This window comes from Sphaerodactylus townsendi, linkage group LG02 (assembly GCF_021028975.2).
Source record: "Sphaerodactylus townsendi isolate TG3544 linkage group LG02, MPM_Stown_v2.3, whole genome shotgun sequence".
Classification (NCBI taxonomy): Eukaryota; Metazoa; Chordata; class Lepidosauria; order Squamata; family Sphaerodactylidae; genus Sphaerodactylus; species Sphaerodactylus townsendi.
In genome coordinates this window covers 28,263,990-28,336,078 of record NC_059426.1, presented here as the reverse complement: position 1 = coordinate 28,336,078, position 72,089 = coordinate 28,263,990, and the positions used below count along the sequence as shown (strand labels likewise).

The 72,089-nt window shown below is 43.1% G+C and overlaps 1 protein-coding gene across 2 annotated transcripts; it reads right to left on the bottom strand.

Annotated features, from left to right (window-relative positions):
- Positions 1-30,598: 30,598 nt before the first annotated feature.
- Positions 30,599-57,677, bottom strand: SP3 (Sp3 transcription factor). Of its 2 annotated transcripts, XM_048484261.1 has the most exons (7): positions 57,293-57,677; positions 56,825-56,952; positions 56,511-56,633; positions 44,067-45,417; positions 33,952-34,144; positions 33,044-33,240; positions 30,599-32,302 (listed from the first exon to the last, which is right to left on the bottom strand). In XM_048484261.1, exons 1-7 carry the CDS (start codon positions 57,297-57,299, stop codon positions 31,986-31,988), a joined length of 2,316 nt encoding a protein of 771 aa, XP_048340218.1. In that variant the 5' UTR covers positions 57,300-57,677; the 3' UTR covers positions 30,599-31,985. The 2 variants fall into 2 exon arrangements, with proteins under 2 accessions (XP_048340218.1, XP_048340217.1); XM_048484260.1 differs by lacking the exon at positions 57,293-57,677 and having other exon boundaries at positions 56,825-57,053.
- Between the last annotated feature and the right edge of the window lie 14,412 nt (positions 57,678-72,089).

Here is a 72,089-nt window from a genome sequence, read left to right as displayed (position 1 = left end):
ACTCAGAAGCAAGCTCCATTGCCAGCAACTGAGCTTACTCCCAGGTAAAGGATCACGCTTTAATTCTTCGCATTAAAATCAGTGAGAAAATGAAATTAAATGAAACCTTTAATGGCATATCTATTATCCCATCCATCTGAACATCTTGCCTCACGTCTCCATTCCAGCCAACTATTTACATCTCCTACATGATCCCAACCTGAGACGTGCTGTTACTTTGGCCAGATGCAATGTTCTCCCCTCTATTAGACGATATAATAAAAAAATCAGTGAGATTTAACAGCGCTTTACAGGGTTACCTACACTGCTTCCCCAAAACTAGGTCTTAGGTTTAATGCTAATAATCAAGCCCAGTGGCCCAGGCCAGCCTAGATGGGGGGGGGGGGGCACTCTGTTTGCATGTGCCCACAGAGAGGGCTCTGAGTGCCACCTCTGGCACCCGTGCCATAGGTTCGCCACCGCTGATCTAGCAGATGCTTATTCCTTCAAGAAGCTGGGGGCAGCATACAGCATTGTCCCTTTCCCATTGTATCCTTGTGAGGTATGTTATATTGAGGGGATGTGACTAGCCCATGGCTGAGGAGGAATTTCCCAGATTCTAGTCTGATACTCTTAAACACTATAATATACTAACAACTCTGTAGGAAAGATAACAATATTGTAATTAGGGAATGGATAGCTACACTCTGTTGGAGACATTTTTTTCTTCGCAAATGTAGCTGTGGTCACCTCACCTGTATTTTTCACCAGTTCCTTTGTGTTGTTCCTGGTGGACTCCCACCTTATGTTGTTCATGGTGGACTTCTGTTCCTCAGAGGCAAAATGTTGGGAATATATTTGAACACTTGCAGGAGGAGAAGGCCAAGGAAGTTCCACATCGCTGGAGATTCACCACAGGGCCCAAGAAGAAGAAGTTTGGATTTATATTCCCCCTTTCTCTCCTGTGAGGGGACTCAAAGGGGCTTAAAAACTCATTTCCCTTCCTCTCCCCACAACAGACACTTTGTGAGGCAGGTGAAACTAAGAGAGTTCTGAGAGAACCATGACTAGCCCAAGATCACGCAGCACACTTTAGGTTTGCATGAGTGTGGAACAAATTTGGTTCACCAGATAAAAATCCCCTGCTCATGTGGAGGAGTCAAACCCGGTCCACCTTCTCCTCACCACTACACCACACTGGCTGGTGTAATTATGCCAACAGAAGAAAAGATGGATCTGGCTGGGAAGCAAGTTTACTACATGATACTTCAAATGGTGCTTTATTTATTTACGTATTAAAACATTCATATACCACATTTTCTTTTGGTTCAAAGCGGTTTACAATAATAGTTAAATATTCCCAGCTAGAATCAAAGATAAATTGAACAGTTTGGTGAATATTGAGTCAGGAAATCAAATTTTAAGGGCCCTCAAATTTTCCTCCATTGTTTCCTATGGAGGATAGATGAGAGCATCCTCTGACCCAATTTTCACCAAACTTAGGAGTTCTTGTAAGGCGAGTTGCCTGCAGCTATGCTGCAAATTTGGTGGCTCTATCTGAAAAAAAAAAGAAACACTAGAACCCTACAAAAATAATAAACATGAAAATGCCAAAAATAAAAATCTTTTAAAATGACTTTTTTTTACTTTGCTTTTTTGGCTCCATTAAAATGGTGCCTTTTTTTGGCAAAAAAAAAAAAAATCCGGAAAAAAATCCAAGGTAGCCTTTTCTGGCTTTTCCCCAGTTTAGCATGTTTGAATGCCCACCTCCATGCCACAATGAAAGTTTGAGATCCAGATGAAAAATAAACATTCTTGGATAATCTTTGTAGTTACTGTCAAAAGCTTCATAGTAGTTACTGTCAAAAGCTTCATTCCTGTCTTCATAGACAGGAATGCATGAGACATTGTAAAGTAGACCAAGCCACAACTTTTGGGGAGATCATGGAAAACAGCCATTAGAAGGAAAAATGCAGATGCCATGTAGACAAACTCAGTAAAAGGAACCCAAAAAAGTTACAGAAGCTATTTTATATCATTTTCCTCAATAGCATGGTTGCTTTATTTGAATATGAACAGCAGTGGCTCCTGTTGGAGCTATGGTTAACTATCCCATAAAAGCTAACTGACTCCCTACTATTGTGAACTCTCTACTCTCTCATGCTGACAGCCCAAATTACAGCATTTTATTATATTGCATCTTTGCTGTGTGTTTTATTTATCTCTGTTGCGCTTTCCCATTTTTGGCATCAATTCAAGCCCTTTACCTGTATACCCCCGCTGTTTGTCCTTCTGGCAAACTGTTGTGTGCCTTTTACAGTTTGTTTTGCTAGCGGTTTTTTATCAGTAATTCTTGTTTTCCATTTGCTACAAAATTTATCAATCTGGTTTCTTAGCAAATTATGTTATACAACATGCCTATTATGTGAATATCCCCACTTACCAAAAGCATAATGTATGTCTCCCATGTAGCCCTGCAAAAATAGTATTTTATTTATCTGAATGCCTGTCTGCTCCAAACCTTTTAGAATCCATCAAGCAGGTCAGGTAGACAAATACTTCTCTATTTTTACAGTTTTTTAAAAAACAAAGTAGTAAACTTAAATTAAGAGGTCTTGATTAAAATCCCTAGCATCTGTAGACTGTTGGCTAATTTTTTATTTATTTATTATTAGATTTTTATACCGCCCTCCCCAGAGGGCTAATGAAAAAAGCCATACAGTGGATCTGAATGTAAATCAATTCCTGTATATTTTTCATGAATGGTTTGTTGCAGTGGGCCCATGGCTGAAAGGGACAGCATCTGCTAGGCATGCAAATGGACCCTCCCCAGCATCTCTAGGATCAGGTAAAGAGCGATGTAGAAGACCCCACCTGAGGCCCTGAAGAGCTGCTGGCTGTCAGAGTATTAGATACTAGCAGGGCACCTGTGCTTCGCTACGCATACTTCATTACAGGCTCTCTATGAATTTCAGGGTTACATTCAACATACTTCTTTACAGCCTGTTTGTGAACTTTGGGGTGACATGCAGCATATGTCCTCACAGCCTGTCTGTGGGCTGATGGATTTGTTTTCACATATTTTGCAGCAGCTTCCTGTAGTTGTCTCTTTCTAATGCAACGTGTAATTGCTCTCTTTCACCTGGTGGGCTCCAAAAGACGTCATTTGGAACTAGCCATTGTATTTTTGGGATGCAGAAAGGAAGTGTTCTGCCACTGGATGCTGATGAGTGAGCAGGCTGTGAAGAGGTGCAGGGTAGGGTTGAAGGGCAGGGAGCTGGACTGTACCGCCACTGCAGCACATTCCTGGGGACTCATCCTGCCACTTCAGAGCACGACACCAAGAACAGGGTGGTCGGAGGCCGAGAGCAGTAAACTTGTCTCCACAGTAATCAATCTGATATCCATATGCAAAGCCTGACAAATGTTTAGTAGTCCAAGGTGATAGTGTGGTTTGTAATCTGTTTTGATTGTATTTGGCTGTAGCGGTGTTGTTAACGTGAAGGTGGGTGGAGGAGTACTTTTTCACAACCGGTCTGTTAACGGTGGGGTGACATTGAGCATACTTCTTTGCAGCCTGTTTGTGAACTTTGGGGTGACATGCAGCATATTTCCTCACAGCCTGTCTGTGGACTGATGGGTTTGTTTTCACATATTTTGCAGCAGCTTCCTGTAGTTGTCTTTTTATAATGCAGTGTGTAAAGCGCTTTCTGTGTTTAATTCCTCTTCTCCCTGTAGCGGTTTCAGAAGAAGGGATAGGTTTGCATGCGTTGTGGAGGGCAGTGTTAGAGTGCATTTGGTGCACCTTGGTGAAGGACATGAAGCTGGTGGTGTTGAACTGTCACCCTTAGAATGTTCGTGCAGCATGTCTGTGGACTGAGCGGTTGGTTTGCCCTTACAATGTTTGTGCAGATGGCCAGAGGTGAGCAGTGAAAACAGTAAATAGGTAATAAATCGAGTGGAAGTGAATATTTTGGGAAATCCTTTCTTAGTGAGCACCTGGAGTATGTAAGAAACAAGTGTGCCAAATTTCATGTGTGTGGCTTCGGTGGTTTTTGAGTTCTGTTGATGAGTCAGTGAGTCAGTCAATGAGTGGTATTTTGCGTTTTATATATATAGATTGTGGATCTTGATAGGTCAGTAGTTTGACTCAGGATAAGGCAGCTTCATGTATTCAGAAGAGTTTAGGAACTAAGGATTTAGTGATCCTCACACATACTGTGTATAATTTTTGGATCCAATATCACACACCCTGCCTTTTCTACTATGAAATGACCTCATAATAGAATCTGTCCATCTGTATAAACAACTGGTTTTTGTAAAATTGTTTTCCAATGAATGATTTGTGGTGAACAAATGTCACATTGGGGTGATATAATCCATCATTTGCCATCTCTTCAGCTGTTGCTGAGTGCCAATTCTGTAAACTTTGTATCAGAATATATCAGAATCATTCTCATGGCTTAAAAAAAGTGGAGTGGTGTATGTGATCTGTTGTCCTTGTGAAAAGTATTATGTAGGTAGCATTACTCAGAATGTAAAGACATGTGTATTGGAACATGTATGTAGAATCAGATGTGGAAATGTGAAGCACCTCTGGTAAACTATTAATCTCCGAACAACATCCGCCTGACTCACTGCAATTCTTTGTTCTGGCTTTAGTGGAAACTTGAACGAATCAATGTGTGAACACCCAGAGAGACTACTACAGTTGGAATCTTATTACATCCACAGACTCAAAACTGTTAAACCCCTTGGACTCAATCTAAATTTGGACTTATCCCCGTTACTTTAAATTGCTGTAAGTCTTGACAGGATTAGTGACTACAGCATCAATTTTATCATAGTAATTGTACAGCATGATAGGGTCAAGGGGTATCCAAAGACGTAAACGGGCAAATACTGTTGATTTGCAAAACAACACTGTCCCAGAATGGTAATTAGAATTATTATGTTTTCTAGATAAGAGCAGGTGGATTCTAATCTCCTCCACCTGAGCGGCAGAGGCTTATCTGGTGAACCAGATGTGTTTCCGCACTTCTACTTTTCTTTAGCACAATCAGCACCAGGCTGCATTTTGGGGGGACTGTTTGATTTGTTAAGCTTGTTAAGTGCTATTAGCACTAGGTAACACTTCCATTGGGGTGGCTTTATTTAAGCAGTTTTATTTAAGTAGACACCACACTTAGAGATGCTTTACACAGTCCTTTATTTTGGCAAGCTTTTTTTAGTTCATTGATGTTAGTCTTTGAGTATTCGGCTTCTTTATTTTTCAGTCTTTTGACTGTGAAGCCAAGGTACAGTTTGTATTTATGAATACTATCTACAGGGAAAGGAATATCAAACACTACAAAGACACGGGCCATTTATGCATGCAGTGCTTACCTTATGGCTGTGTGCTTTGCAGTGGTTTTTTTTCCCACAGTTCTGTTTCAACAGGGTTTCTCCCTCTGAGAAGTGAACACAGCTCATCCAATCTGCCTTTTTATCTGCTCTCTACTTTCTTGTTATATCTGCAAAGGGAGGAACCACTGGGAGGAAAAATCTAGGAGGAGAGAGGAAACCCAAAAGAAGCAATACACATGCTAATTCCCTTCACTTTCCCTGAGAAGGGGGGCGGGATTTGCATTTTGCCTGGTTTCAAAAACTGTGGGCCTTCTCTGGTCTGCGGTGCGGCGAGTTTGGGAGGCAGGAAAATGTGCATGCAACCAGGAATCTGAACCAAAGGGAATGTATGCTCACTGCGGGGCAGAGCACAAGTGCATAAATGGCCACAATTGCTTATGCTCAAGTCCCATTCAGATCAACGCTTATTTGAACACTGTCCACTGTTTGTGATTACACAGAAGTGTGGCTTGAGGAAAGACTACTGAAATCCAAAACTGCAAAACAGACTCTGAATTAAATGAAGTTCTTACTGAGGCTCACAGATTCACACAGTTGCCTAAAACTTTCCCCTGTGTAGATACAGCTATACAGCATCTGACACAGGATAAATGTTCAAGAATATCTGGAGCCCATGCTGTCCTCTTTAGCTGTCCTCTTTAGCTGCTGCTGAGTCCATGCAGGAGATTTGGAAGAAACTTAACCTGGTACCAAAAAATAAATTGTCTAAAAAGACCTTCGTATTGCTCTTGTCAACCAGAGCAAGGGTCAACAAAAGTCCCAAAGGGATCAGTGAAAAACAAGATGCTGGTTAAGTAGACCATACAGGTAGAAGGCAGTAAGCAATCAGAAACTCCAAGTCAATAGAATTCTCCAGCACCTCAACAGAGTCCTTATACCTGGATCCGGGACCAGAGGAGTGCATGAGTCTTCTTCTTTGAAGCTGAAATTCATCTGTATTGTCGAAGGCTTTCACGGCCGGAATCACTAGGGTGCTGTGTGGTTTCCGGGCTGTATGGCCGTGTTCTATTAGCATTCTCTCCTGACGTTTCGCCTGCATCTGTGGCTGGCATCTTCAGAGGATCTGAAGATGGATCCTCTGAAGATGCCAGCCACAGATGCAGGTGAAACGTCAGGAGAGAATGCTGCTAGAACACGGCCATACAGCCCGGAAACCACAAAGCACCCTTGAAATTCATCTGTTTTCATGGAATCAATATGCACTTCTTCCAAAATTTTCATTTTCATAAAAGAATTTGAGGCTGCACTCCTGGTCAGCTCTCAAGTCCAGAACCTAGACATTAGTTATTACTAGAACAATCCATGTAGTTAGGACGACAGCACTGTTCGCCACTCAGATAGTGGGGCTGCAGCTGTCAAACTTCAGTTTTGTAGATTTCAGCTGCAGCAGAAATGGTGAGCTCAATAACACTTCGTTTTTCAGTCCTCTGCCATTATATTTCTCATGCAGAAATGCCGCTTTATGCTGTTTCCTGTGGTCTTCCCTTGACATTCTAAGTATCCTTATCCTTCTGTTTGTCCTCTTCCCCTGTTCCTGTAGGGTGCCATGGAGATGTAATTTTCTCACTTCTCTTTTCCTACTGTCATCCTATTCACCCTTTGCTCTGCCTCTTCTCCAGTGCATGTGTCAAGTCTTTTTGTCCTACCTTCTTGATTTCATGATACATTTATTTCTATGTTTATTGTATTTGCTTGGATGTTTTCTTACAGAGCTGATGGTAAAACTCTCCTGTCTCAGCAGGAAACTGTTCCTCACAGCAATTACACCTGCTGTCTTCCTTTTCATTTTCCTTCAGCTTTTGATGAAATTGTATTTTCTGAAACCCTATGAATTCTCACTTAGATTCTTACCTAACTCAGCAATTCAAACGTCGCCTTTTTCCCCCTCTCTCTTTTCCATCAGCTTTCCCATTTTGTAAGATATTTTCCTAATTTTCTCATGTAATGCTTTCTTGGCTGCTTTATATTTGGTTTCCTCCAGTATACAGCTTGTCATTTTCCTTTAGGTTTTCAAAGGTTTTGTGGAAGGTCTAGGTGTACAATTCCAACTGACTTAAATATCTCCCATTGACTATAATGGGATTTGTGTTGTTAAATCCCATACAGCTCTTGAAAACTACAGGGCCCCAGGCCACAATTTCATCCCCATCTTCTTTGTAAGGTCCTTAAATCTCTACTTTCTAATTTAAAAAAGGTAAAATGGATCTTTGAAAAAAAAAGACAAAGCCTAATGGACAGAACGCTTAATTTTAATATAGAAAATTGTAAATCCAGGACAGCCATAAACCTACTGGCTGGAGACTTGAGAGTATTAACCTATTTCAGCCCCAGTTTCCAACTGATAAAATGGGGGGGAAAATGCAGATTTATTATAGCATTCCAGACACACAGTATAAATAGTTACTTATAGGTGCACAAGCTTCTGTAGCTATATTTGAATTGTTGAAGAACAATTAAAATTACATTTCAAATATAACTGTCACCTTTGAAGACGTTTTGTAGTAGCAGAGAACAAGAAGAATAGGGTGAAACAACTAACTTTGTGAGGGGTGAAAATGAGGATGATAAAGAGGAAAAAAATGAAATTTCCTTAGTATAATCTTAGGTCCATTATGCATGGAATGTTTACCTTGGGACTCTTCTGCATGCTGTGGGCTTGCAGTGGGCTCCCCTTGTGTTTCTCTGGGTGTACAGTTTTTCTGCAGAGAATTCTATGAACTTGATTATCTTAACTCCGCCCACCAACTTATTCTTAAAGGGACAGATCTTGAAAACACTTATTCTTAAAGGGACAGATCTCATTACACTCAGTAGTCAAGATTTAATCTGCACTTTTAATATTACTGTTTCAAAAATAATCTCCCACCCCAAAATGAAAGAGCAAAGCAATTCCCTGGACAACACACTGCTAAAAAAGTGCTATAGATGATATTCTCTTTCCACTCCCGCTGCCTCATTCCCTGAGGCTATTGCGAGAGTACAGAGAGGCTTGTTATTTCATTATCTTGATATATCAACAGAATGCAGAGGTTGGTATGTTTTGGCTAAGCCAGGGGTAGGGAACCTGCGGCTCTCCAGATGTTCAGGAACTACAATTCCCATCAGCTTCTGTCAGCATGGCCAATTGGCCATGCTGGTAGGGGCTGATGGGAATTGTAGTTCCTGAACATCTGGAGAGCTGCAGGTTCCCTACCCCTGGGCTAAGCCCATGTGAGTGAGCTTCTTTTCTTTCACTTGAAGGAATCGGTAATATGGAAGGGGGGGTGAGGGGGAAGGTGTGGATGGCAGTGGGAAGGAGTGGGAAGGCTGGCTGTGGGAAGAGGGAAGATGTCTGGGGCAAAGCTGTGCTCACTGGCTAATCTGCCCACCCTGGCAGTGAAGCAAAATTACAATCATGCTAGAAGTGGTCTCGCTTTCTGCGGAGAGGATGAAAAGTTAAAGAAGGGCTTGAAGAAAACACATCTGTACAAGAAATCCACCAAGCAGCAAACACATGCATAATCAGCCTTTTAAAAAGTTACAGAAAACAATTGTTTGCAAGGATATACCTCTCATTGGGATTCCACTGTAAATCCTCTTCAGAACATGGAATGTAAGGCTAGCAGTATTCTTTGTTTTGGGGGGCTTGGAGGCATAATTTAAGGTGTCCACAGTAGGAAAAAGTTTGAAACAAACCATACATTCCAGAAATTTAAAAGTAATAATTTAATAGGTTTACTTTAGAAGCAAGTCCATGTCTTTTTGGCTCCCGAGAAGCTCATTAATATCGCTGCTAAACATAAAAGAGAGTCATTGTGGTGCTGTGGTTAAAGTATTGGACTAGGACAGTGATGGCGAACCTTTTTGAGACCGAGTGCCCAAATTGCAACCCAAAACCCACTTATTTATCGCAAAGTGCCAACACGGCAATTTAACCTGAATACTGAGGCTTTAGTTTAGAAAAAACGGTTGGCTCCGAGGTGCACGTTACTCAGGAGTAAACTTGGTGAAGCAACCATGCAACACTTCGAATGGGTGAATCATGACCCTAGGAGGGCTTACTCAAAAACAAGCCCCATTGCCAGCAACCGAGCTTGCTCCCAGGTAAAGGATTGTGCCCTGGCCAGCCTAGATGTGTGTGTGTGGGGGTGATTTTCTGCCCCACCCACATGATGAACTCTGGGCGCGCGTGCCCACAGAGAGGGCTCTGAGTGCCACCTCTGGCACCCGTGCCATAGGTTCGCCACCACTGGACTAGGATCTCAGAAACCCAAGTTCAAATCCCCACTCTGCCATGGAAACTTGCTGGGTGACCTTGGGCCAGTCACATGCTCTCAGCCTCGATCCTGGCATGTCGTTGGATGAGCAACCTCCAAGGCAGGGGTCTGCAACCTGCGGCTCTCCAGATATTCATGGACTACAATTCCCACCAGCCCCTGCCAGCATGGCCGATGGGATTTGTAGTCCATGAACATCTGGAGAGCCGCAGGTTGCAGACCCCTGCTCCAAGGAATACCAGAGGCATGACACAGAGGCAGACAATGACAAGCCACCTCTGAATGACCCTTGCCTTGAAAAGCCTATGAGGTCACCATAAGTCAGATGTGACATGGGGAAAAACAGCATTCCGTCAGCGTTCTTAAATCGCTGAATGTGGTATACTAATAAACTTAGGAAATCCCCAACTCCAACAAGCTCTGAACTGCATGTATCTATCAGCAAGTTAGATCTAATTCATAATCCTTGTTTATTACTGAACTACTCTCTGGAAAATAGGTGAATTATATCCATCAACATTAGGTGATTCATAGATGCAAGTCATCGCTTGCTAACTATGCTGATGAATGAATGTGTGTGTTAGAGAGAAGGAGAGAGAGAGGTTTTCCTCAGACTTTTATGCTATCAGTTTGAAAAAAGATCTATTAAAAAAAGATATGTACCAGTAATGCAGGCACAGAAATTACTCCCACGGCAGCCAAAATATAATATCTGAATACATCTTATTAGCATTGTTGGTCATATGATACCATGGTAGCTTGGTTTTGTGAAGGGGTTAGGGCATAGGTGTCAAACTCGTGGCCCCCCAGATGTTATGGACTACAGTTCCCATCATCCCCTGCAACCATCATGCTGGCAGGGGATGATGGGAACTGTAGTCCATAACATATGGAGGGCCGCGAGCTTGACACCTGTAGGTTAGGGACATATGATAATGTTTGACATGTTTGTGAATGCAGGCAATGTTAATGTGTATCATGTTATAAGCATGTGTTATAATCATGACTAAAAGTATCACATAAAGTAGGATAAACTGCACACAGAAATAGGCCAAAAATATTAATTAATTTCAACCTCGGAGGTATCTGCTGTGAAGAGAGAAAAGGAAGGAGTTTGCAAGCCGCTTTGAGATTCATTATTGTTGAAAAAAGCAGGGTACAAATCCAAACTCTTCTCCTTAAAGATGCTTGTTCTGTGTCCCTTGATGATCAGGGGCCACTTTAATAAGCTTCCCAGTAGGTGCTTACTCAGCATTTTTAAACATGCAACGAAGAAGAGAAAGGGAGATAGATACAACTTTTGCAAGCAACACAGAGCCTGCAAAGCTTGCTTTTGTGTTTCAAAGACTTCTATTGATTTCAAGACTCATGTATTTTTAAAGTTAAGTGCATGTCTTTCCAACCACACAACCTGGGGTCTACAGATTCAAACCTAGCAATGACTGAGCTTTCCTGCAATGTTAGAATGGGCCCGCTGATTTCATTTGGAGCCTTTTTGGCACACACAAAGCTGTCTAAGTGCTTGGCAGGGTCAAGGCCAAGATGCTTATTATTGGGCACAATTTAGAGGCTTAAGTGCTGGCGGATGTCAACATAGGGGGAATGTACCATCAGGCTCTGATGGGAAGGGCACTATGACGCTGGTGGCTGATTTTTGTTGCAAATTTTCATCAAGCCCGTGGTAGACACTGGAACTCTAGTGAACTGCAGTTTGTTTCACCTTTAATTTATTGAGCCACAAATCGGTTTTGGAAATACCGATGGGAGTTCAGGTCTGATTCCATGCCAAAGCAAGCCAACTTCACGCATGCCAAAATCCCTCATAGCCTGGGCTGATTACTGTGCATGAACCACAACCTGACCAGCTATTCATGACCTATGGGGAAAGCAAAACATAGGAGTATGTCAGGCAGCGGTGTAGCAGGGCAAAATGGTGCTGGGGCAAAATGGTGCCCCCCGCACCCCATTTACCTGAGCCAATGGTGGTCCCGGTCAGCCTGGCAGGGCCTGGCGAGGCCGAGGGGTGCCCAGCTGCAACCTCCACCGGGCTGAGGGGTGCTCAGCTGTGGCCTCCGCTGGGCCTGGCAGGGCGGGGCTGGGCTGAGGGGTGCCCTGCGGTGGCCCCACTAGGCTGCTGCTTTAGCCGGCGGATCCTCCACCAGCTGAAGAAGCAGCTTGGCGGGGCCAGGGTCGGCCAAGCAGGGGAGGGGTGTGGTGGAGTGATTTTCCACTCCCCATGTGACTGAACAGGGGCCCGCCTGGGGCATTTGTCCCCACCTTGTCCTGTGGAAACTACGCCACTGATGTCAGGGCACAGGAGAACAAGCTAGAATTAAGCTAGCAATGCACCAGATTTCACATTTAATGTATTTGACAGTCAAACGTACTGTGCACTACTAGGAAAATCAGACTAGCGCCAATCACTAAGGCCCTGAACAACGAAAATGTCTGTGTCTCCCCTCCCCACCAAAAAAACCTACACATGCATAAAAGCAATGCCTATCCAAGTAGACCAAGTAGTCGTGCAAATATGTTAGCACACAGCTGACTGTTCTACTTCCTCCTGCCCATTTCTTGATGTGCTGCAATTCCACTGAGCAGACAAAACCTATTGGTGAGTGGTTGTCTAAGCAATGTTAATTAATGTTTGATCCACTTGGATTTTCAGGTGGGCACTGCAGTGTTAGGAAAAAACAGCAGGGTGAAGCAATTTGCCAAACAGCCATGAATGGGGCAGCATACAGATAAACTGGGGTGCCGTGTGGTTTCCGGGCTGTATGGCCATGTTCTAGCAGCATTCTCTCCTGACGTTTTGCCTGCATCTGTGGCTGGCATCTTCAGAGGATCCACAGATTGTCCCCTCCCCTTTGCTGCTAGCCCCAGATGTCCCCCCCCTTTGCTGCCAGCCACAGATGCAGGCGAAACGTCAGGAGAGAATGCTGCTAGAACACGGCCATACAGCCCGGAAACCACACAGCACCCCAGTGATTCCGGCCGTGAAAGCCTTCGACAATACAGATAAACTCATTGAAAACTCAGTTCCCTTTCACAACTGCCAAAGAGAACGTACACCAAATGAAAAGCATCCCTGTAGTAAGGAACGATGTCTATATTTATACATGACCCAAAATCACGATTAACCATGGATTTGGATCCTGGTTTGACTTATCCTAACCACAACTAGCCACATGGCTCATGTATTAAACCTGCATTAAGTGTGAACTGTGCCAGAGTCTTAGGTCACTTCCTAATTCTGGCACATTTGTTCTTCATGATTGTTGGAATTGTTGGAAGCTACCCTTAGAATGCATATGAAAAATGGCTATCTCATAGGCCGGTGGTAAAAAAATTGTGCAGTATTTTTATTTGTTTGTTTCTTTAAAAAGCTTGATTCAACCTGGTCTGGTATGTTTATTTTTGTATATGGGAAGTACGTTTGGGTGTTACATGATATATGAAAAGCTGCATATGCTGGAAGATTGTGATTGTGATCCTTCCATAGACTGTAGTTCATGTCCCCCACTCCACTAAACTCACTATGGTGCTTTCTGGTGCAACGGGCTTCTCTGTTAGTAGGATGCACCTTTGATCACCAGGAAATACCTTGCACCAGCAAAATATGTTGTTCAAAGTAAAGCTACAACCCAACTGAATCCAATTGCAGTATTTCATGAATAATAATAGTAGGGAAGACAATCAATACTCCCCTTCTCATTAAAAAACACACACACAAATTCACATACACACAGCATACCAGTGGAATCTGGGTATCTCTCTAGAAATGCATCTAAAATGGCTGCACACGTTGATGCACGACTGTATACCCAAACTCTCCTGTTACTGCTATAATTGGTACTGCAGCTTACATTTAAAGTCCTTCATTACGTGGGGGAAACATAGGGCGTTTCCCCACTTACCTTTGCTGCCCTTTGCTGCGTGCTACTCTCAGCGTGCGGCATCTCTGGCGCGTGCCCGGGCATCCCCACAACCTCTCTGCGCGGGGTCATCAAAAGGCGCTGTTTTGAGGAGCGCCAGGGATGCCGCACGCTGAAGGGGCGCGGGAGCAGCAGCGTCAGGGCGGCTGCGTTGTCGCCGCCCCTGTAGTGGGGAGTGCCAGGGGACCCCGCGCTACTTGAGGAGAGTAGCGTGGGGCTTAAGGTAAGTGGGGAAAGGGCCATAATTAAAGGACAGCCTCTTCCTGCACATTTCTGTGCAGTAGCTTCTTTCTTCCCAGCATGACCTACTGTTGGGACCTCCAATGTCATGTTTACCAACAGTCTGGGCCTGAGCAATTTTAGAGGCTGCCCCATACCTCTGGGTAGCCTCCTGGGAGATGTCAAGGGGGGGCGGGTTGGGATCTTACCCTCCTGGCTTTCTGGCAGGACAAAAAACAAAGCTAACTATTTGGGACAGCCTGGGCAAAGCGGGAATACAGTACTGGTGGGAGAATTCAGACTGGTGTCTGCGGAAGTTGAGGTGAGGCAACTGCTAGAGGCCAGGACTTTTGGTGGGGCACATTGCCACTGACTCTCCACCCACATACCTCCTCTGCCACCTGTGTGTACCCATGCTCCCATCTGCCCATTGAGGAGGGGCACGTGGGTGGTGGCTATGACAGCAGAACTCCTAGCTGCATACCGTGGCCAGTGGCGTTGAGGTAAAAAAGGTGGTTCAAGCAACTGAGCATGGATGGTGGCAAAGCTTGAAAGCAGAAGATGGACAAGCGGACAGATGGGGGGCCCTACAGATGTGGGGGTAGAAAGGAGGGTGTGAGGGGTTCCTTCCTGGGCAAATGGGGACCCCCAAATGTGGAACCAGCCCATGGTGCATAAGAAGAAGAGGTTTGGAAGAGTTTGGATTTATATCCCCCCTTTCTCTCCTGTAGGAGACTCAAAGGGGCTTACAGTCTCCTTGCCCTTCCCCCCTCACAACAAACACCCTGTGAGGTGGGTGGGGCTGAGAGAGCTCCGAGAAGCTGTGACTAGCCCAAGGTCACCCAGCTGGCGTGTGTGGGAGTGTACAGGCTAATCTGAATTCCCCAGATAAGCCTCCACAGCTCAGGCGGCAGAGCTGGGAATCAAACCTGGTTCCTCCAGATTAGATACATGAGCTCTTAACCTCCTACGCCACTTCTGCTTTCATACTAATTTTAATGTTTTTATATTTGTTGCCTTAATGTTAGTTTTAGCCAATTATTTTTAATACGTTGTTACCACCTTCAGGAAAAAAGCAAGAATATAAATATTTTAAATAAAAGAAATTAATACTATGCAGCAGTGTAGTTTTTCCATATACAGTTTTTCTAAAAAACCAAGGGCATTAAAGGCAGTATTTAGCTTTCTGATCCCATATTAAAATGTTAAAGACTAAGCAGTTACTTGTATTAACAACAGGAAACTGACTAGATGGTCTCTGGAGTTTTTCCCAGATCCGCTATGTTAATAATCAGAGTGCTCAAAACCATTAGTCACACTTGAAAATCTGAATCATAAATCTTTATCTAGTTAACAGTTTTAGACCATTGCAATTACTTTTATGATCTGGAACTTTCATTTTTTGAAATTTTTCAATCAACAGAATTTTCAACCTTAAGAATAAACAATACTGCAATTAAAATGCTGAGAGCGATAAATACGCTAAGTAATAGACAATCTACTGGCAGATGACACAAACATTTGCTTCACAATGAGCGCTGGCTTTTCAGCAAGGCAAAGCACAACTCAGAACCAGCAAGGAGAATGTAATTAAATAGTCGGTGCACAGTAGCTGGGATCTGTAAACTGCAACTTAATATGGCAGATGCTGGCATTTAAATCCTTTATCAAAGAAACATATAACTTGCTGACTGAAACGCGTAAAGTACATTTTCCTTACCCTGTCAATTAGAAGATTGCAAAAAACTCCTGTAGCAGGACAACAAGTCTGTTGGGAAAGCGGTAGCACTTGGAACAGGTCCAGATCAGACAGATGGTAAGGGAAAAGAGAGCAATGAGACGTTCAGTATCGAAGGAGCTGGATTTTTCCAAGTAGGCTGTGTAGCATTTGAGGGGCTGAGATACAGCTAAATACCTTGAGATTCAGAAACAGCTTAAAGTAGACAAGAAAATAATTAATAAGGGGAACTTTATAAACAGTTGATTCAGACACTCTAATGCAGAACAGTTCAACTACGGTTCCAGCTTACCTAGTTCTGGTGCAGGACCAGTGGCGGAGTGGCAAGGGGGAGGGGGGTGCATTGTGCACCGGGCACACGCCCCCGGGTCCTCCCCTTTCCTTGCACCCCCCGCACCGCACACAGCTCCCCTGCAATGCCCCCCCCCATCCCCTTCCCACATTTACCTTAGTTCCTTTTCTTTTTCTAGTACTTTTTCAGGCTGAAAAAAGCGGCCTATTTACAGTTCAGGTTAAAACCTGCCTGGGGAACTACAGTTCCCAGGAGACCTTGGGGCTCACAAGGTATCCTGGGAAGTATAGTTCCTCAGGCAGTTTTTAGCCTGAACTGTGAAGAGGCCGCTTATTTTCAGCTGAAAAAGTGCTAGAAAAAGAAAAGGAACTAACGTAAGTGTGGGAAGGGGGGCAAGGGGGTGCCACAGGAGGGCTATGGAGGGGCGGAAAAAACACACTGCGCACCAGGCCCAACTACGCCTCTGGATGCTCCCCATCACCCACCCTAACTCAATGGAGCAACAGGAGGGGGAAACAATGTTGATGACCTCTGAGATGACTATAACAGGAAGTGATGTCATGACACTCTAGGAATTTCCAAATCTCTCTGGTTGACAACCCTAACTCCAACCTGTGGATAGGGGACTGCAGCAGGAATGCTTTCCATTAACAGAGATTTATCATGGAATCTACATTGTAAGGTCCCAAGACTTCAGGTTTCAGAGACAGGAAATAGCACTACTGGAAATCTGCTGGCATTCAAGATAAAAAAGGGACAGATGAATCACGGGTTTCACTCTGAACAAGTAAGACAAAGTTGAGGCAGATGGCTCCATGGATGGTTGTTACTGGCAATAGCTAAAATAGACTTTTGCTGCTCCAGTTACAAGATGCTGGAAACAAATAGCATGGGCCTCCATCACATACTGCTTGTGATTGCTTGTGATGTTTCAAGGAGAAGATATTGGATCACTGTTTCAGTGCAATGGCAAACTATTTATTTGTCTTTCGCCGTGAAAAACCCTATGGGGTTGCCATAAGTTGGCTGTGACTTGATGGCACTTTTCGCCAGCTTAGAATTCCAGAACCTCACTACTTTCTGATCTCACCTTAAGCTTCTTGTTCTACCATTTTGTTCTGCCCCTTTCAGCACATGGTATTGGCTGAAGCAATAGCTGACCTGTTTGACAACATTCTGTTACCAATGAAGGAATTATGGGAATCTGCTGCCAAATTAGATGGGCTCAAATTGTTTTCTTTCTTCTTTCTTATTGGCGGTGGGCGGGTGGGGGGAATAAGAGAACATCAGATACTAATTTGCAATCTCACCTGCTTGGTTATTTCACCTGATTAGCAACATCAATAGTCAGTTACATTATATCTTTGGGCCTACTTTTCATTAGCTAGCCTGAATCATACTAGGGAATAAAGTAAGATCCATCATTCTGTTTTAGTGCACTAATCCATAACTTGGAGATCTTGCCATAGATGGAGAGCTTGGTTTGACTCGGCTCTTGCTCCTTGGCCTCACCCGTTGCTTGTCAATAGTTTGGCATGGGCTAAGACAGTCAAGTACATGTCGATTTTGGACTAAGGGACTATCCTGGACTCTGCCTTGTTAAGTACCCTGTGGATTTAGAGAACCATTGTTCGTCAGTATCTGGGACTAGATATTTAGCTGCTGTTATTTCATTTTCACTGTTCTTTGCTCTTGGTTGTATTTCCTGGACATTCTTTTTTTAATAAAGTATGTTAATTATATTGAAGTGAATTTTTGCATTCAGGCAATCTGAATCTAGTACCTTGGCCAGGCCATCTACAGGTACCAAAGTAACTTGGGTTTTAAGCCTGACCCTGAGGGTGGTCAACCTTACAAAGTGGGTTGGTTTTGTTGTTGCTCCAGGGTCGATTCCCCACTTGCGGAAACGACCTAGGTTCACTCTAGGTTAGACCTAGGAACTCCCCACATCCGCTGAGTTCAACCCAGGTCCATTCCAGCTCTGCCCCTTCTTTTTGTTAAATTTCTGATCCCACCAGGGAGGTACAGTTTTTTCTGCCAACCTAGGTTGAACTCAGATCGAAGCTGGTAAAGGGGAGAATCTTCCTCACCGTGACTCTCCCATTCAGCCAATCAAAGATAAGTGTTTTGGGCATGTGCAGAACGGGAGACTCATGGCGGGGAAAAGCGCACCTTTTTTATTTTTCCTTCTTGTATACAAAGCATCGGCCATACATATAAACGGCACATGTTTACATGCTGATAATACCAACAAAGTTGCAACATTTTCCCCACATAGAGACGTAATGGCCAATCAATTACACTCCCTCCTTCCCTCCTTTCTGGTGGCATGTTAAGAACATTTGTCATTCTTGAGGGATAGATGCCATTTTGATCTGATAGCTGAGTACAGAAGACATCATGGCTAATTCTGACACTGCTGCCTCTTCTGAGAAGAGGCACCGAGGTGATCCCGCCCTCTGAGCACGGCTCCAACATGACAACCTCGGCTGCTGTGGGGAGTGACTGTGGAATCAACCTAGGTCAGTACTTTCAAGGACCCAGGTCGAACCTAGGTCGAGTCTGACACTTGGTATGCAACTTCAATTTGTACAGTAAACTGAATCAACCTTCCTTACCTCATATGCATTTTCCAGGAACAATCCGGAAGCAACATCTGTCCATATCAAGCACATTCCTAAAATTGCTGAAAATCTTCTTTCTCCTAATAGTACCTTTTTCGATGTAAGCTTGGACAGTATTTCCAGCTTAGCTTCTCCCCCATCAGGAGAACTTTCCTATGATTCAGAATCCACATTTACAAAGCAGGAATAATAATTCTTGCTTTCTTCACAACGATTTTCTTAGCTTCAGCTTTAAGCAGATGGAGTCCGCCTGCTGCTGACTTTGTTACTGCCAAGTCTTTTATTGTGGCCAGTTCACTTCTCGGTTGGGGGAAAGGTGGCTGGAATGTTTTTCTCTTCTGTTCGGATTGTGCACCTTGTTTGCCAAGAGCAGAAGCTGCCAATTCCACCTGCCATCACAAAAGAAAACAGAAAAGGTACTACTACTATGCACGGCATCATGTCAGCCAAATCCAGTGAATATTTTAATAAGTGCAATACATGCCAAAAAGGGAAAGGTGCTCAACATATAAATCTCGTAAGATATATTTAAGCAACTAACAAGACATAAGCAGAGAACTTATAAAACATAGAAAACAATTGCTGAATAAACTGTACTTAATTGACTGGACCTCCCAAAGCTGATGGGGATTCGAGATAAGACGCCCGTTTCGCAGTGCAAAATCGCTTCTTCAGCAGAAAAGTCCAATATCTTATGAAAGAACAAGCTTGCCAGATTCAAAAGGAGTTGCTTTCATGTCCTTAATAATAAACAATAAAATACCATTCAATAGATTATAGCATATTAATCAGTAAGATACATTAATTACATTGATAACATAGTATTAATAAATAGAAGAGAACATAGATTTACATGGATATAAAAGAATAAATATCAAGGCTGAAAAGCAGTATGAATTACATATTAGATAATATCATAGAAAAATACATTTAGCAGACAATTACTTACAATATATTAGAAACTGATCAATTCCATCAACAGTTTTGCTGGCTAAGCTTGTATCTTGACCATCTTATAGGTGGATTAGAATGTATGCCGTTAGGCAGTTGGCCTAGTGGCAGAATGTATGCCGCTAGGCAAATCTATCAATCAGATAGATTTGCCAACTTCCAGATGGAGCCTGGAGATCTCCTGAAATGACATGCCCTACATAGGTGTCAAACTTGCGGCCCTCCAGATGTTATGGACTACAGTTTCCATCATGCTGGCAGGGGATGATGGGAACTGTAGTCCATAACATCTGGAGGGCTGTGAGTTTGACACCTGTGCCCTATGAGGAGAGACTTAGGGAGCTGGGTATGTTTAGTTTGGTGAAGAGGTTAAAAGGTGACATGATAGCCATGTTTAGATATTTGAAGGGATGTCATGTTGGTGAGGGAGCAAGCTTGTTTTCTGCAGCTCCAGAGACTAGGACCAGGAGTAACGGGTTCAAGGTGAAGGAAAAGAGATTCCACCTCAAGATCAGTAAAAACTGCCTGACAGTAAGGGCTGTTTGACAGTGGAATGCACTACCTCGGACTGTGGTGGAGTCTCCTTCTTTGGAGGTTTTTTAAAGAGAGGCTGGATGGCCATCTGTCAGGAGTGCTTTGATTGTGTGTTCCTGCATTTAAGGGAGTTGGACTTGATGGCCCTTGGGGTCTCTTCCAACTCTATGATTCTGTGATTCTACAACTGATCTCCAGGCTACAGAGATTGGTTCTCCTGGAGAAAATGGATGCTTTGGAGAATGAACTTTATGGCATAATGCCCCACTGAGGTCCTCCCCCAAACCCCACTCTTCCTAGGCTCCACCCACTAGTCTCCAGGAATTTCTCAGTCTGGAGCTGGTTGGCTGAAATGAGACATTGATGGAAACAGCTCTCCAGCAGACAGGGAAGAGCCCAAGATGCAGGATGACAAGAAAGGCAGTATTAGGATTGCTAACACAGCCTCAGCAAACGCTGGGAGATTTAGGGATTGGTGTCTGGGTACTGTGTAATTTAGGGAGGATGTGATTCACCTCCAGATGATGCAGATGAAGACAAGAGACGCAGAGAAATTCCTCCTGATCATCTACTCTCTTTATACAACTGTAAATAAAACTCTAGTAACATCATGGGTAACATAGTCTCAAATAGTGCTACAGGTAGTATTACAAACCACCAAATGGGGCCTGAAGTTCTCTCCAGACTACAGTAATGAGACTCCAGAGTGCAAAACATTTTCCCATGTCTCTACATTTTTTTTCTGCAAGCACTACATTTGCTGAACCACTTAATCAAATCTTATTTTATTGGTTCAGCAAAAATATTTGCTGACTGATATTTGCACATATAGCTAATTTTGGTGAGGGTGCTGGAAAGATGAGATGGCCCCTTCAGCACTCTTTTTAATGAGCACAGTTGCCATCTTTCCCTATATAAAACAAACAACATGCATGTATATATATAACATGGAAAAAGAGAAATAACGGAGCACATGGAATTTTTTTGTATTAAATCAGTAACTTGAATGCAAATATTTGACTCTACCTGGCTGGTGAGAATAGGAACTAGCTGGTGTGGAATTTATCCCAATTCCATCTTCTATTCGTAACTCCAGGATGGACACCAGAGATTTTTTTCAATCTCGCCAAATTCCCCTCCTTATTTGCTCAAACTCTCCAAATTCCTCCTCCACAAGCATCAAATCATCCATAGCTTTCAGGCTGTGTGGCCGTGGTCTGGTGGATTTTGTTCCTAACGTTTCGCCTGCATCTGTGGCTGGCATCTTCAGAGGTGTATCACAGAGAAAAGTCTGTTTCTTGCTGTGTCTGAGAAGGGAAAGTTTAGTGTGGTATATTGTCCATGTCCCAGGGTGGGGAACCAATCATTAACTGTTTGGGTGGGACTTGCTATGCAAAGGTGTGGTTGAGTGCATTGTATTGCGGGTGTGGTTATCAGTGCATTTTTTAAGTACTGGGAGCCAGGCCCTGCTAATCTTCAAAGTCTCTTCTTTCTTATTGAAGTTGTCCTGGTGTTTGTGAATTTCAATGGCCTCCCTGTGCAGTCTGACATAGTAGGCTTCTGAATTATTCAAAATTTCAGCGTTCTCAAATAAAATGTTATGTCCAGTTTTGTTTAACAATGTTCTGCGACTGCAGATTTTTCAGGATGGTTAAGCCGACGGTGTCTTTCGTGTTCCTTAATACGGGTCTGAATGCTGCATTTTGTGGTTCCTATGTAGACCTTTCCACAGCTAGCCTTTTTGGTGATCCCTTTCTCCTCCTTCATCTAAAGAAAAGCTAGTTGGATCCAACCCTCCATTTTCTGTGAGACTTACACCCCCCCCCCCCGTGGAATGAGTAATATCATTACCTCCAGATGCTATGCAAGAGCTCTTTTTTGAACAAACAATAAGTTATGCTACACTGACCTTGTGAGACTACAGATGACCACTAGTGAGATCTAAGAATTGGGTTAGAACTGGAGAATCCTGGGGTCAAATCTATGAAGCTCAGTGGGTGATCTTGGGCAACTCATTGGGTTGGATCCAAGTGGAAGGGATTTCCGTCAACACTCAGCAGAAAGGGATTTGTTCACCTTCCCCATCCCGTCTGCAGCCCAAGGCATTCTTCAAAACGCTGCTCCAATGGAGATGAATCTGCAGTAGGAGGGATTCAGCAACATCCTCCACTTCTATTAGTGGAAATTTACCACTTGATCCACCTCTCTGCCTAGCCCAGGGGTCTGCAACCTGCAGCTCTCCAAATGTTCATGGACTACAATCCCCATCAGCCAATTGCCCATGCTGGCAGGGACTGATGGGATTTGTAGTCCATGAACATCTGGAGAGCCGCAGGTTGCAGACTCCTGCTAGCCAGCTTCCCAGGATCATTTGTTAAAATAAAATAGGGAGAGAGAACAACATATTGTGTCCTGAACTCTTTAATAAAAATGGGTGTAAGATACGTTAAGAGTTCTGATTAGGAGTTTTTCTTGATTATTTACGAATTCTAGACTAGTACACAAAACAATGTAGATAATAACATTCTGACTCAAAACCCATCATCTTGTATGATGTACACCCACTTTAACAGGAACCACTAGATTTTGATTAAAAATCCCTTTAATCTATGCCAGAAGTAACGAAAACATTTGCTTTCTGTGTAGAGATGTCATCAGCTTTTGTGACCTACTCTGCTTGCCAGCTTCCACACACACGCAGAATTGTTCAAATAAATCCAACAGGTGCCTATATTATGTTTACTAATTCACACACACATCACCTTTTAACAGTCAAGGAAATACTTTCCCCTGTGAGTATATCAGATAGTTATGAGAGCTTCAAAAATTCTACTAAAGCAGAAACATCCTTTGGTCATCAAAAAACATGCCACTCATCTCCTAAACCCATGTATTATAATAAGACCACCAGAAACGAAAAAGGAAGCTTTTGAAATGAAGCTTTGTGAAGAGTCAATGGAGAGAAATTTCCTTCAAGGACCACTGCACATTTAGAAATTCTGGGCTGCAAAAATGCCCCCCCCCCCCCATCTCATAGCCACAAACAACAGAACTCACCTTTAATGAAAGACCAAGTGTGCTGAATATCCATGTAGCGATTCACAACACATTCTTAAGGATAGTGACACCCTGCTAAGTCCACCGAAATCAACGGTATTGGAAGGATCTCCCTCACTGCTTAGGTCAGCCTCCAGACTTAAATAGCAGAAGTGCTTACCTTCCTGAACATGCATTTATGCATTCCACTCCTACTTGCTCATTAGCTTTGTACGAGTTTCCCCCAGGCCAGTATCAAGGACATCGACCATTACCTGGCAATCCAGTAAAAAACCTTCAGTCCTCCTCGGCAAAGACAAAGCAATCCTGTTTCTCCTGGAGTGTGCTCATCTTTTACACAGCTAAAATTTGTGGTGGTAGGAGCTGCTGTGGATGCATTCAGGAGAACTGTCGGGAGGAAAACTGAGCAGCTATGCCCAGCTGATGCCTATGGCTAAGGAGATCGGGAATCATTTGTTCAATGGAAGTGCACTAAGAAATCAATCCCTCTCTGCCCAGCCAAGTTTTATATCAGTGTGCTGCTCTGAAAGGCTGTCAGACAGGAAAGCGGTCTAACAGGAGGCACAGCTTTCAAACCATTCCCTTGTGGCCCCTTAAAATGGGAGAATCCTTTTCCCTTGTTCATTTATTCAATATTCCCCACAACACAGAGAAATAAGTCAAACTTCCTTATGACTGTGACAGTCAGCATCTGACTTCTCAGTAACTGCAACCTGAGAACAGCTGCCTAGAATTGTACCATCTCTTGTCGTTTTTATGATGAACACGTCCTGACCCACAAGCCCTATTCCACAGTGCCCACCAAAGGTGTTCCCAGCAGCTGGAGGGGCTTTTCTCTGTCTCTATTCAACTGCCGCCGCCACCTGGCCTTTGCAAGAATTACCCACTGGGAGGGCCAGGATTCCCAGCTTCTCTTCCCAGTTCCGAAGGCCTGGACTCTGTGGCCCACTATGCATGAAATGCTTACCTCGGGGCTCTTTGCTGTGCAGTAGGATTGTAGAGGGGTCTCCTCACATTTTTCTGTTTACATACAAGGAGACACTCCACTTCTCCTGCACAACTTGCTTGTTGAAGTCTTCTGGGCCTCTGCAGCTTTTCCTGGTTCTCTTAACTCTGCCCATCAACTCACTCTTAAAAACACACAGTTGAAAGATTGCTGGCTTTATTAAAGACTTTTAAATTGCTGTGATATCGAAATTGCTCTTATTGCAGTTATATTGATATTGCAGCCCTTTTCTAAAAAATACCCCCCCCCACCTCCGATGAAAGAGGCAAAGCCATTCCCTGGACTACACTCTACTGAAGAAGGCCATGTTCTGGAACTGATATTCTCTCCCTTTCCTCCTCTTCCACACACATATACTTCCTGCTGCTGCTGCTGCCACAGAGGAGAGAGAGGCTTGTTATTTCAATATTCCTAGCTATTGTGATATTCCTGCATTAGATCTATCCCTACATCCACTCCCTCACACCCCTGTAGTGCACGGGGGGTGGAGGGGATTCACACCATCCCTGCAAAAGGGGAAGCAAAGTGCATGAGAACATTGAGTGCATGATGGGACCAAGCACTCTGTTAATATTATATCAAGATATTGGTAAATTGTTATGAAAATTTGTGGTTGATGTGTTTTTGCTAAACCTGTGTTCTTGAGCTTATTAACTTTGACTTCCACTTGCTGGCTACCCATATTTGCCAGCAGGGCCAGTAGAAAGCAGGAAGGAGCCAGCAACGTGGAAGGGGGAGGTGTGGGGGTGGGGGGGCAATGCGAGGAAGTGGGAAGCATGTGTCTCTCAATTTTCCTCAAAATTTCACTTGGAACGGAAAAATTGTGGGCACCAGGAAAATTCTGGTGGGCACCATGCCTGCAATCATTAAGGAAAAGGTCATGACATATCCAAACTCTCATTATTCTGTAGGAACAAGTGACTAAAAGATACTGCCTAATGTGGAGTCAGAACAGTGATCCATATGTAGTGAAGGAGAAGGAGAAGGAGAAGGAGAAGGAGAAGAAGAAGAAGAAGAAGAAGAAGAAGAAGAAGAAGAAGAAGAAGAAGAAGAAGAAGAAGAAGAAGAAGAAGAAGAAGATGAGGAGGGGGAGGGGGAGGAGGAGGAGTTTGGATTTATACCCCCACCTTTCTCTCCTGTAAGGAGACTCAAGGCAGCTTACAAGCTCCTTTCCCTTCTTCTCCCCACAAGGGACACCTTGTGAGGTAGGTGGGGCTGAGAGAGTTCCAAAGAACTGTGACTAGCCCAAGGTCACCCAGCAGGAATGAAGGAGTATGGAAACAAATCTGGTTCACCAGATAAGTCTCTGTCACTCAGGTGGAGGAGTGGGGAATCAAACCCGGTTCTCCAGATTAGAATCCACCTGCTCTTAACCACTACACTATGCTGGAACATCGAAATGGCAGAGATTTTCTACAGTCTCAGTCAAAGGCCTAGCTCGTAACCCTAGAATTCATTTACTTGGAGAGGGAGGGTGTTAAACTTGGGGTTTCAAACAGCCATAAAAATGTTTTCCTATTGAGCTACAACAACCGCTGTTCTGTTCAGTGGCTCTCAAATATCACACTGACTAAAGACCCAAGGTGGTCAATGTGTATAGCTTTCAGAAGACAAAAAATGACCCATTGCAAGTTCATTCAAATTCAGTTAGGCATGGCTAAAACCCTTGCTTTGCTGTTTCTATGATGTATCTGTTGTTTAAAATATAATAGAAAATTAAAAAATGGGAAAGTCAAGCTCCCATCGTGCAAGTTATTTCTTGAACAATGTTGAGATCTTAATGCTTTAAATAAACCTATATCATATTGTCAAGGACTCAGTCTAAGTACATAATAATATGGCTAATTAAAACATTAGAATTAATTAACCTTGCTTTTTAAAGGGGTGCATTTTAGTTCCCCAGGTAAATATTCTACTAATTAAAGATGAAAACGCAGAATGAAACAAAGCTATTCTTTGCAAACGTATATTGGTACAATGGGGTCTCCATTGGTGCCTTTCCAAGCTGTTAAATAATTATATATTTAAGACATTTGAGACACATTACCTACATAAAAATCCGTATGAAAACATATGGAAAATTTTACAATGTGCCTCAGTAGGGTTAATTATTAATCACAGCACTTCAGCAATTTCACTCTTTTTAAAAAATTAAAAACAATTGTACTATGGACTAATCATCTGCCCTATTCTTTCATTATGTAGAACCTGGGATCACATTAACACATTTTAAAAAGGTTAGCACTATTCAGCAGAGTAAATTCCCCAGCTCCTTGGGACTGTTGCAAGCCTCCAATTTTCCCCTCACATTCTCCTCTTCTTTCCCCTGCAACTCTTTGCTCAAAGAAATCCACAGGTGTTGTGGAAAACTGGCAAACCACTCATCACGACAGCTGAAACAAGACTCAAGTGAGGTGCATATCATTTGAAACAAAGTACCCTCTCCTCCCGCCCAGAATGTCTATGTCATTGTGTTCCTACCACAATATGATTCTACACACATGCACACACTGTAATAATGTACTGTCGAAGGCTTTCACGGCCGAAATCACTGGGGTGCTGTGATTCTAGCAGCATTCTCTCCCGACGTTTCGCCAGCCACAGCTGCAGCCCGGAAACCACACAGCACCCCACACACTGTAATAGCCTGCAACCATCTATAGACTATACTTTGTCTCAGAAAAAGATGTTAATATGTTCAGCTGAGGTGCAGTCGTTGAGAAAATGGTATGCTTCTGCACTGGAAATATAGTCATGAAACCAGGATGAGAATCATTCATTTTTACACGCTGCCTTTGTCAAAACCATTATTTTGTGCATTATGGAAAATGGCACTTTGAGACAAGAGCATTAATTGGTTATCCCTACTATTTGCCTTTTGAAAACTATACCCTACTTTTTCTTGCCACTTGGTCCAGGTGGAGCATTCTACAACAAAGAAGTTTCAGCGTACTGAGTTCTATAGGGGAGGAATATACAATCCCACTAACATGTTTTTTTGGAGACTGACAGTAACAGTGAAGTCAGCCAAATCTGAGGGCCTTCAATCCATTGAGTGGATTTGTGAACAGACAATATAAAACTTTCTACACAACTGAAAAGGGCCCCAGGTTTGCAGAAAAATCTGGAATCTAAACAAAAATGCACTGAGGGGGTTAAGAACCTCAAAATGAAAAAGCCTGTAGCTTTAAGCAACAGATTCCCACATTTGCTGTTGCTAGGCGACCACAGTATTCTGGGCAGAGGCGTAGCTAGGGGAAATGGAGCCTGGGGCAAAATCTGAGTTTTGCGGGGGGGGCCATATGGACAACCACCCTCCCCCACCACAACCAAACAACGTTCTTTGCACCAGGTCATCTCAAAGTCACCATCACATTATAGAACATGCCCCAACACACAAATCTGAATACACCCAGGCCTCCCTAGTTTAAACAACATTGAAAGTGATGCTATTTTTTTTAAGGGGGGGGACTCCACCCTGAAACAGCATCACTTGTAATGCTGTTTAAACTAGAGAGCCCAAATTCTCCTTTTAAATCCACCTTAAAGGAGACTCTGGGCACCCTAGTTTAAACAACATTGAAAGAGATGCTGTTCAAAGGGGGGGAGGAAGGAATCCACCCTGGAACAGCATAATTTTCAATGTTGTTAAATTAGGGAGCCCAAATTCTCCTTTTAAATCCTCCTTAAAGGGAGAATCTACCCCAAAACAGGATCACTTTCAATATTGTTTAAACAAGGGAGCCCAGAGTCACCTTAAAGGGAGACTCTGGACTCCCTAGTTTGAACAACATTGAAAGTGATGCTGTTTCAGGGTAGATTCCCCATCCACCCCCCAAACAGCATCATTTGCAATGTTGGTTGTTGTGGGTTTTCCAGGCTGCATGGCCCTGGTCTGGTAGATTTTGTTCTTAATGTTTTGCCTGCATCTGTGGCTGGCATCTTCAGAGGTATATCACAGAGAGAAGTCTGTTATACACTGTGTCCAGACTTCTTTTATAACAGACTTCTCTCTGTGATAAACCGCTTAAGTTGCCAGCCAAAGATGCAGGTGAAATGTTAGGAACAAGATCTACCAGACCACAGCCACACAGCCTGTAAAACCCACAACAACCAGTTGAATCTGGTCGTGAAAGCCTTTGACAATACTTTCAATGTTTTTTAATCTAGGGAACCCAGATTCTCCCTTTAAATCCACTCCAAAGGGGGTGGATTGAAAGAGAGAACCTGGGGAAAATTTGAGGGTCCCTGTTAGGGGAGCAATGTTTAAGCTAACAGTACCAAAATTTTAGGTTATCTTTAGGAGACTCTCCTGATGATACCACCCAGGTTTAGTGAAGTTTGGTTCAGGGGACCAAAGTTATGGACCCTCAAAAAGGTAGCCCCATCTACTATTAGCTCCCGTTGGAAACAATGGGGCACCCCCTTTGGGGGTCCATAACTTTGGATCCCCTGAACCAATCTTCACCAAACCTGGGTGGTATCAGCAGGAGATTATCCCGATGATACCATCTGGGTTTAGTGAAGTTTGGATCAGCGGACTGTAGCAAATAAATAATAAATATAGTTGAAGATGAGAGGCAGATAAAATGCAGGTTGGGGAGAATGGGGCAGGAGAAGGAGAAAGGATATGGGGTTTGCCAAGAGGAGGGAAAGAAGAGTGAGGGAAGAGGGATAAAGGGAAAAGTGAGATCCCCCACTACAAGTCTTTCAGGGTACCCTACTGTGCAAATGGGCCTGGCCTAGTGGTCAACACTGCACAATTAGACCATAACTTTCCCAGGTAAAGGTTGCCAAGGATGGGGAGAGGGGAAGCTTAAGACAGAGGGTCAGATGAAGATAGGTAGGAAGGGTTGCCATTTACAGGGTAGGAAATACTGGGGATGGGGGATTGAGGAGGGGAGGGATCTTAGAACCATATAATGCCATCATCTCCACCAGTCATTTTCTCCAGAGGCATGGGGCCTGGCAATCTCCAGGCAGGGGCTGGAGACTACCAAGAATTACAACTGATCTCCAATTGACGGACAAGATCCTCGGGAGAACATGGGTATTTCGAAGGAGACTCATGTCATTATATCCTACTGATGTTGCTTCTCTTTCCAAACCTGAACTCAACACCCAAATCTCCAGGAATGTCCTAAAACACGGAGCTGGCAATTCTCAGGAGGAACTGATCACTGTGGTCAGGAAATCTAACGTGATTCCAGGATAGCTCCAGGCTCCACCAGAAGGAAGGAAGGATAAGAAGAGAGACTATGGAGGTTTCGGGAAAGAAGAAATGGTTGGGAAGGGGGAAACGAGATGCCTCCCACAAGTGGGATCCCACTTGTTCACTTCTTGAGCCGTTTCAGCTTATCCATTTGTGTGCATGTGTGTGTAAGAGGTATGACACATTCAACTGTCTTGGTCACCATGAAAGAAACCACAAAGAACTGAATCTGTTAGTATATCTCCTGTCTGTGTATTTCCATTTTGGGTTAAATTTCATGGCAAGAAGAATCTGCCAAACATATGGAATTCAAGACCCATCTGATAGGATGAGCAAAATGTCCATCATTACAGATGATATGTGTAACGTACATACAGTGTGACAAACACTTGAGAATCACCAACCTTTTTTTGAATAAGAGCTAAGGAATATGTGCAAGCATCAACTGTATTTTCAGATGCCTCCTCACGTCTTCCTGTTTCTGGGTTGCAAGCCTTCTGATGGTCCCATATCCTCCTGTGCATTTGCTCACAATGACTAGTAACAGTCCAATCTAAAGAAAAGGGTGTGTATGCGTGGAAGGAGTCATGGAAGCAGCGAGGACCCATGCTGACATGTCTGCCCACCCCAACAGCATAAGGGACAAATATGCCTGCGAGTGGGTGCCACACAGCTCTGTTGTGCCTGACCAAAAAGAGACTACCACCTCAGAGCCACACCAGCATAAAAGGGGACACTGGCGCAGCTGGGGGCAGACTAGGGGCATTCCCAGGGGAGGAGCTGACTGTAGGCAGCTTCCAAAGGTCTTTCAACCTGGGAATGCAGCCCTCTGATCTACGCCACAAAAACACTTTTTTCTACGGAATCACGTTTTTCTATGGAGTTTTCCGGGGGGGGGGGCGGGCAGCAGGTTACCTTTTCCCGCTGCTTGCTGCATGGCCCAGAACGCCAGTGGAGGTGGTGTGGCTGTGCTCCAGTGGCATCATCAAACTGCCCCTCCAGTTTGGACTGTAGGTATCTGAAAGGATATTGGTTGTCCCCTAAAACACACACGGGCAAAGCATTCTACACGGCAGCTGTGACCATGAAAAATGTCTGTCATGGGGGTTGTTTTAGGTAAGTCACTACAGCAGCTAGCAGAACATACACACAGAGGAATATACAACATACTGTCAGAATACAATGGATTGCATTTAGTGTCTAGCTGTCCATGTTGTTAGTGATTTCAATCAAGCATGAGGGGAGACCTGAACAGGCCTACTGGTTTAAAATGAAGGATAACTGTATTGCAAAATAGTTCACTCCCTCCTGGCTTAAGCGCCAAAAAAAAAGCATGTTATGTCAATTGTCACTCTTATAGCAAAGGCCAAGAAAACCAGAAACCGCAAGTCAAAAGGGAAAAAAAATAGTGTTTTATTAACTACCACACTGTTATAATACACTTTAAACGTACAATAAGGTAGCCTTTAAATTTGAGGTGGTTTTAAGAACAAATGAACAGATTTCCAAAAGTTTGTAAATAGGTGAACTGCTGTAATTATTGTACTTTTTTTTTTTTTGTAAAATGGTAGAGCACTTACAGACCGGCTATGCAAATTAAGTTTGTACATGTTTCTATAATTGAAAATATAAACAGTAATTAAAAAATAAAAAAGAATTCAGCTTAATAAAAAACATATATGTTTATCAGTTAAATGTACTGGATACATACAATTTAAGAGGAAAAGCATAAAGGAAAGATGTGGACATTTAAATGCAAATCAACTAACCAAAAGATTAACAGAAGAAAGCCTTGCAAAATTATTATTGTTTCTCTATGACTAATATTAATGTGGTTTGAAGTACTGTCCCTATGGAACTGGTTTTCCATCATTTGCATATGTTTTAACTGGTAATTTACATGATGGCTTTTAAGGTCCTGACATATTTTTGGAGACAAGATAAAACCACTGCTGAAATGAACATCCCTTGGTTTTTGGTCCTCCAATATTAAAGAAAAGGGATCTTTCTTAATAATATCTGTTTTACCACCCAAAATGCTGCAACCTATTTTTCTAAGCCTCTGAATATTTTAAAACATTGGTTATATTGTCCAAATTGATTATTGAAAGTATATTAACAAGACATTATTTTGGCAAAATTAAACCTTAAACATGGCTTTTTCGACAGGATTTAAACTATCCCTATTCCATGTTAAAATGTAATTTTCAAAATCTTACAAGAGTAATGCTTAAAATATTGTACATAGTTAACCTAATTAAAATAATTAGCTTCAAAATGACAACTTGATGAGCTAAGTAAAGCCTACACTATGTAACATTTGCCTGGAAACTTGATTTGTCAGTTATGCATAATAAAAATTCCAGTCATCAAGAAAATTACAAAATTTCTTTTATCATAACATGATTTCTTTTCACCAATCAACTTTTTATCTTACAATAGATAAATACCAACATGTTCTCATTTTTACACTAAACCACAAAGGATTGATGCATTTGATTAGACTACCATTTCCATCGTTAATTTTTTTATACAAGTTGGTAAAATTTAATCTCTCCTAGATTCCAAAAGTACCTACAAAACCCATGCAATTTTACCATTTTAATATACTATGGAATATCATACAAAGTAAGGCATTTCAGTGTCGTGTATAACCAAGTTACTGTCAATCCAAAAATTTTGCACATCAATAAAAAGATATCTAAGAACTTAGGAACAATATTCTTCTCACTACTGTATAAAAATAACCACAATTAATAGGTATCTTGTGTAATATTTATTCCATTGTCTCGTTTCCAGAAACAGTAACAAGCTGTAAAGGTATTTCAGCATTGGTAAGAATATCTTGATTGCTGGTGCCAGATGTATTGACAGTTCCTATCCCTGAAACAGACCCTTGTTGGATATTAGCAAGGATAAGTGTTGTTCCACCTGCAGTAATCAAAGTATCCTCTGGTGTTGCTTCTACCGATGCTAGCACTGTGCTGCTGGCATGAATAGCCTTTTTATTTTGATGCGTTTTAATGTGTTTGGCAAGGTGGTCACTTCTCATGAAGCGTTTTGAGCATTCCGGGCAGACAAACTTCTTTTCCCCTGTTGAAAACATAATGAAAGGAAGTCTTTCACTTCAATGCATGCAAAAGCTATCAAACACGACACAAATGAAACAAAGGCGGATTCCGCATGGGCTACAAACAGCAGTGTGAAAATGGTGTGAAAATGGTTTAAAACGGTGTAAAAGGGTTTACACCGTTTTCGGCCCATGTGGAATCTGCCAAAGTTGCCTTGGGATAAACAACTGCATGCCATTTAAGTGTATTGTTACAAAAGAAGAAATTGAAGGCTAACCACTCCTCCCAAATTCCTAACATTAACAGCAATCAGAAAACTCTATGTATTTGAAATATTCACACTCTCCTTACCAACCCACTGGTGCCTGATAACAATGTCTGAATATCCAAGATCAAACAGCAAAATAGCGAAAACACATTTTTGTGGGGGTGGGGGAAACCCGACAACACCCACAGAATCACCACTAGGAAAAGCCTGCATAACCAAGTATAGGTTACCAGAGTTTGAAATTCAGCAGTGTAAGCACAACACATGAATTGGCACAGGGAGGAAATTCCACTAACAGGAGGCATGGCAGAGAAGGCCAGATCTCTGGTAGCTGCCTTCCTCAGTGCCGAAGGGCACACATAAGAGCACGCACAGCAGAGGTCTCTGGGAATGATTTTAACTATCTGGATTCTGGAAGGTTTTATAGCTGAACATGTTTACCCATCATCAACCCTCCCCTCCCACACAAGTACATTACAAACAAACATGGCTAACCTGTATGCGTTCTCCTGTGTCGCTGCAGTTCGTCACTGCGGGTAAACCTTTTGCCACAGAACATCCAAGTGCAAATGAACGGACGCTCTCCAGAATGCCAGCGGAGATGAGCTCTCAGGTGAGACGTCTTCCCGTACACTTTCCCACAACCTGGTATGTGACAGATGTGCTGTTTCTTTTTCCCCAAATTAGTGCCCCTGTTAAAATATACATTAAAAAAAAGTTGCTGACCACGGTGCTGTGAAGACAGTTTCAGCAAGCAGTATATTTTGCTGAGATGAAAAGAAATGCATTCTAACAGATTTTATGGGGACCAAAAGGCTCAGGAGCTGCCCTTGCTCAATCACAAACCCCAATGCAGCTCCTAAACCTGCCCCCGCCCCCCACCAGCTACCTGCCATTTCCACTACAAATGCTAGAAGAGAAAGAAAAAGAGGAAGAGTTTGGATTTATACCCCACCTTTCTCTCCTGTAAGAAGCCTCACAGCACCTTACAAACTCCTTCCCTCCTCCTTCCCACAACAGACACCTTGTGAGGTAGGTGGGGCTGGGGGGAGTTCTGAGAAAACTATGGCTGGCTCAAGGTTACCCAGCAGGCTTCATGTGTAGGAGCGGGGAAACAAACCCAGGTCACCAGAAAAGAGTCTACCACTCATGGGGAGGACTTGGGAATCAAACCAGTTCTCCAGATTAAAGTCCACCTGCTCTTAACCACTACAACAGGGGTCTGCACCCTGCGGCTCTCCAGATGTTCATGGACTACAAATCCCATTAGCCCCTGGAGAGCTGCAGGTTGCAGACCCATGCACTACACCATAGCTACAAGTATGGAAATTAATGACCCCGCCCCCCACTTTTGCCTCACTGATGTAAAGGAGGGTTGCTACATAGGAAGCCAAAGTGCCCACCTTCCGCCACCTTCTTTGCAATTAGGACAGGTACAAGCAACTCTTCGCAATCTTTTCCCTTCTTGATGCGGCTGGTCCCCTTCCTCGTCTACCACCTGCACTCGCAAATGGGTCAGGTCATTGGTGTTCAGTGTTGAATCGCCGCCAAGCTGCCACTCTTCAGGGTCAGGCTCCTCTTCTTTAATCCTAATGTCTGAGAGAGAGAAAAAACGACCGTGAACTCGCCTACTCAACAGAAAGAAGCCAGCCCTAAGGAACGTTCACCTTTAACACACATAGAATTGTGCTCCAGCTGAAATGTCACGGGCTCTTGGCAACTACCAGTGCTGGCATCAGTTCCATATTAAAAGGCAAGCCTCGCTACTGAGCTTTCAAATACCAGTGCAAGGACATCAAACATAAACAGGGTTACCATTAAGATACGCAATTGTTTCGCTGACTAGAAATGCTATACAACATATTCAACAATGGGGGGAAACGGCATCGATTTACTACCAAGGATTGCTGCTATCTTTTTAGTATAACATTTTCACCAAAAACTCTAGATTTATATAAGAAAATGTCCTTGTTTGAAAAAGAAACAACTCAAATTTGAAAGTAAGTTAGCATACATGTTTATTAAATTCCTGGTAATTTGTGGATTGGATCCAGCTCAAAATTTCCACTCATGCTTGAGGTCTCTTGCACAAGCAGAAACGCAATAAGACAACTACAGCAGCTACTTGCACTATGTCACACTTATTGCATCTGCACTTTTGATTCCACTGCCAAGAGATCTTGTGCAACCAATTTCCTGAAGCTATATAATATACACGGAGGAAAGGGCTAGGCCAGGGGTCTGCAACCTGTGGCTCTCCAGTTGTTCATGGACTACTATTCCCATCAGCCCCTGCCACCATGGCCAATTGGCCATGCTGGCAGGGGCTGATGGGAATTGTAGTCCATGAACATCTGGAGAGTCACAGGTTGCAGACCCCTGGGCTAGGTGCCGACCAGGACTTTGTGCTACATCAGTTTATGACTCTGCTTAAGCATTGCTAAATCCAACTCTATATGTTTGCAAGAGCTATGGGACATGAATACCACTGAAAGTAACCTCATGGCTGCCTAAGCAGGTGAAAAGGGGGATCTGAAAGCAAACACTCAAATAAAAATTATTTAATAATTAATAGATACAAAACCTCTGTGTTTCAGTTAAATTACATTGGCAAAGAAATTCTAACTCATAAAATACATACAGAGAGCTGGAACATGTGCCTCAACAGCAAGAATTTCTATGTTCCAGGGAGAAAAGGGTTGTGCAAAGACCCGGACTGGCTGTCCATAAACCACCACCACTTAGACTAAGTAGACTACAGGCTTAGACTGGAATAGTTCTGCAAAGGATTGCACTGTAAGAATGACAGAGCAAAGCCCCCTCTGTGGCAGTTGGACTACAGAAAGCTAGCAACTGTTGTGCATGCGAGGAAGGTGCCATTATCTCTGTAATGTGCCTGAGCTGTACAGCATGTGCTTAATGTTGCAACAGCTGCAAACTAAATTGAAGCTCTGCATCCAGACTCATCAAGCTCCAGCTCTTTCATTTTCCTGGAATTTGCAGTTGTAAAGGAAAATACGGAAGCGGCCGCTCTCCCATATGTATCCAACGTAGGCCAAGAAAGGAAAAACTGCTTCTCCTGAAGATGGAAATTCCTACATGCAAGTCCTCACTTACTACTATGTATGTAGCATGATACCTCATCTTGACCCATCCTTGCACAGGTGTCAAACTTGCAGCCCTCCAGATGTTATGGACTATAGTTCTCATCATCCCGTGCCAGCTGGCAGGGGATGATGGGAACTGTAGTCCATAACATCTGGAGGGCCACAAGTTTGACACCTGTGCTTTAGAGAGATCCAACCAATGAAGTACAAAAGATTTAAAGATCTCAAGGTGACATTAATTTCTCTTGCTTAATTTTTTGAAAGTCACAGCAGGTAGGATATGTATTTACCACTAACCTCTTTAAAATGTCTTAAAAATATATTTCCCTTCAATACTAGTTACTTTAGAAGACACTGCAAACCAAAAATACACTTATTTAAAATGTACAAGGATTATATAAGTATAACATAGTTTCTGTTCCTAATACAGTAGATAGTTAACAGGTTTCCTGTCAAGGTAATTTCAAATAGATGGGGAATTTATAGTGCAGTCCTAACCTGAGATATACCCTTTTAAGTCCTCTGATGTCTACAGTGTAAGGCAATGAATCTGTCCAAGATTACACTGTTAATCATAATTTATGGCATGCATCCTTCTCCTCTTGCCCTTCCTGCTCGGAGGCAAGTCAGGATAAGAACACATGACTGGCCCAAGGTCACACAGTGAGGTTTGGGACAAGAGGAGATTTGAACCTGGTTCCCCAAGTCTCAGTCCAACTGACTGGCTCAGGGGTCTGCAACCTGTGGCTCTCCAGATGTTCATAGATTACAATTCCCATCAGCCCATGCCAGCATGGCCAATTGGCCATGGTGGCAGGGGCTGATGGGAATTGTACACCATGAACATCTGGAGAGCCACAGGTTGCAGACCCCTGGACTACCTAGTGTGCCAAGCTAGCTCAACAATCCAGTAGAAGTAAAAAAATAATAATGAAGAAAATAGATTATACAATTTAGTTGGATAATACAAGACAAATTTCTTATGTGGACATGGAAGCAAACTAGTCTTGTTGTTTGGTGACATCCAAAGATGTGGGGTTCAAATTTTTTTCCAAAAAAAATTTTCCCAGTGCCCGTGAAAAAAGTAATTTCTAAAAAGATTCATCATTCCATAAAATTACCAATGAATGGATGCCTCTGCCAATGCAATATCAGGGATGCTTGGCAGTTCAAAGTTGTGATTAATGTTTTTCAGGCAACTATCCCTAGGAAGTGTGTGAGAACATATGTATGTTTTATTGATTTGTAAACCAGGTGTCTGGTGGGCGGTGGGGGGGGGGGGGGAGAGAGTAGATGAACCCATAGATACATAAGCCAAATGTAAAAAAAAAGTACAGTTATGAATTCAAATGATTCAGTGTACAGATCAAATCAAAACTAATACTAAGCTTGTTATTTATATGTCTCCTCACATGGCAGAAGGGATGTCAGTCACCAATCTGATATGTGACTACAAGAAAAGCAGGTGATACCATGAAGAATGATACTGAAACTGAGGTGCTCCACTGACCTTTGTGGATGAGGGGTAAATTCTGTTGAAATAGTTAAATGGGCAATCACACCCACTATACAGCATGCTGTTTTTTCACGATGCTCAAATTATTATGTCAACAGTTCTCAGTGCCCTTGGGATTTAAATGTATGCATGTATACATCTCAGTGCACTTGGGATTTAAATATATGCATGTACTACATTGTCTTGCAAAAGTTTAAAGTACTATCCCAGGGGTCTGCAACCTGCGGCTCTCCAGATGTTCATGGACTACAATTCCCATCAGCCCCTGCCAGCATGGCCAATTGGCCATGCTGGCAGGGGCTAATGGGATTTGTAGTCCATGAACATCTGGAGAGTCGCAGGTTGTAGGCCCCTGTACTATGCCAACAAAACCAATTTCCACATAAAGTTTGAATTTATTTGAACACTGAAACCACACTTGATCATTACCTTAATCAAATACTTGTTTGAGTATTTTTAATTACAAACATAAGATTAATATGGGGTATTCTAAATATATATTTTGATTAAATAGAAGCCAAAACCAACATGTTCAATCAGATCATGCTGTCTTTATGGGGACAGGAGAAATTTTGGGAAGATGCTGTGGGAAACTTTCCAACTTTAATTTTCCCAGAATGCCTATCTCACTAACATGTTCCTTATAAAATATTTAACAGCCCCCCCCCCTTTTTTTCTCATTTTGTATTGGTCTTATTTCTATATTTGAATCATGCCTGCCACATTAAAAAGATGAATGATGGGAGAATAAGAAAGCAATGACTTCAATGAAAAGAGACAGGTATCACAAAGTCATAGACATTACAGCCGCTGCCTATTACAGCAGTATCTTCCATCTGTCCCAAGTCACATTTTATGTTTCCAGGAGTAGGTATAAGATGCTTGCTGAGCAACGAGTGAAGAAAAATCATGCACATGTCAACTTGCTTGACATCAGCGACTATTTGCTGTTGGGCCCCACAAATTTCAAGAAGACTTATTTTCACACAATGTGACTGGAAACAAAACGACTAAGACAGGGTCTCTCCTTCTGAATGGTGTCCACACTTCAAACTGAGTGGTTTAATAATCAGGGTGGAAACCGCAGCTGCCGAGGAAGGGGGAGGAAGTACAGTTGGGCTGGCAGCACCTTCTTCCCCCGCAGTCAGAAGCCAGAACCAGCAAAAAGTGGATGGGGGAGGAGAATGGTCTTAAAGGGCCAGAGGGAGAAAGAGCCCAGTCCTGGGGGCAGGGCTTGGGCTGGAAGCAGGAAGGGGGGGGGGGATTGGGAAAAGCAAAAAAAAAAATTACATGGTTTTTCACATTGCTGGAGGGGGGGGAGGAAGGGTGCCATGCCCCTAACCTTAGTGATGGGGGGGGGGGGGGGCGGGGACAACTGTATTTTACACAGCATTACATTGGTAGACTCCAACACTCTTCACAGCAAGCTGTAAATTTTTTTATTTCAAACCTTCAGCTATCAGGAAAGTCTGTACCTCACAGAGGACAAGAATGCCACTTGCCATAGAAGGTACCAGGCAAGGGGAATCTATAGATTAAAAAATAAGTTTATTATTGAAATTAAATCAATTGACATGAAAACATAATTTTTTTAAAAAAAATTCAGTCATCTACATCTGCTTAAATTGCACAATTCTGAGAGCCTGTTTCAAGAACCAGATTAGTAGGCCTCAGAGGCAGCCAGCAGCCATGCTCTGCAATCCTCAAGTGTCTACAAAAAACAAAAGTTTAAAAGAATTTTCTCTCAGGGAAATAATTCCTGAAAAACTGCAACTGCACCTGTTTAGCAAGGAAAGATGACCGCCCGTCTCCTGTGACACAAAGCAACCAGCAGATCAAGGCTTTTGGAGGGAAGGTACTGAAAAGCCAGTTTGGAATTGCCTGCTGTATAAGAAGACTTCCATTCCCCATGATAATCCAGGCTGACTTCATTTCAGCAATGAACCATTAGTTCGTCCAGGGAGGTACAAACCCTACTACTAAGGTCCATTTGGCAAGTGATCTGGCAATTTCCACACAGCATTCATTAACAGTGGCATGTATCCTACTGTCGTTCCTCCAAGCTAAAGAGCTGTCCTCCAAATGTAATGGTTCTTCCACTGCAGAAAGGTCTCATACTTTGCTCAGTGGATAGTAGGTCACTCTATAATGACAAAATAGCCATTGACTAGGCAAGATGTCGCCTGAATTGTTTCATTTCGTAGGTGACAGACAAGTCAACCATACAACCCAATAAGAGTTTCATCTCTTCAAAATACAAGCCAACATAGGCCAGATCATCAAAATCGCACTGCCAGCAGAAGTCTGCATCCTTTAGATAGTCGCTGCTAGCTCCTACTTGCCCAGCAATCCTGCTTGGCAAAATGTCACAGTACCCCTGGTATCAGGTCTGTCTACTGCTTCAAGGCAGAATCCTGCATTTTAAAGGAGGTTGTGTTCAGCACAGAAATACCTGTTTTGTGGCTAGTGTCCTGGCACATGAGTTATGCTTGGCACAAGAAGTTAACGCACCCACTGGTGGTAATATGAAGGTCTGTATACTAGAACAATGTATCCTTTGCTATAACATATTATCAGGATTAGTAATTTCAGCATGAAAGTCTCCCTGTTAAACAGGCCACTTCATGTCTCTATAGTCTTCATGACTCTATAGAATAGATGCCGTGATGATATCCAGTTGAAGGTCCCAGACAAGTGACCTTCATTCTTTATTTTGCAACTTATTTTTTGATGCAGTTAATACAAGACTTTAAAGAATATCTACACTCCCTAACAACGCTTTCAAATTTTAACTTTCAACCAGCAGATCTATTTTTCATATGCAGAAGCAAGACTATCTTGTTGAGTTTTAACAAAAACACAGCAGGTATATCATAACTGAAGGCTTGACTGCCTTTATCATGGAGCATGGCTACATGGTAAGAGATAGTATGAATTCAACAGTGCACTTTTCAGTAACTTGTATATTTAAAGAGTAATTTGGTTGTTTTTCGCCATATATATTCAATGTGCAGCCGCTGTGAACTCAGAACTCCAGCCATCTCTGCATATTTGAACTAATAATCAATCCACTGAATACTATGCAAAGACCTACTCTCTGGTTACACCCAACAGCTTGCGAGCACTCAACAGGTTGACTTTTTGAACAATCAAACAAAAATGTGACATGGGGGGACGGGGTTGCTGTTCATGTAACAACAGCACAACTGGGTAGATACAGTTAGCTGGGCAGTTCTTAGGTCTTGCCCGTGACTTACACATACAAGGTTTCGTTTTTTAAAGACAAGATTGTCTAGAGCTCTTCTAATAATCAGCTCGCTCCAATCATCTAGTGAATTTCTTAAAGAAAAAAGAATAAGAAAAAGGAAATGCATTCTCAGCATTCACAGCTCTGAAATGTGTTACCTGACTCTCCCTATGAGAAAGTAGTACGCTGCATTCTTACAACATTGATTTATTCAGCAACAGTAATTCCCTTTCCGTCACAAGAGTAAAATGATACTCACCCTTACTTTTTAAGTACAAAAGCAACAAAGATGAAACTGAATTAGTGAAATGATTAAAAAAAAATAAAACACAGCCCATTCCTTAGTGAACAACTTAACCTCTGTCTTTTGTGCTGTTTTTTAATCAGTTGAATCTTGGCATGTTTTGAAAATTGGTATTTTGACTACAATATAGAGGGAAAAATCAAGTTATAAGAATGCAGACATTTTTTTAAAAAAACTTGTGCCTCTTTTTCCTGCCACAATATTCATAACCAAAAGCCTGAAATGTGGAGCAAATTGACTTAGCACAAAAAAAGGTTGTGGAAATAGAATGCTTTCTTTACTAGGGGGACTGGACAGCATGAAATATATTACCAGCATTTTTGGAGCCAGGTTTTCAAAAACTAGCTTATCCCACAGACAAATATTAAGGATTCCCTGATCTCCCTAGCAAGAGAAATCATAACCCTTCCATGTAGTGAGAATACCTCCCATGTGTAAAAAAAAAATCCCACAAAATAGAAAACTCTAATAGTCAGCAGGCCAAGGGTGATTTGTATTACCCTTTTCTTTGCAGGGGGTATAATACATGGGATAGTTTTCAGAAGTACTATTTTTCATCTTAAGTGTGGAATGATATGGCCCATTCAACTGCTTTATTTTGGTGGTGTGATAGATCTTGCCTGATTTCTACTAAAGCAAAAGCAATTCTCTACCTGGAGTATGAAGAGACACCATTCATTCTGCTGCATTTGTGAGCCAAGCATGAGCTGATTAACAAATTGGGAAGGCCATGGCAGCAGTAGTTTATTGCCTATTTTAGCAGTCTTTTTCCTGCTAACCTGAAAATTGAAACTCGGTTATACTAGTGCAAACATGTTCTTCACAATCTACATTATGTAAAGTGTTTACACCTATATTTTGATGCATTTTTAGAGAAGCAACCTAGTAACCTTCACTCATAATAGACCAGGGTCTATCCATCTTGACAGTATTTTACATTCTCAGGAAATTGAAACTCCAACTCGTACTGTGCCTACTGATGTCTTATGGCGCAGTGATTTTTTAAAAATCCAACTTTATATATATATTTTGCTTTTGACACAAGTTTTTACGTTAGTGTTCTTTAAAACCTACCACAAGAGAACTCCAGAGGAGCTCTGCTTTGTCATCTAACTTCCATTAGGATCAATCTCAAAAGAGCTCCTAAAAGATTTGCAGCATGACACTTGGCAAAAAGTACCATCACCGGGGGGGGGGGGGGGGGCACTGGTTCTGCACAGTAACCAACATCACACAATGTATGAATTACGAAGGAAATAAATGCAGCTATTTTACATGTGTGAATCTTTCCTAATTTATGCTTCAGGACTTGGTTAATGTGGAACCCTGATTTGCATGAGAATTGCTACCTCTCAAAAAAGGTCTGGAATTTTACTGTTGGACAAGCACCAACCATTTTTACTTCTTGTAGTACACAGACTTGTGTTTGACAGTGAACTTTCCAGCCAGAGCTATATTAAATGAAAGACATGACAGATAAGTTGATGTTGAATAGCTAAAAACTAACGCTGATAATCTGAGTTTTCAGTTACATGCATTACTGTTTTGTGAAGCTACACTTCTTTCAAAAAGTGAAGACACACAGGCTACAGCAGCACGTGAGCCCAAATGGGGGGTTTCCACGCTTCACTGTCTTTCTTTTGATATGGCAAACAGGATCTGCTGATCACAGACTTTAGACACTAGATTTCTGAACAGGATTAATATACAGCATTAAAAAGAGTCTAAGCCTTCTTAACTCAAAGGACTAGTATACAAGATCTTTGGTCCTGGCCTTTGTATCTCAAAGGAGCTGCAAGCCAAATGACGAATATACTGTGCCATCAAGTCTCTTGCTTTCGCCCTAAACCTATTAAAAACCATAAGAACATAAGAACATAAGAACAAGCCAGCTGGATCAGACCAAAGTCCATCTAGTCCAGCTCTCTGCTACTCGCAGTGGCCCACCAGGTGCCTTTGGGAGCTCACATGTAGGATGTGAACGCAATGGCCTTCTGCGGCTGTTGCTCCCGATCACCTGGTCTGTTAAGGCATTTGCAATCTCAGATCAAAGAGGATCAAGATTGGTAGCCATAAATCGACTTCTCCTCCATAAATCTGTCCAAGCCCCTTTTAAAGCTATCCAGGTTAGTGGCCATCACCACCTCCTGTGGCAGCATATTCCAAACACCAATCACACGTTGCGTGAAGAAGTGTTTCCTTTTATTAGTCCTAATTCTTCCCCCCCAGCATTTTCAATGAATGCCCTGGTTCTAGTATTGTGAGAAAGAGAGAAAAATTTCTCTCTGTCAACATTTTCTACCCCATGCATAATTTTGTAGACTTCAATCATTATCCCCCCTCAGCCCGCCTCCTCTCCAAACTAAAGAAGAGTCCCAAAGCGCTGCAGCCTCTCCCTCATAGGGGAAAGGTGCTCCAGTCCCTCAATCATCCTTGTTGCCCTTCTCTGCACTTCTTCTTTTCTATCTCCTCAATATCCTTTTTTGAGATGCTTTGGCCGACTCAGAGACTGGACACTGAGTACTCCAAGGGCGGTGCCCATCTCACTGCTTTTATATAAGGGGCATGACAAATCTTTGCAGTTTCTATTCTCAATTCCTTTTCTAATAGTCCCAGCATAGAGTTTGCCTTTTTCACAGCTGCCCATGCATTGAGTTGACATTCCCATGGAACTATCAACTAAGGCGCCTAAATCCCTTTTCCTGGTCTGTGACTTGATATAGCACTGACTCCTTGTGCTGCGATGTATGTGAAGTTTGGATTTTTTGCCCCTATGTGCATCACTTTACATTTTGCTACATTGAACTGCATTTGCCATTTCTGAGCCCACTCACCTAATTTATCAAGGTCCGCTTGGAGCTCTTTGCAATCCTTTGTGGTTCTCACCACCCTACATAATTTGGTATCATCTGCAAACTTGGCCACCACGCTACCCACCCCTACTTCCAGGTCATTTATGAATAGGTTAAAGAGCACTGGTCCCAAAACGGATCCTTGGGGGACACCACTCAACCAACATCATTAACATTAAATGAAGTGATGGAGAAGGGTTTTTTAAATCTAAAGTCTAGGAACCAAGAACTTCAATTTGGAACACACATTTATAACTCAGGAAATATAAATTACAGACATCAAATAGACATGTCTAACATAAGCAGAAATATGTATTATAGGAAGTGAATATAAAGTTGTTACTCTTGAATGCAAGTATCTCTCCTTGAAGAGGAAGCAGCTCAAAAACCACAAGTAAATCTAACTGACTTTATCAGCACACATAATTAACTTTACCTTGAAAGCAGCAGAGAAGCCATTCTGCACACAAACAATTACGATAATATAAATACCTGCAGGACTGTCCGTGTTTTCTCCTGGGTGCAGCTGAATGCCGCCAGAGTCTATGGAATTTATCGTAACTGTCTGTAGATTTGGCAACTGAGCAGTACTTAGACTAACCGGAGTCGACGTCAAAGCCCCACCTGCTGCAACTTGACCCAGAGTGAGCGTCTGCACTGGAGTCAACGTTATCTGCTGGCCAGGAGCATTCTGCAGCTGCAAGTTCTGCAAGTTCTGGACTCCTTGCACTTGAAACGTCTGCCAAGTTATCTGCCCGGACGGGGTCACTGTTTGCGCCTGGATTAAAAAAGTTCCAGGGTTCAACTGAAGCTGAAGATTCTGCAACGCCTGCTGAGATATCCCTTGGCTGGCTTGCACACCATGGATTGTCTGTTGCGCAATACCTTGTACGATTTGGGCTTGACTGGTTGTTTGCTGAGACTCTTGCAGCTGTATATGCTGTACAATAGGCTGTGCTGCGGAGACCTGAATGTTTTGAGCCTGCGCCTCATCTGAGACAGATGTTTGGATGTAGTTTCCCTGAAGATCAGAACTGTGTACCTGCCCAGTGGTGGTGGGCAAGCTGTTTGCATTTTGTTCCAGTATACTACTACCGTCTATGGTAACAGGCAGTTGCGAAGATGATGACGTTGGCACAAATAAGTCTGTATCAGTGGTTTCTGTCATTTCAGGAGAAACCTGTTCTGCAGTCCTGTCAGAAGTGTCTGAACTGTCCATTGCCTGCGCAGTGCTTATCAGGTGTCCATCGGCATTAATGCCCGCAGTCATGGTTTGAGAACCACTCAGTCCCAGAGAATCTAGATCAACACTATTGATAGGAACAAAAGCAATATTTCCTGGCAGACCGAGAGGGACATTAGCAACCACCTGTGCTTGCCCTGGAAAAGATGAGCCTCCAATTGTAACCCCCTGGACTTGGCCAGTCTGTGATAAAATATTCTGAATGTTACTAGAAGACGTTCCAGATGCAATTATGGTTTGATTGGAGCCAGGAATGATTTGAATTTGACCAGTTTCTTGATTTACGCTACCATTGTCAGAAGTGGCTGCAAAACCAAGCTGAACCTGCTGACCATCAGCCGTCTGAATCTGGGGTATTACTTGATATTGGACATTAGAGACGGTACCATTAGATGAATCCGACCCAGAGGCAACAGAAAATATCTGTTGGTTCTGCAGACTCTGAAGGGGAAGGACATACTGCCCACTCGAAGTTACTGTGGCAGTTCCTGGGATCTGTACTATATTGCCAGCTTCATCTTTGATGGTTGTGGGTGTAGCCGACAGCACCTCCCATCTATTTGGTGTTCCTGCTAACTGTACAGAGGCCAAATCTCCTGTCTGAATAGAACCAAACAAAAGGAGAAGTTAAGGCATCTATTGTTAGATTACAAATGAAAAGTTGGTCAATACATTACTGGTATGCATGTAATTTGCATAAAGTCTGGCATATAATGATGCGTTATTAAGTATCTCAACTTGTGTACATAGGTGGTTTTTTAATTCAAATTACTTGATACATTCCTATATTAATTTCAGAATCTTAAAAAAATCAACACAAGACTAATTATTGGATAACTAACAATAGTTAACAACTGCTGACACAATCCAACAGTCAAACGACATGCGCAAAACATGCAATTTCCCCTTTTTCGGCTCGCTCTATTGGCAACTCAGTACATCAAACTTTGCAAAAGCCATTTATTTTAACAACGAAACACCAATTTCCCCACTCCTCCGAATGTGTTAAATGTGTACTTTGATACTGTCAAGCTTTAATATTTTAACAATGAAAAATCAAGGACAAAAGTATACCATGAATCAGAATAAAAGGTTCTGGCTGGCACAAGTACTTCTGCGCATGCACAACATGCTCTCCTCTTGATTCCTCTTTGTACTGTATTGGAAGCCCTTTGAGCCCAGAAGTATAAAAACTAATGCACAGTATTGTCAAAGGCTTTCGTGATCTGAATAAACTGGCTGTCATGGGCTCATTCCGCACATGCAGAATAATGCACTTTCAAACTGCTTTCAGTGCTCTTTGAAGCTGTGCAGAATGGCAAAATCCACTTGCAAACAGTTGTGAAAGTGGTTTGAAAATGCATTATTTTGCGTGTGTGGAAGGGGCCATGGATTTTCCAACCTGTGTGGCCATGGTCTGGTGGTTTTAGCTCCTACTGTTTGGCATCTGTGACTGGCATCTTCAGAGGCATGTTACGGTATGACGTATTTTTTGCTGTGGCACATGCCTCTGAAGGTGCCAGCCACAGATGCAGGCAAAATGTTAGCAGCTAAGACCATTAGACCATTTGGTCACACAATCCAGGAAACTCATAACAGCCAGTTAATGTGCATTAATTGATCTAAAGCACAAAAAGGCAATTATGGCCTATTATTCGGTATCCAACTGGACTGTATTGAAAAAATTAGTTACTGAAACACCCAGACCACACTTTTAATGCATTTCAATCCCCTACTCTTCAATTGGGTCAATTTAAAAAGTATTGATTATTGTTAGAAAGCAGAGGTTATTTGGGACACCCTAAATCCTTTATCAAACAAGTGCCAGGGCACGGCTACAGGACACACAGCTACCTTCCGCTTTAGTTAAGCAGGCCTAGGTCTGGGAGACCTCTTGGGAACCCTATACTATCTTACATTCTATGAAAGAAGAAGTATGGGATATAAATGTAACAGATCACGTCTAAAGCAAAAGGGAGATGCCACTTGATACTGTTGATTCTGGAGGATTCTAAGCGTCATCCAGCACTAAGACAACAATGGTTCTGAATCCAAAACCAACTTGCTGGGCAACCTTGGCCAGTCACACACTCTGAGCCTAACCTACATCACAGGGTTGCTGTGAGAATAAAATGGAGAATGGTATAAACTGTTTTCTGTCCCCACTTGGAAGTATATAATTGAAACTGTTCACTATTTCGGTAACATTTTCAGAGCTGGCCCACATGGAAAATCAGATACGCACACCCCATTCTCAAGAATAGAATTCATCCCAAGGTTATTTTTTAAAAAGCCACAGTAACAAAACATTGGCCCTTCCATGTTTCACTACTACAGACTTCTTCAACTCTTTGTATTTATTTTGACCAACCGTAAGCAGCACATCAAAAATCATTAAACAAGTTTTAGGTATACTAACACATGAGAATCATAACAGATAAAAATAAGTACTCTCCCCACCCTCAAGCCATGGACTAACAGAACTATCCTAAACTAAGTTACACCCTTCTAAGTCAATTTACTTCAACAGACTCAGAAAAGTGTAAGTCTGCTTTGCCTGGCACTGTAATTCACCTCCTCGACCACGGCAAGAAACTGAAACACTCATTACATTTATGCTGCTCTATTTGGGTTATGTGTACACCACCCACATTGGTGATTCTCAGAGATGGCCACAAGCAGTCAACCTTCTCAGAGATGGCCACAAGCAGCTTACAGAAAACAGAAGGACCAGAGCCTGAAAGAATACCTCACTGAGTTTCTAGATGGTGCCACTGTGTAACTTGGTCATATACATCATGTACCTTTAACACTATTAGATTTGCAACCTTAATATTAAATAACATTATCAGGATTTTTGCTTCTACTGAATCCAATACAACTTAACTTCTCAGTTAAGCATGCTTAAATGTATAATACAGGGGTCTCAACGCCTTAGCTGTAGCATGTAAACACTACATGGTAGTCTCACTACACTACAAATTCATTAAAATAGAGTCTTATTACCCAGATGCCTCCTACTACAAGAATTATGTTTATTTTGTGTTTGGAAGCATACAGTTTCTGGCCTCCTTATTTTTTAGTACTTAACCAACTTTAAGTTTTTTGCTACCACCAGAGTTTATACAAAGTTGCACTTTTTTGAAATGCGCAGATTTTTTTCGGAAGCTTTTGTTACATGTCCATTATTACCTACTTCCATTATCATGCTCCAGTATTCTCAAAACCACTCAACTTACAGTTCTCCAAGGCCCCTTCCGCACACGCAAAATAATGCGTTTTCAAACCACTTTCACAACTGTTTGCAAGTGGTTTTTGCCATTCCGCACAGCTTCAAAGAGCATTGAAAGCAGTTTGAAAGTGCATTATTCTGCATGTGCGGAATGAGCCCAAGTGTCTAAATATTGAGGATGCCTTCTGAAGAACCAATTAATGAGAACGTTTTTGTAGTGAAGCATTTATCTATCTTTTCTTTACTGCCTTCCTCTAAAAATTTCAGATAGGGATGCATGGTTCTTTCCCTCTCCATTCTGTGATCACCACAACTCGGTGGGTAGATCAATGAGAGAGAGGCAGACTCCATAAACTCTGTGGCTGAACCCAGCAGCTAGTCAAGCATTTTAACCACTATGCCATACTCGTTCTCAAGTCTATTTAGTGTTTTTTTTAAAAAATTATATGCTTTTAAGGCTAGCCAATAATAAGTTCAAAGAGACAAAAATAAATCAAGTAAATTTATTTGCCTTCTCAAATTTATTTGAGAGCCAGCGTGGTGTAGTGGTTAAGAGCAGGTGGATTCTAATCTGGAGAACTGGGTTTGATTCCTCACTCCTCCACCTGAGTGGCAGAGGCTTATCTGGTGAACCAGATATGTTTCTTCACTCCCAACATTCCTGCTGGGTGATCTTGGGCTAGTCACAGTTCTCCTGAACTCTCTCAGCCCCACCTGCCTCACAAGGTGTCTGTTGTGGGGAGAGGAAGGGAAAGGAGCTTGTAAGCCACCTTGAGTCTCCTTACAGGAGAGAAAGGTGGGATATAAATCCAAACTCTTCTTCTTCTAAATGCTTCAGAGTCAAAACAAAGACCTCCTGAATCGTGCCATCTGTCATCAAGCTGTCAGATTGCCACAAGTGGTTCAAAGCTTCTAAAAACAGAAAACAGAAACACTCAATTTCCCCTGCAGGGAGAGAAAGAGTCCAAAGATGTCTTTACCACCACAGATTCTATGTCAGTTAACGCCCGTTGGAACAGTTGAAGAGGGCCCTCAGGTGGAGGGGGGGGGGGTGTTCAGAGGAAAAGAAGCTCCGTACAGACAGCATTAGGAGACAGCTCTTGTCAGGAAGATCATGCGATTTTTTTTTAGAGGAATGACAGAAAGCAAAATGGAGACCAAACATCGGAACCACCATTTTAAGAAGAAAAAAACACCAGGAAAGGTAAGAATGGCTCAAGGAAGAAAGTAGTAAGAGCAGAGAACTTTACTAAACTTAAGTGAAGGCACAGAAGCACAGCCTGAAATAAGCTTATTGGTGAATTCAAAGAAGGTCTGCACATTTTTAAGCTAACCTGTCTTCACAATGGCAGGAGACAAGCTACAAAGAGACAGCTATGGGTCTCAAGGAAGGCTGGGAGAGCAATAAGCTTAACACTGACTGTACTTGCTCAGCATAAAGCCTTTCTTTCTACCTTGGGGAAACCAGAGATTTGAAATTATTCTACTATTTAGGGATTAGACAAAATGTCTTATTTTATGATGCCTTGTATTGGCCAAGTGCCTCTGGCTTGAGTCAAGGGGCTGATTCCAGTGTCCTGGTCATAACTGTATCATCTGGATGTCACAGGTTAATTTCCATGTTGAAGATTATGTCTTGTATGGGACCACTTTAAAGATTTTCAAATCATATAGAAGCTGCATCATTAAAATTTAAATTGTGCAAGCATTCAACTTGGCCTTCTATCATAAACAAATCATATATCTCCTATCTATTAGATTAACATTAGAGGTAGTGTAGAACATCAAAGTTCCGCTATGAGTACATTAACCCCACTTACTAAATGCCTGCCCAACTAAGGGGTTTTTTTTTAGATAGAAAAATGTCAGGAACAGCACACTGCGTTTGACATGAGCTATAGAACACAACATATTTTGCCATTAACAGTGAAAAGTATAATGATGAACATTTAAAATAGAAATGTTCACTCTTGTCAGAAAGTTGTAATGTTTGCCAGACAAGAGGACCACTAATGTTACTATGGGAATTCCACAGACATAATTTTAATTCTTAGGAATCAAGATTACTTTTATGCCTCAACATCCTTGCTGTTTTCACGATTGCCTGTAGGGGTACAGACATTTTTTCCAGAACCACATACAGAATTTTAATCTGTCTTGACTATCCCCATATGTGCCATACTCAGACACAGTATCTTCAGAGGCTCCTGATCTTAATCTATACTTGTGGGCAGTTTTAGATCATTTTATGAACACTACCTTCCCTTCCCCTGCATCTAACAGCTCTTCAGGGTCAGAGGGGGTTCTCCCCACTATCTAGGGAAAAAAGTAATTGATGGAATTAAGTACAGAATAATGGACAGAAAAGACTTTTCTGAGAGAGAGAAAAACACACACACACATTATGTTTTCATCTCTTTTTTTCCAAACAAGAGTCTATCTCTTTTACCTTCCCTAAAACAATACTATACTACCCAACTGTCTGCCAGAGAATGGTCAGGTGGTAGGTAGCACCAAGCTCATATGCCCATTCCACCACCGCTCTCTTCTGTTTGCTTTCTTTCACTATTACTATCAGCAGTGGCAAGTGAGAACAGGGGTTTCTGCATATATTAAGCATGGAGAAAATAGATTTTTTTTAAAAAAATACAAATAAATAAAAACACAACATGCTCACTGCTCTCCAGAGCCATGGAATGCTGACATCAGTATGGGGAGAAGAGGAAGAAGAAACAAATAGGCCAGAAGAAAGTGGTCATGCTGATCACGTATATCAGTGGTCTTCAGCTTTTCCAGAGCCAGGACATGCCTGTAACACTCAGGCAGCAGTATGGTATCCACTGAATTCCATGCATGTAACAGGAAATTTGTGATAGTCATATGACAGGAAGGGGAAACAGTCAGTTATGACCTTACCAAGAAGTTCTAAGCGTACATGTGTTAGGTCTCGAACTTTGAAGCAACAAACGGACTCTGTATTGTTGATCAGCAGTGTTTATTGACAGGCATCAAAGCACCCAGCTTGACAAAGGCAGTTCTGGTGAACCTGGCTTTTGCTATCCCCCCTCTCATTTTCACAGTCACCTAGATACAATTCCCCCTGACAACATAGAACACACTGAAGGACCAACTGGAGAGAGTGTCTGAGCCCAGTGCTCAAACTGGGGAAGAAAAGACAAAGGAGAACTTTCACTAACGGGATCACTAAACCTGCTCCCGTCCTATAAAGGAATCCAATGATGAATGACCATTTTTTGCCACGACTCTCAAAACACATGCTAAGTGAACTATGAATTAACAGCTAAACCCCCAAAAACTTTCAGTCCTACGCCATATGCAACCCAAGAATTATGGCCTTCATCTAAGAAAAAAAGAATACAGGCACACAAGTTTGTAAAAAGCCCATCATTCACTGAATCAGATCATGGCATGCACCCTATCGCTCTTAACGAGCAAAGTTTCAAGCATTCCTCAAGCCAAAAGAGCATTCCTCCCAAATTAAGTGGTTCTTCCTCCAACAGAGGAACTTCCTCCAGCCTAAGGCAGAATACATTCCAGAACATTTAACAAACGGTGTGCTTGAGGAGGAAGATGAAAATGTGCTTTTCCTCCCTGTTCACTACTCAGCATGTGTGTCCTGTCCCTGAAGGCTTCCCCAGATCTTCATTTAAATACAGCTCACACTGTGCAATGGACATACCAGACAAAATCCAGGAATTAATTACTTGCATATGTTATATGCAAGTATTATACTCATGCACAGATGTCTTCAGAAAAAGGAGAACAAGCGTGCCAGGCAGACAGAGAAGAAAGGCATGTTCCCATCCCCCATCATGCCAAGGGGGTAAGCACATTGCCCAATCCAGCCCAGCAGAGTTACCAAGAACTCCCTCCGCTGGATTGCCAATGATCTGCAGTACAGAAGTACCCCAATAACATATTAGCTTCACAAATCCCAAACATGATTTTTGACATTTCAGGCGTGTTTGTGGTCTCACAGTACTGCACCCCTATACAAAAATGGGAGAGATAAACGATTAAAAGTCACACAGCGAACACGTTTTCAGGGAAAGAAAATGGTATTTTATAGATTGAATATGGTTTACATAGAACAGGGGTCTGCAACCTGCGGCTCTCCAGATGTTCATAGACTGCAACTCCCATCAGCCCCTGCCAGCATGGCCAATTGGCTATGCTGGCAGGGGCTGATGGGATTTATAGTCCATGAACATCTGGAGAGCTGCAGGTTGCAGACCCCTGACATAGAACATGGATTATATGCTCTTCAGACACATTCATTTCTGGCCTTGTCATTCTTCTTTCTACTCATTAGTTGAAGCCTGAGTCCTGTTCTCAGATGTGATTTTTGGGAAGTACAATTTTTTAAAATCTGGTTTCAGACATCATAGGGAAACCTGTCTGTGCAGTGGGCACAAACTTGGCTTGTTGCTCTTGTATTCAGTCTTTCTTCTCAGTTTTCAGAAGCTCGGCATCTAACTTAATTTTACTGTAATAAACTAAATGCAGACGCCTGAGCTGATGTTACAACAAAACAGAGGTTTGTTCAGAACATCTGAACGCAGCCAACTTCTCTACTGTAAATGGAAGTCAGTCATCACCCTAGAAGGCAGGGCATAGCTGAACATCAGAGCAACTGGAGTAAATTAATTAAATTTAAATTAATAATTTAAATAACTTTAAAGAAATCAGGCTTTTATTTGGCTGAGTTTTGTTTTTGTGGCAATGTTTTACCCTTCATTCAACCTGTAGGTTCTGAAATAACATTTCTGGCCACAGGCCTGCAGCACAAAATTTGAAGACATTTGAAGTAAATCGTACATTAAAACTTCTATTAAAAAGGCTGAATACAACGTTATGAATTTTCTGTTAAACCTAAAACAAGTTAACTTGAAACCAGTCATTTGAGTTCAGTGAGACTACAAAATTAGCTATAATTTAAATGCTTATTAGGTTATGGCAGGGAATATTATTTTTGTGGCAAAACAGTAACAGAGCCCGCTCCCCCAAGCCCAGACAACTTCCTGATGAATGTAATCGAATCCAGAATTGAAACTTGCAGTATCCATCAGAGGCATATCGGTGAAATGGGGCCCAGCAACAATTCCTTCTCTGGGTGCCCGCACCCCCTCCACTTGGAAGGTGGACCCTGCCCCCAAGCCCCACCCACCCCCGTCTTTGAGCAAGCCGGCTTTTGAAAGTCAGAGCTTTTGAAAGCATAGAGGCTGGGGTGGGGCTTGGGGGGATGGGGCCATGCCCCCGAGTCCCGCTCCTGTCCTGCACGGAGATTGGGCGTGGCCTCATCCCTCTGCCTCCATGTAGGTCAGCTTTTGAAAGCTAGAGCTTTTGAAAGCCAGCTTTTAAAAGAATGGAGGCAGGAGTGGGGCTTGGGGGCAGGTCACACCCCTGTGCCCTGCCCCCAGCTTCCGTGATTTCAAAAGCCGGCCTGCACAGGGGCGGGGCTTGGTGGCATGTGGCTGGGGCGCACGTGGTTTGGTCATGCGGGGTGGGGTGGCTGCTTGGTGCCCTCCCACGTGATCGAAAGGCCCCTGGCATCCATAACAAAACACAACTTTGAAACATTTCAATATGATTTAGAAATAAATTTGTATTCAATCCTATTAAAGCTAGAATGGGACTAATAACATCAGGCATCCTACCAAGTGACAAGAAAAAATCCTCTTATTTTGTCTAATTAGCATCAATTATTATTGTTTGTATAGTGTGACCCTAAGCAAGTCTACTCACAAGCCAATTTAAATTCTGTGGGATTAACTTCTAAGAGAGCACCAGAATGCAACTGTATATACGCTATATTTTCTATTATTAGATCTGCTTCATTTTTACCCCACTCTTCTACCTAAGGTGCCTGACATTGTTCTTTTCAATTTCATTTTATATCTGCACAACCACCCTAAACATATGTGACTGGCCCAAGGTCACCTGGCAAGCTTCCATGACAGAGTGAGGATTGAAACTTGGATCTCCCAGATCCTAATTCGACTCCTTAATAATTAAAAAAAAAACTGGTCCGGAAGATTTGATTCTACTTCATTATTATCTCTCTACGTAAGCATTCATGTGCAATTCCCTCCCCATTTACAGAATAATTCAGTGATGTTAGAAGTTTGTGTAAAGATGAACCAACTTTGTGGCTATTTTATTAGAATTTTCTACTGCACGAATGCATTACCTTACAGGCGAATAAGGGATGAACTTCTTAAGGAAATATCTTGCATGCAGTTCTACATCAATGTTTTTCCTCTCCAGTTCTCTTCTTCTACTGCTAATTGTTCTAATCTAATTGTTCATATCTTTTGCAGTACTGCTAAGCAGAATCCCCAGAGCAAAAGGAACTTTAGAATGTCAAATAGATAAAACAATCTGTTGTACCCCAAATCAACTTCTTGATGGCACACCATTCAAGTTGCTACCCTCGTCATGGGAGATTTGGAAATAAATTCCAACAACCTTAGGGGGATTTTTTTTTTGGCAGAAAAATCTTTCTACTGATTTTTTTGTGTCTTTGACTTTTTCCTCTAGAGCATGCCTCACACACCCATTTCCCTCAGTCAGGGGCGTCCAACTCTGGCATTTCAGATGTTCATGGAATACAATTCCCATCAAATTGTAGTCCATGAACACCTGAAGCACCAGAGTTGGACACCTCTGCCCTAAGCAAATTCCCAATTACCTCCTTTTCAATCTTGTTCATTTTTTATGCTCAGACCACCATGCCTATAAGCACTTAAAAATATTCTCTGTCATTTTAGTTCCTATTTCAATACGCCCAGCACAGGATAGAGAATTCTGCCCAAGTCAAATTGCTTCAGGCTGTCAGAGAATCTGAGACCACACTGCTGCATTATTTTTCCATTGCGTCACATTTGGAAGGACACAGATGAGCAAGTTAAAATTTGGCTGTAATCCAGACTCATACGCTAACTTGGTGAGGCTGTGGATATGTGATTAATTTGGACTGCAACCCAGCTTCCTTATGTGTCCCCAAGATAATACATGCTCTTTTCTAAGCATGTGAGGCTACAAATCTTAACCGATAGCCTTTTAAACAGCATGTTGACAGGACACGTGAATCCTCAAATGGGTATACAGAATTTAATACATTTAAGCTGAAAATAACTACAATATTACAACTCTTAGCAAGCATAGATGAAACGTGCGAGTGTATTTATGGTCTGTTTACACAGAAGTCTGACTATTCATCAATAGGGCTGACTCCCAAGTACACACAGGATTTCAAACCAAACCCTCACTGAAGCTACTATAGTGTTATGCGTTCTAAACGAGTACAGATACATCTTCTGTTTCTCTCCATCACAACCTTCATATTTCATGCAAGCCATCACACGATTTGGAAAACAGGCATGCACAGATGTGCCGTCAGCCATTGTACAGTTTTCAAAATAAAAGCTTCTGTCTGTTCCCAATACATTTGTTGCCAAATAAAATGTTTCAAAAGACATTTTCAACACCAATTCCAAAAACATGAAGTTGGAAGATGCCAGCAATTTTATGTAACTGCAGCCATCAAAATTTTTGACTTTAACTTCACTTCTTCCCCCATGCCACCCAATTCTTTTATTTCAGGAGACAATCAACAACCCCCCTGCACAAAAAATTGTATCATATGTCATATTTCCCTTTCCAGACCAACCTTCCCTCAAGGATATTTCCCAGATACCCACAACAGCAGGACAAGAAGGGTCAAAACTTTCTGTAACCTGTAGTGAATGGCCAGCTGTGCCTTAGAAACAGCGTTCAAAATGTTTTAACAGGGCTTTTAGCCCCATTATGGTAGCCACCCTGGGACTTTGGTGTAGGGCAGGGTATAAATTGAGTAAATAAATAAATAATAAATGATAAAATATCTGGCTTCTACTTGGTGCTGCCGACTGCTCCCTGCCTCTCCCCACCACCACCCAGCCATTTTACCCCTAAAGTGCATCCTCTGTGCCCAGCCCAGCCTTCACCTCCTGTTATTGTTTGGGGGATTCCAGGCTGACAGCTGACACTCGAGGAGAGAAGGGGGGGGGGATATTTTGTTCACGTTCAATTGCTGAGAGGAAAAACGGCCACCTCCTTATCCTTGGGGGGGGGGGGAGAGAGAGAGAAAAGGGCAGGCGAAGGAAAGCTTCCCGCCTCTCCCCCCACCCCACACCTTCCCCGGTTTGAAAGGAGGGCAGTCGCCGCCGCGAGGGGGGAAGTCCCTGCGCCGCCGCCGCCGCCGCCCCCAGGGAGCCGGGCTCCTCCCGGAGAGGCAGGGGAGCCTGGGGACCCCTCTTGGGCAGGTCGGCCTCGCGATCGTCCCTCCCCCGGGCGGGCGGGCAGTGCTATGCGGTGTCTCCCGTCCCTCCCCCCGGGCGGGCGGGCGATCTTGCGCGGCGGCTGCTGCGGCGGCGGCGGGGCGGTGTGTGCCACTCACCGCTCCGGCTGGCTGCGAGGCTTCGTCGTCGTCGTCCTCCTCCTCGTCGTCCTCGTCCGGCGACGGCGGCCCGATCTTGCTGCAGGTAGCCGCCAGCAAGGCCAGCGGCGACGGCTGGGCGTCCTACTCGGCCGGGCGGGGAAGGGCAAGGCAGGGCGGCGGTTAGTGCGGGGCGCGCCCGGGCTCCCCCCCCCCACACCTCCCCCCTCAGAGTCAAGGAGGGCGCAGGAAGCAGCGGCGCCACCGAGCCCTTCGCCCGCGACGTGTCACCCGGGGGAGGGGGGAGGGGAGGCGGTCGGGCGTCCCGCGCTTACCTGGGGGGCGCCGGCCTCGTCAGAGGCGTCGGCCGAGGCGCCGTTGCCGTGCTGCAGATACTCGCCCTGGGCGCCGCTGTCCACGTCCAAGGCAGCCATTTCCTCTTGCTTCACGGGCCTCTCGGGAGCTGCGGGCATAACGGGAAGGGGGGGGGAGGGGGAAGGATGATGGCGGCGGTTGTTGGAGGAGGAGGAGGGGGAGGGGAAGGTTCACTGACGGGAGCGCTCGCCCCCTCCCCTCCCCATCGCCCGCTCTGCCCTCCTCCTCCTCCTCCTCCTCCCTGCCGTCCCTCCTCCCTCCCTCCGCGCGCTGTTGCCGCCGCCGCTGCCCCTGCCCCTCTCTTCTCCCTCCTCCCCCTGGCTCTGCTCCTCCCGCTGCTTCAGCCAGTGCCGCTCGCGCCACGCAGCCAGGCAGACACGCGCCCGCGCCGCCGGACCCCCGGAGCACCGGCCGCGGCCCGTACGTACCGGTCATGCTGTGTGAGAGCGGGGCGGGGGGGAGCGAGCCAGCCGCCGCGGGAGCTTCTGCCGGCCGGGAGGAAGGGAGGAGAGAAGGAAGGAAGGAAGGAGGCTCTCGCTGGCTCGCTCTCTCTCTCGCGCGCAGGCCCCGCTCGCCGCCGCCGCCGCCACTGGGGCTAGGCGGCCGCCGTCACCGCTGGGGACATGCTTAAGGTGCGCGCGGAGGTTGGCGGCGATGTTGGCGGCGGCGGCCTGAGCCCACTCCGGGGTTTCCCCCCGCTATTTTGATTGACGGTGCGAGGGAGCCGAAAGGTGGGGCTTGCCGCGGGAGAGGGGGCCCGGCCGACACCGCCGCCACCTCCTCCTTGCCAGCCCGCCAGCTCGCCCTCCCGGAACTCCCTCCTCTCCCCCGCGCTCCGGCACGCTGATTGGCTGCCGCTCTCGGCGGCCTGCGCTATGACTGGTTACCGCCGCTTGCCGCTCACCCACTGCATTTCCCCCCCCCCCCTCCGATCTCTTGCCGAGGTGGCTTCCTGTTTGCCAGGGTTTGTGTGAGAAACAATGAGGCAGGCCCCGCGGAGAGAGAGCGAGGCTGCAGCGCGGCCTTGGTCGGCCATCCGCTCGCTCGCCGGGGCCGGGAGGGAGGCCGCCGCTGCCAGCGCCCCAGGCAGCCGTCTCTGCCTCGCTCTCCCTCCGCCTTTGGGGCCTTGAGCACGCTGAGGGCGCTCCCTCGCGCGGGGGACAGCAGGCAGGGCTGGTTCAAGCGCTGCGGGAGGTCTCCGCAAGAGTTTGAAATCTCCCTCGTCCCGACTGTCACTCAGTGCTCGTGACAGCCGTCCTCGGCGAGGAGGAACAGACGGCAGGAAGCTGCACCCTCCTTTTCTTTAAAATAACCACCGACTTTTAAAATGTCGGCCGACACACGGCTGCCCCACGGCAGGCTTCCTTTGAGGTGTTCGCTGTTAGGGGCCCCCGAGCTGTCAAGCGAGACCTGCCTGCCTTCTTTCCGCAAAGCGCCATTTGAAGCCTCCAACTTTTTCCTCATGCCACGAAAACGAGTTTTATGATGTATTGGTGGCAGCTCAGCCCAGGTCTCCAGATGATCTTTCTTAGCAGCTTTCTATAATATTGAAAAACATGGGGGTCAAAATAGAACTTTGTGGGACCTAACAGGCCAGATATAGGATTGCCAGGCAGTGCCTGGTGGGAAAATTGCGAAAGACAGAGTCCTGGGAGAAAAATTTAAAAGAAAAATAAAGTATCCAGCACATTCCAGACCTGGATATGACAAGGGTATTATTACAATACAGTTATTGGCAATTGCTAGAAGTTCCCTGGTTACTTCCAGGTAGCTCTAGAAATCCTCAGGAATTCTGTGATCAGAACTTCCTGTGAATAGACTAGGCCTTATTTTTCTCTTGACATTTTCTTACCAGGACAGTTGCACACGGTTTCTACTTGTTGATCAGTTGAAAATTGGCAGGGAAAAGCTGCAATTGGCTGGAGGTCTCCCTCCATAAGCAGGCAAATGGTAACCCTCGCTAGAGGCCAAGGGACGGGACAGCAGACCCCAGCACCACACGTTTGAAATTTGCAATTGGGGTAGGACTGAAGTTACCACAGAACTGTGCTTCCCAGACCCAACCCTGAAAGGTGGTCCAGAAGGATACCATAATCAATAATAAAAAACCTTCAGAGAAGTCCCAAGAATAAACATGGTCGCGCTCCTCTTGTAATTCTCCCAGCTGAGGTTATCCACTTATTTGTTACAAACATACTGTATGCAGAATTATTTATGCCTAATAAAGGTTTACTGTACTGTACTGTACTTATTTGTCTCAAATCATTGGGAAGCCATATAAAAGAATAATTAAGGACTAGTGTCACTCAAAATACATTATCACGTTATAGGTTGCCAGGTCCCTCCTAACAAATGGTGGGAGGACTTAACAACAGTGAGAAGAAGCCTTGGCCGGCCATGTGGCAACATCACTTCTGGTGCGTTCTGGAAGTGACAATGCCAGCCTAGGCCCTCCTTGCTGCAGGTAAGCCTCCCCATAGGCCAGCTGATTGGTAATGATACCCAGGGGTAGGAGCCTGGCAACCTTGATAGGTTTAAAGTGGCTTGATACTATGCCATTAGGAAAATGAATTTTTGATTCATCAGTAATTTGGGCTGGTAAATATGAATGTGGTTGGTGCTGTTCCCACAATCTCAATTCAGTAACGGTAAAGGTGAAAGCAATAAAAACTGTTCACATGGCACTATTTTGCACACATAGCTCCTGAAGGACTTGATCACAAAGCTTGCTTCTGTTGCATGCATTGAGGTCAATGCATAAGTATACTAGTTGTGTTTATAATTTTATTGCAGTAGTGTGCATCCTTCAGGTATTTCTAAGACAATCCTTTCTATATTGTACTTTTAACATTTGTTATCTTTTTATATTCAAAGATTCATTCTGGAAAACTGTGAGTATTGAAAACAGTCTTTGGTTTATGATGGTGGCTGTAAAAATGCATATTCTTGATACAACATATTTCGACCATTTAGAACTCTAAAAGTTTTGGTATAAGTCGGAGAGAAGCACTGGCCAGAATGTATTGGTTAAAAACAAGTTTCTAATGCAGCATGGATGGAATTACCAGATTGGTGTGATGTGAAGGCCTTTTTTTTGCCTTCAAGTTACAGCTTGCTGATGGCAACCCCATGTCATGGGCTGCCCCATGGGGAGCCAGGAGTCCTCGGGGAAGAGCAGGCTAGGAAAGCTCAGACCCTTCTGCACATGCAGAATAATGCAGATTCAATCCACGGTCACAATTGTTTGAAAGTGGATTTTGCTATTCTGCACAGTAACATCCAGTTTCAAAGTGCATTGAAAGTGCATTATTCTGCATGTGTGGAAGGGGCCCAGGTTGAGAACCAACAGGGGCAGAACCCAGAGCAGCCAGAGCCGCTGTAGGGTGCACAGCAAGCTAGTCAAGACCCAGAGCCCGAAGTGCCTGCAGAAGCAGGCCGCTCACTCAGCCCTGTCCCAGCTGAGGCAAGTACCTCTCATCTGGGCCCATTCATCATCAGAGACATCACTATAGAATCCGCTGCATGCTAAAATGCAAAGTGCGTGTCTCCTGGCTCAGAGAAGGCACCTCCTTCAGGAGGAATCAGATTGCTTCACAGGAGAAAGGCTAGGCTCCTGGGAGGGTTGCAGACAATACTAGCCTGGACACAACGAAGCAAGTGGACTACTGTATTGTGTGTTCTTACCATGCTTACTCTGTGGACTGAACCCCTTTGGACTCTGAATCTGCATGCCAAAGTCTTGGCTTGATATACTGATACTCCCGATACTGACCTTGGAACTCATCACTTGGCTCCCTTGGACTACGGACTTTATTATCTGCTCTTGGCTTCCTGCTTCTCTCCAGCACAGTTCTTCGCTGTAACTTGAAATTTCCGGCTGGCAGCCTAACTCAGGACAACCCATAGGATTTTGAAGGCAAGAGATGTTCAGAAGTGGTTTGCCATTGCCTGCTTCCATGTCCCTGGTATTCCTTGGAGCTCTCCCATCCAAATCCAACCTTTCTTAGGCCCCTTCCGCACACGCAAAATAATGCGTTTTCAAACCACTTTTACAACTGTTTGCAAGTGGATTTTGCCATTCCACACAGCTTCAAAGAGCATTGAAAGCAGTTTGAAAGTGCATTATTCTGCATGTGCGGAATGAGCCTTAGCTTCTGACAAGATCATACTAGCTTGGGGCTATCCAGGTCGAGGTGTAGGAGCCATATTGCTAAAAGGTTGTTCATTGCCACTCAAAAAAAATTATATAGTCATGCCTTGTAGCAAAACAGTTAACCAGTGTATACAGTTTCAGGCTTAAAACCTTGGCACAATTGTACAATATAATGTAGACATTGTCTGTCTGTCTGTCTGTCTATATGTTCCATGGCAAATTTAAGTGCATATGTACAGATGTTGGCTTGCTTTATAACATTCTATAGGTGAATATCCATTGTTTCACTTTCTAATGTGGCTCTTTGCCATGCATCACCAAAACAAGCACCACTGCACAGAAAACAGTTTCATTATCTTGGTATCTATTGGACCAATTTGGCTGTCTACACTGTTGCTGGAAAACTATTTACTTGAATTACTAAACCTGTCCTGCTGTACTGTAGTGAAAAAAATTTGAGGCATATAGATTGCAGACACCAGTCAAGTTCTTGCATTCACAATAAGACCGGCCGAATATGGTACACAGAAGAATGGAAGGTGTGTCACAGGGTGATTTGCCACCAACATTAAAAAAGAGATGCTTTAGTGAAATTGACCATGGAGTTGTGTTTGTTACGCCAGCAGAGGCAAAAGAAGGGCTTGGTTAAAGCATCAGCTTCACCCAGAACTGGATCAGATCCTTATACAGATAACAGATATGTAGAAATGAAGATTATAGGTTCTTACCCAAAGTTTTAGAGATTACCAAGGTAGACTAATTGAGGCAATACAGTGCTGATTGGCACATTTATTTTACAAAAAGTGCACCCACAAAGTTAATCTAAGAGAATGGAGACCAAGCACCCCCGCAAACAGAAGGATAAGTGCTGGACCAAGTACAGATAATGCTGATATGGTGAGGATGAGGTGTTACCTACATAAGGTTCCAGTGCGATGCATATATAGATATAGAGAGAGTAAACTACCTGCTTCTTTAGGGCTAAGGCTGAAGCCCATATACCATGGAAAGAAAGGTGTGTCAGTAGCCGAACCAGAAGCAAAATATGTGAAAATCCATAATTCCGGTGGTGATAAAGTTGTGAGATCAAGAAAAATCGTAAAAGCCTTTAATGAAAAGGGACTATTTAGAACAGATGTAATTTTTGTTGTCCTTTCTGCATATACAACCACAGCATATTTCCGTGAAATGTGGAAGAAGATGCTAATGTGAACAGTAACTTAAAAATGTTTTTGAAGCGACTTGACTTCTACAAAAGAACATTCTGCTGATGAATAAATGTGTGCTTTGTGGGAAATTAAAACTTGCGTCTTAATAGTTCAACTGACTTCAGGACTGCTGAAGTAGTATTAACAGCTCTGCAAGAAGACAACAGTATTATCACAAACCTTGATGCATGACTGTCTGAATGAAAGACAGCAACAAAGTTCGGTATGAAGAACCTTTAATGTGGATCCCAATGAGCAATATTCCCAATTCCAAACTCTGAACTTTGCATATTTGTGTCTGGGAAGGAGCACTGATACTATGATACAAGGAGCTGCGGTGATTGTTCACAGCCTACAGGGACAACTACCATCTTCGCACTACAGTCTCCAGCCTGGTAAGACCCCTTTTTGTCCTTTGAGCATCCTGTGTTACGAACTCCTTCTTTCCCTTCATGTTCTACATTGGGAAGAGCATTCAGAAAGTATATTCTGCTTTGGAGCTACCTGGAGATATGTCAAGGGTCTTTGTAGCTGAGTAGGGGTGTAGGAAAGGATAGGTGTTGAGGGAGGAGTCACTAGAATACCCAGCAAAGGAGCGGGAGCTAAGGGTTTTGAGGAAGACAAGAGAAGAGTGAGACAAACTCTGTATCCCATAGATTACTTCCTTTTGATTTGTTACAGGTTTAAAGAAAATCTAAGCTTAGAAAATGTATTGGTGACAGTATTCAATTTGTTGGTGTGCTGTATTCTAAATTTGTGATTGGTTAGATACTTCTTAAATTCAAAGGCGTTTTTATTGGAAAGGGCAAGTGTTCGTATGCTAAGTCCAATTCTGCTCTTTGACAAGCAATCAGTGCTATAGTTGTGACACATCTTCATTGAAAGATTAAAGCAAGCAATGCAGAATGAGATTTTTAATTTTTATTTATTGATTTATAAAAAAAATATTCCTCACCTTATACCAGTGGTGGCGAATTGGCCATGCTAGCAGGGGCTGATGGGAATTGTAGTCCATAACATCTGGAGTTCCAAAGGTTCACCACCACTGCCTTATACCCATGTCTCTAGGTAGCCTACACAGATTAAACAATAAAACCACAAGAAAACATCATAAATTGAATATAACAATTAAAATATCCCCAGACCAGCTGCTGTGGAGGGAGTCTCCAGGGAGGTTAACCAAATGTCTGGGCGAAGAGGAAGGTCTTTGCCACGCGCCTAAACCCATAAAGGGTAGGTGCATGGCAGAACTCCAAGGGGAGACTATTCCAAAGCCTGGGAGCAATCACAGAGAACACTTTCCCATGTTCCCCACCCCCTGTACCTTGGTTGGGGAGGTACCACCAGGAATGTGTCCCCCTGTGACCTCCGTGCCTGGGCAGGTACATACAGGGGCAGGGGCTCCTTCAGATAAGCAGAGCCCAAGCTGTTTAGGGTTTGTAGGTTGATGTCAACACTTTGAATCGGACCTGGGAGCAAATTGGGAGCCAGTAAAGTTCCTTAAGGACTGGTTTGATGTGTGTCCAGCCAGATGTTCTGGATAACAGTTTAGCTCAGGGGTAGGGAACCTGCGGCTCTCCAGATGTTCAGGAACTACAATTCCCGTCAGCCTCTGGTAGGGGCTGCTGGGAATTGTAGTTCCTGAACATCTGGAGAGCCGCAGGTTCCCTACCCCTGGTTTAGCTGCTTCATGCTGCACCAGCTCCAATTTCCAAACTGTCTTCGGGGGCAGCCCCACATGGAGATACTGTATAAATGAATAGAAATGTATGAATCTGATAAATACCATCCCAGTACAATGCATTTTAAAGCTTTTAATTAATTAAATATGAACTGAGAGGGGCTTACAGGGGCTTATCCTCACAGCTCTTGTGAGGTGGGTTAGATTTGACTGGCCCAAGGCTATCCAGCAAGCTTCCATGACAGAGTGGAGATTCATGCCTATGTCTTTTAGATCTTAGTCCAGCTCTCATAACTGTGTTGACTTTCTATAATAGTACAGATCCAACATAGTCATGTTCGGTAACCAAAAGCAAAATATTAAGGAATAAAATATGAACTTATCTCTATATTACTCTTCAAGTAATACATTTAATTTTTTGCAAGAGCATCCATTGCTGCTGTGCTCACCATATTGGATCTAAAAAAGCAGCTGACTTTTGAAGGCTGATTTTGAATTTTCTAATACGGTCTTTGTCGGTTGCAGATTCATCATTGACCTAGAATTTAACATTGCTAAGAAGGCATCTTTTGCATGAGTATGAAAGTGAGGAGTTGAACAAAATCTGTGGCAGTGTGAAGTTAGGGTGTTGCAAGTTTTATCTATGTTAATATGTCATCTTGTGTGATGTGGTAGCTGGATGCGCGCACAAAAATAGTCCAGACCTGTTTGTCAGCTCACTTAGAAATGAATCATGGAACCACAGCTCACCTTGAAGAGATTTAGTACTACTGGCTCCATTAGACCTGCCCAGGGATGTGGAACTGAAAGTTATATATATATATATATATATATATATATATATATATATATATAAATCTTGACTTCAGATTACAAACAGCCTACCTAGCTACACCACGAACAGTAGGTAGACACAGCACAATCCTATGCACAGCTGTTTCAGTCTAAGCCCATTGAGAACAGTGAGCTTAGACTGGAGTGATTCTGAAGAGGGTTGTGTTACATCCCTTTGCACCCAAGCCCTGGCGGAAAAGGGGTGGAATGAGGGCAGTGCCCTAAGCATGTAATGGAGCAGAAGCAGCAGCATGGAATAATTGGTGAGGAGAACGGCAGGAACAGAAAGGGGGAAGAATAACCAGGGCCAGTTTCTGAGGGAGAGAAAATCTACTTGAGGGGAAAGATCTCCTTGGAAGAAAAAACCTGTTCAGGAGCAGGCACAAGGCAGCAGGGGTGCAGGAGAAAGAAGATAAGCCGGGTCCTGCTGAAGAAGGTATGAGGCAGGCACCTGGCTGGGAACTGGTAGGAACTAGGAAGAAGACCAACCATCCGGGCCTGAGCTCTCTGCAGTGGTAGAGTTACAGGACTCCCTTGGACAGGGAAAGCAGCACTCCTGGTCAAGAGGCCACAACTATCACTGGTCCAGAGTTAGGAGCTACCAAGACCAGGTGAAGGTCCTCAGCAGGGGAAGCAGACCTAAGAACCTGGATGAAAGCAGGTGGAGGCTGCAGCATGATTGTTAATCTTGGGAACTAGTGATCGGTACAGAGCAAATCAATAAAGTAGGCACCCTCAGCATCTACTAGGTAGCAACTCATCTTTGAGTATTTAGACACATCATGGTACATCCTGGGGGGATGGCGTCCCTAGCCATGGGGCCGTCACAGGTTGCAAGATACCCTTCTGAACCTGTTGAGTTCAGTGGACTTACAAGGTTGTAATTCTGCTCAGGAATGAACTGGAAAAGTACAGAAAATCGTGTCCTGGGAACATCTCAAATCACTTAGCAGAGCTTTTCAAAGTTTACACAAAAACTCTTTTAAACACAAACAGCAATATTGTATTAGTCAATATTTGTCAAGAAATAAAACATGAGACAATGATTTTTGGCATCAGTACTCAAGATGAGTCAAGCAGATTTTCACCAACTGGGCTAGATTTATCAAAACTATGTTTCTCCATTGTAATTGATTGATTTATCACATCAGAAGGGTAGTACCATATATCATAACGATAACAAGAAACTCCAGAAATTGTACAGATCTGAACAGGAAAGTGACCTCTTTTGATTAACTGGTCTAAAAACTAATTGTTGCTTCAGGAAAAGAAATACTAAAGCAAATAAATACATAGGAACAGACATGGAATAGGCACTCCATTCTAACAGAAGAAGTAAATCTTAAAACACTAGCATCCATTTCAGAGTAGATTAGAGTATCTTCCTTCAACCACGGAAGTATATTTCTCATCTCTACGACCTCTATCGCCCTCTGAAGCAAGCAGATAGGTAAAAGGTTTGTTCCCATTCCAATTAGTAAATTAAAGTACTTGCCTGCTGTCATGCTTATCTGCCAGCAGGATTAATGATTTCTTGGTATGAATCGTGCTATGTTGAAACTGAAATCTGATACGCACATGTACCTTTTCAGAGATTTCATGCGAAGATACAGCAGTTAATATACTTGATACTGTGTATATTTGTGTAATTGAAATACAGTTTAGTACATCAGTCTGGTGAAAATCTGAAAAACAGGAACATGGAAAATAAGGAAAAGGTACAAACATTAAGATATTTTATGTAATGTAACTAAAGAAAAGCCCTTAACACAAAAACACCAGCAGTGCAATCCTGAAGAGAGTTATGCCAGTCTAAGCCCATTCATTTCAATGAGCTTAGACTGGAGTTAACTGCATAGGATTGCACTGTAGATCAAGGTAGACTTCATCAAGCAATTTTTTTTTCAAAAGGGTCAAGTTGCTTACCAACAGGCCAATTGACTAAAAATTCTTCTACCTTAAGTCAGAATGATTGGAACACTTGCAGTGTCCTGAAAATTCCCAAGACAAAAGGCAGTGGTGGTAAGTACAATTCCACTGCTGAAAATTACCTCCAGCAAACCTAATGCTATGTCTATGAAAGTCATTACATAGCTGTTGGATTCAGGCTCTGGAATGCAAGTGATTTTAAATGGTAGCAGAATAGCATGGCACAAAAGTCATTGGAAAGGGCATGAAGAAGGGAAGAATTGAGGCAATTTCCGTAGTAACTTGAAAAACTGGTTTTGATCATAGACAGACAAGCAATAGGTATCTTCTGTGGCGATTGCTGGAGTTCTCTGCACATTAGATTTTATTTTCAAAATTAGCAAGAAGAGATGTGCCATACCGCACAAAATGTTTGTTAAAGCTTTATAAGCATGAACAATTGGATAGAGAAAGCACATATTAGATCTAATGGGGTTTTTACATGGATTTTGCTGAGTTGGAAGGAGTTTGGCATCAATAGGGCAGATCTGAAGAGGTTAGATTGCAGGAACATCAGAGTAGTGCAGGTGTGCTCCGCAAAACAAGAATCAAGTTTTTTGCAATGTATCTGAAATTAAAAGTTTACAGCCAAGAATGCAAAGTTCTGTTAGCATTGAACCAAGACACTAGAGCTACACTGAAATGTCTGCCTTCTAGGTGTTGATAAACATTCGCGAAAGATGCCAACCTGTATTTGTCTCCTTTCACTCATGAGTAGGTGATTGAATGTACCAGATACGAAAGCAATCTCCGTTAGACCAACCTCACATTTAACATATCCCTAACTGTTCCTGTATTAACAGTATAAAATTTAGGACTGGTAAAATTATTTCTTCAGCAAATCCCTATTGCTGCATTCACAGGTCAGTACCATTACTTTATTTATTACATTTCCATCCCACCATTCCCAACCAAAGCTGGGCTCAGAGCAGCTAACAATATGAAATTACAATTAAAATAATAAATATGATAAATAATTAAAACATTAGGTGCCCTAATCATAACTCTCAGAATGACTCTCTGTTCCAGATTTTAAAAAAAAATCATACCCAGCATGGGGAGCCACAAAGTGTTAATCTATCTTGCCTTTAAAATCCATGAAAAAACAAGAAACCAGATCAGCTGATATTCTATACAACTTGGTAGTGTGTGTCATGTGATTATTTGTTTGCCATTTCCAAAGATGTAGCCAACAAAGTGTGAGACACATGAAAAGGGGGCAGTGTACTCTTCAAAGCTTTCTAAACATCTCAAACAGCTGTTGTTGATAACGTAGACCCTATTTGTATCTCTGCAAAAATAACATTCTTTTCATGATGCAAGTATTTCCTTGATGCAGTTTCCAACAAGTGTAGACTTTTATGGCAAGGTCTTCATGGAGTATGCATACTGTATTTAATTCCCAGCCCTCTCAGCGTGGTAAACATTTTAAAAACAGGCAAGCCACTATAGGGAAGTGTTGTGAGAAAGAATAATTGGATCAAACATACATAGGAATACATTTGTCTGATGATCTTCAGTCCCTTTCAGAAAGCCTTTCATCAGCTCAAAGTACCATGTCTCACTCAAGGAAATATCTGTAAGCTTGTGTTTCCTGTATTGTTTTTACTGTTGAATAAATATTCGTATAAACAAAATTATTAGTTCGTGTGTTCTTTTCATCTGAATTATAGTGATGAAATTTAATTGCTAGGTTTGCATATTATTTTACAGCAGTATTAATTGTATCATTTTCATTGACAGTCTTTATACCCCTCACCTTATTCTGATTTTTTTTTCCTGATAAGGCTAGTCTATCAATAGTAGGTCATGGTCCAAATGCTTTGTTGGTCACTGTTCCATGGAGGGCCAAGTTTCCTCACTTGGAAGATTATTTTATCAAGCCAAATGTTGCTTGAAGCACTAAAAACATACCCTTCAAAAATACAGACCTAAAACATACCCACCCCATCCCTAACTCTCCCAAGAGCAGGTGGAGGACAAGTCCCAAAAAAGCCCAGTGGATTGGAGGTAGATTGCATTTATCATTCAAATGCCCAGGCAAAGATGATGGTCTGAACAGGGCACCCAAAGGTATATAGTATTGGCATCTGTCAGAACTCTAATCGGGATCTCCCAAACCAGAGGTGTAGCTCCCGGGGGGGGGGGGGCGATGCACCAGGTGCGCACCCCTGTGGGGGTGTGGCCAGGGTGGGATGGGGCAGAGGGTGCACCAGTGCACTGGGCACTTTCCCCCCTTGCTGCGCCTCTGTCCCAGACCTATAATGGGGCTGAGTATGCCAGTAAATGAAGAATTATTTTTCCTGTTACACCCTTCCTGGAGGCTGAATGGCAGGAAGTGAATAAATGGGTCGTTCCCATTGAGTCATTTAAAAATGGTTTGGCAATTGAGAATCAAACAGCACTGACTTGGGGCTGGAACCAATCCTGTCTCCTAGTTGCTGACCTTTTCACTAAATTTAGATTTCAATGGGAATGATCATATATTAAGGAACAAATGATCCATAAACTGCTACTGGATGTGATGGGTTGGATACAGACGCCTTTTCTCGATTTCCCCATTTTCTTAAATACAACCTGTAGCCCACATGTTTTTTGTCCATGTAGACCCCACAATTCCTAGCATAGCTCTTTTGGGTAAACAAAGGGAACTTCCTTCCACCCTTCCTCTCTTTTTTCCTAGTTGAAAAGCTGGTTGAATTCAACCAGGTTATAAAGCACACTGTTTGTCAAGCATATACCCAACCTTTATGCCTTGTTTTGGGTGACCCCATCATCTGAGACTAGATGGGTGGCAACTCCTGGAAAAGACCTTCTTAGTTGTGGCACCAAAGTTGCCTCTTCAGGGATCCATCTGTTCCCCGCTCCCCCCATACATTCCCTTTGAATCCAACCAAATGGTCCTTTGAATCCAACCATAAGAAAAAAAATCTTTTGACCAAGTTGTATTTTAATGATGCTTGGATCACATTTTAATGATGCTTGGATCACATCCTTGGATCACATTTTTAGAAGAAGAAGAAGAGTTTGGATTTATATCCCCCCCTTTCTCTCCTGCAGGAGACTCAGAGGGGCTGACAATCTCCTTGCCCTTCCCCCCTCACAACAAACATCCTGTGAGGTAGGTGGGGCTGAGAGAGCTCCGAAAAGCTGTGACTAGCCCAAGGTCACCCAGCTGGTGTGTGTGGGAGCGTACAGGCTAATCTGAATTCCCCAGATAAGCCTCCACAGCTCAGGCGGCAGAGCTGGGAATCAAACCCGGTTCCTCCAGATTAGAATCACGAGCTCTTAACGTCCTATGCCACTGCTGCTCCTATACATAACTAACTGCTTTACTATACATAACTAACACAGGGAAGGAGGAAGAATCTGTTCACATTTTTTTTTGCTTTCCTCATTTTAATTGGTTGCTTTTGCATAACCACATAAAAACAAATGGAAAAAATGGCACTCATTTTTCTAAAGTACCAGCTTGCTGCACTATCAACTTGTTCTGAAAAAAATTGTCAATAGTACAGAACAATTAACCTTTAGATACATTATATTACAATAGGATACATTTATTAGTATTAAGGAAGGGAAAACCATGAAGATGTTATGTGTACCTGAGCAGGTATTAACATGATGGTCAGAACCCAGTAGCTTCCCTTTTTAACTTTCGGCTACTTTTCATTAACAGGAGCCAAAATATTTCTAATTTTTCCACAGTTACTAGCTCTCATACATAAAATTTGAAGGGTTAAATTAATCCTTAACTTTGTCCTCCAGGACTAGTGATGAAGGCAGGTCTGCTCGGAATATTACATGCACAACACAGATTGGCAATAACATATCATACCGATGATGACTCGTGTGTTCTGCTGAAACAGCACATGTGGTTGCCACACATGACTACTGACATTTGGAAAGCAAAGGCATTTTCATGGAGCTTCTAAGTCCTTTTGGGGCAATGGTCAGAACTTGCAAAATATATTGTACTTACCTCCCCAATTCTGTCATTATTTCTGCAGCAGCCCCTACATGTCAAGTTTAATCACAATGTTATGGTTTCATAGAAAACATCCTTAACTAAAACAGATAAATTATCCACCTGGCCAACATTATTAGTGAAGGAGACTTTAGCGTTAGGTTTGAGACCTCTGTAGCATCCACAGAGCCCTGAAATCGGTCATGTGGGCACAAGGGGCTTTACATGGGTTTTTCTTAAGCACCTTATGGCAAGAAAATACCCGCAAAGCTCAGTTGTTCAAAGGAATAGGGTTAAAAAATGGAGTCCTGACCAGTTTTTTTGGAACGGGACTCAGGTCTACTGGCTTCAGCAAGAATAGTGACTATTCCAGCAGAAACACCGGTTTGTATTATCTGCGTGCAGGGCCGGAGTGAGGGGAAACTGCACCCAGAGCACGTGTGCGCCCTTGCACTAGCGCACGCCAATGCATTGCATGCGCCCCCTTGGCACTACGCCACTGTCTGTGTGTTGTGACAGAGTCAATAGACTGGGGTAAAATAACCAAAGGAACCGCTGTCTGTGAAGTAAATTTAAAGCCAACCTTAACTAAAGATCAGCAATGGCAAGTCCAAGCTGTTTTAGTGGACTATCAGTCTATTTTCTGTAATGTTCCTGACAGAACTATTTAACTACATAGAACTGACACAGGAAGTTCAAAAACTATAGCACTCCTTACCATATCACAGCACTGCACTGGTTGTAACTTCCAAAAGTTCTTGGTCCTCCCCTGTAATTTTGGTTCCTAAACCAGACAAAATGGTAGTTTGGCGTGGACTACAGAAGATTGAATAAAGTCATGATGACAGACATTCATCTCATGCTAAGAATAGATGAATCAACAAAGGGCTTAAGGTGCAGGTAACTGGAATGTTACAAAGGAAATATGTTGAATAGTACATTTGAATTGCCTTTTTGAATGTAATTTGTATATGGCTAAAGGTATTTACAGTATAACTTGTTAAGGTTAATACAAGGTAAATATATGATTGTATATTGTAAACCATGAGCATTATCCTAGGAGAGGTTTGGAAACCTCACTTGAAGCAATGAGGTAAAGGGGTAGGACATGGGACGAATCTAAGGAGTTGACAAAGGCAGAAAAGCTGGACTCTGAAGTGTTAATCCCTCACACAGCCTGAGTCTGTGAAATGAGTAGGTGAAGTTTAGAAGTAGTCAGAGCTTCTGACAGGATTAGGAGTTCAGCTCTGAGTTCCAGAGAAGACAGATGTGTCTAGTGTCTGTGAAAGACCTGTGACATTGGCAGGTAGAGAGTATTGGGGAAAGAAGGGACTCTACATTATTAGCCAAGAAGGGGAATTAGTTTCTAGGTAGAGAAGAATTCCTAGCCCAGATTCTAAGAGCAGAACTAGTT

Excerpts from the sequence above, each read along its gene's own strand:
- SP3 (XM_048484260.1), bottom strand. The coding sequence starts at position 56,962 with ATGCCCGCAGCTCCCGAGAGGCCCGTGAAGCAAGAGGAAATGGCTGCC. Across the intron at positions 56,634-56,824 it reads ACGAGGCCGGCGCCCCCCAG|GACGCCCAGCCGTCGCCGCT; the intron begins GTAAGCGCGGGA and ends CCGGCCGAGTAG. Across the intron at positions 45,418-56,510 it reads CCTCGCAGCCAGCCGGAGCG|ACAGGAGATTTGGCCTCTGT; the intron begins GTGAGTGGCACA and ends GGTTCTATTCAG.